Here is a 60,863-nt window from a genome sequence, read left to right as displayed (position 1 = left end):
ACACAGCTGGTTTTTGGAAAACTATAAATCACTAAAAACCAGGCCGGCCCACTTCCGCTCTCCCTCCTCAGATTAGAGCTGAGAATAATGTAATTTCTGAATAAATCTGAGATGTGTGACATATTTAACCAACATTTTGTCTATTTTACAGATAGATTTTCGTTCAGTCTGGTTAGCGATCACGATGTCTTTAAGGCACTTTATAAACTGAATACTAGAAAATCAAGGGGAAAGGATGATATTGAACTGTATTGAATCTCTTGCACTTTAGTGCTCATTTGCTTTCTTCCCCGCTTGCCCATATGTGGAAGACTGCTCAGGTCTTGCCTCTGTTTAAAGGGGGCGACCCGACAGAATTGAATAATTACCGTCCCATTGCTAAATTGTGCTGTTTAGCCAAGGTTCTTTAAACCTTGGCAAACGAGCAGTTGCGAGCTTTCCTTGAGGCTTATAACATTCTCCAAACTCAACAATCTGGGTTCAGGCCAGGACACAGCACGGTAACGGCAACATCTCTTGTTTTAAACAATATTGTGAATTGCATTGATGATCGTCAACATTGTGCTGCTGTTTGTCGGCCTTTCAAAGGCATTTGACACAGTGGACCATGACATTATAACCGGTGATAGATTTATTATCAATGTATTTTATTTGAAAAGGTGGGCTGGACCTCTCTGATGGCTCGAAGGAAGCAACACTGTCTTTTATTCATTCATAAAGCCCTGATTGGGAAGCTTCCTTCCTACCTGTCCTCGCTCATCACTCTGAGCGACACTTGTTATCAAACACGTTCTCAATCACACATCAGACTGTTTGTTCCACGTGTGACGACTGAACTAGCAAGGACTGCCTTTTCCTCTTATGCCCCTGACAAATGGAACACGCTCCAGAACACTTTAAAACTGGACCAATTAGTCTCCTTAGAATCTTTGAGAGTATTTCTCGAGGGTACCCTGCACAATCAATGCTCTTGTTTTGATTGATGTACTTTTACCTCCTATCCTGTTTGTTTGACCTGTTGTCTGTAAATATGCAACTACTGTAATTGTTCTTATTGTAACAGGGCTCTCTTGAAAATGAGAGCGTGCTCTCAAGGGCCTCCCCTGTATAAATAAAGGTTAAATAAAATCTAAAATAAAAAAATTGTGTGAACAAAGGCTTAGACTTTGTTTTTCAGACTTTTTTTGTCATGCTTAAGGGTCGTTTAGTTTAGTCCAAAATGGAAATGATCATCACTAATTATCATCCTGCTGCTCCCCCCAAACAGCCTCTCTGACTGTGAGTCCCAGTAGATCTCAGTTTTTTGATGGCGAGTCTGTCTCTCTGAGCTGTGAGGAGGAGGAAAGCTCTGTTGGACGGAGAGTGAGGAGGAGGACCAGAGGAGAGACGTCTGAGTGTGGTGGAGCAGCTGAATGGTGGGGAAAACAAACCGGTTCTTCCTGCATTATAACTTCCGCAGCCCTCTGGGACAGTGGAGTTTACTGGTGTGAGCCTAGAGAGGGAGACGCCAGCAATGCCGTCAACATCACTGTCACTGGTAAGACCATACAACATTCACTCATTATGAATAAATAACTCTATTCATTATCAATACTGAATATTGTGCACTTTGCACACACATTTCTGACATGAGCGCAATGCCACCAGCTGCCTTATTGTATTAGTGAGATCTATCTATCCAACCCAATTGTCAGAATAAAGTGTAGACATTGTACATTTCAGGAATCCATGGAAATGTACAATATCAACATTAATTTCAAACAAAACGTTGACAAAATTCGTTTTTAAAACGTGGCAATCTCAACATAAATTTGAAACAAAACAGCAGTTAATTTGAATACCTTGCTGCCTCCAATGTTAAACACAAATAAAACAACTTTGGTTATGTTTTAGGCAAGTAAAACAACTTGTTAAAGTTGCATTCAGTGATGTTTTTGTGTTCAAATAAGTGTTAAATATATATATATATATATTCTGACAGCAATCACTGAAATACAGTGTTTGGTCAGTGACTTGAAACCCCCAACCCCCCACTGTCCTCTATCTCTCTCCTATAGTCCTGCATGCAGGGTGGACGTATCTCCGCAACCATATCTCGTAGAGACGCAGGGATGGCATTGGATTCGGGGTGAAAAAATACATATGGTTTTTTAAGGGGGTCGCGATTGGACCTTCCGTTTCTTAGAAAATGTCAACTTTTCTCTGATTGGATCAAAATTGGCGCCGACCTCAAACTATCCACCCCGAATCCAATGCCTCCAAAACGGCATTCTGTTTGATTTGAAAAAAAAAAACAAGGAAAGAAGCAGAAGAGCATCTCCTCATGTTTCACTATACTCTTTGGCTGTGTTCAGACCGGAATTATAAACCGGATACGGCGATGACACTTTTCCTCCATAGAGGAAAAAGTTTATATGAGAGTGTATCAGAGACAGAGTACATTATGAATATAGCCACGTTATAAACACCTAACCAATGCTGGTTGTCTGTATGGAAACAGCGTTACACAAAATAATTAAAAGTTAGATCAATTTGGTCATTCAGTGGCGTTTTACTGCCATGTAACATAACTAACGTTAGCCACTAGCATTAGCCACAGTAGCAATTACCCATAATGCTTTGCATTGTCCCAGGGAGCTCATGCTACATTTAATGAATAAAATATAGCTGATAATATACAATTTGATTCTTTAAACATCTGACCCTTTCAAAAGTACATCACAAACAGACAGCCCTGCCTAATCCTTGCTAAAAACGTGAACAGAGATGCAACTCTTCTATTAGCGCTCTGGCATTACCTAATGATCACATGATTATAATTTTTTTCACATGAGTGGGAAAGGGGGGAGTACACCATTTGCTGTTCTCGTGCTGGTTTGTGGAACCGATGAGATGGGAGTAGCAACTAGCTAAGAGCTAACTATGCTAGCAATTGTCTGAGACAGTTGTTGAGGGCTCACTGGAAAAGCAGAAAGTGACGGCTATGTTGGCTATGCCGCGGACGTGGCTAGAGCATTGATAAGATCTGGATTACTGAGCTGATTGGGATTTGATAGGGGAAAGTGAGGCTTGAATCTCCCGTTTCCTGCTCATCGTTGATTGGTTGAATGGATTAATTCTACACGGAAGTATGGGGAGAGGGGGCGGCTGCCCCTAGCGGCTGCCCGGGTAGTTTCCGAATTTGTCTTGTTGTTCGCTTCTGGTTGCTAGCTTGCTCGCTGGCTGGCTGGTTGCAGTGGTGAAATGGTCCAGGAAAACAAATATAATAACTTTTAGCCCGAAAGTATAGGCGAGTAGCAGTCCAGCCAGCCGACCACTGTCTTGTCCGGGGCTGGCCAAGAGACCATGGTGTGGTGTGAGCCCTATGTGTGAGCCTGGTGTGAGTCTCCAGCCTGCTAGCTGCTGCTTAGCCTTCACAAGGTAAACTGCTATTATACTTATTATATCTATGGGCAAACTCTAAACTTTATAACTGAGGTGGATTTGATCGCGCACTTGGTGCTCTGCTATGTTGGACTGTTTGAGTGATGCTCATGTTTGTAAGCTAACGCTAGCTCGATTAGCATCGTGTGCTAACGTAAACATGTGAGCAAGGTGGCGAGCACCGTTGCTATACTGTAACTGAAATTTGGTGGCGTTAATGTTATAGTGATTAATATAACACGGTATCGGTTGTTTCTTCAAGGGATGGCTGCCGGAGTACCATGGTGGAGCATGAACAGCAAAACACAACAGTGGCACATTGTCCCCTGGTCAAATGATTTGTGAAAATTAATGCTACGTTTTAATTCCCATGTGCATGGCTCGTTATATAATTTTCTGCTCTCCTGAGCTTATAATGGTGTTAACATACTGTGAGAATATTGCTGATCATCAATTGTTCAACCTAGGATATTGCAATAACATAAGCAGCAAGCTCTGACCCCTCAGCTGCCCCAGCTGTCCCAACGATGGCAATATACAGCTCTTTATAACTCTAAACATCCTCTGCCTCATTCACTTCCCTCAGATCAAACCAACGCGTGTGCATGTAAGTGCAAGAGAGTGTGTGCGTTCTCCTATTTCCCTTAGAAGTCAGTCTGTTCTGTGTGTGTGTCTCCAAATGTTTGGCTTTTATAACATCCTTCCTTCACACCCCACTCTCAGTCATCCACATTCCTTAACCTTGTCTGGCCTGTGTGTGTCCTGTGTCCACCTAACCCACTTAACTAACCAGCTATAACTAAACTCCTTCCCATAGTGGAATAGCATTTATGAATGCATTAGTAATAACAATTGACATGAGTAATGATTAACAGACACTACAGCTACACCATGCAACATATATTTCGATATAATTCAAGCTTTAAAGGAGAATTCCGGTTTTTTACACCACAGACCTTATTTCCAGCTTAAAATATTATGTTTTACTCACCCAAATAACTTTGGTTTCATTTGGATGCCCACAGAAGATATTGAGCTCGGAGTAGCATCCTCAAACAGGCTATAACGGGTGCAAACGGGGCAAGCTGCATGCAATCTGTAAATAACACATTTTCTGTCACATCGCAGTTCATTATGGTTGTTATATAATTATGAGAATATTAATTAGCGATCTAACTAACCTCCTGTGCTGCCGAGTGCCGACAGCCTGCTCTGTTTGCTGTCCGAGTGTCCATCACAGATAACACCTCCCGCCTTATCTCCCGCTGCTGTTTGTTGTTGCCTTGTGGCCTTATTCACGAGCGGCAATTGAATTGAATCGTCCATAATCTTGACATCAGATCATATCTATATGCCAAGCTAGGCTGCTAAGCTAACAACAACACAGCGAGTCAACTCTGACCTGCCCCCGATGTGCTTCAGAAGAAGCAGTGAGAAGCGCTTCTGTTAGGTAACAGAAGAAGAAGAAGAAACCACAGAAGAAGAACATAAGCACTGTGGGCCCTATTCTCCCACAAGCCTTGGGCGCAAAAACTGGCCTTAAACGCAAAAAAACGTGCCTTGCGCCTGCCTCGGGAAGATATCAACATGGCTTTAGGCCCCGAAATGCGCTTTAGGCGAAATAGGCGTGGCGCAGTCCCAGAATGGGCGAGAATGGGCGTTTCAGCCTTAAATACCGGCCTAATGATATCTTCCCTCCTGGCGTTAATTTAGCGCTTTGCGCTTTTGAAAACCAGGCCTATTCAGTGCGCTGGTTGCGCGGAGCGCTCCTCTGCCTCTCCTCTGTCCCTTCTCTCTGTGTCACTCCCTCTCTCTTGCTCATCAGTCTGACAGGCACAATACGACTGCTTGAAAAAAAGTTCGCCGGTTCTCTCTCTCTCTCAGAAAAAATAAGTTGTTATACCATACATAGTATAACATGACAATTTTGAGCCTGTGACATTCAGAGGCTATTGCATCATCCTACCTCAGGCCCGGCGTCACGAGGGGGTGCCAGGGGGCTTTGCACCCTCAGTTCAATTTTCTGCCCCCTCACTTGAATTTTTTTTTTTTTTTTTTTTTTTGAATAGTTCATCTATAAAGGCCAGTTAGACAATGTTTGTACCTGACATGTTTCAGCTGCTGTTTCTGCAGTCTTCATCAAATTTGATCAGTTTAAGTTGATGTAGGCTACCCCCTATAAACATAGCTCTGTTGTTTCAGAATTGGCAGGGAAGCGCTATTTGCTATGCTTTGGTTGTCACAAGGTGTCAGAGATGTAGCTATTTATTAAATTTGAACCTCACTGCATGTTGTAGTGATCATGACGTGATTAAAACACACACAAACACACACACACACACACACACACACACACACACACATAGAGAGAGAGACAAATCAGCTGCACCCAAGCACACAGCATGCCATGAGCAGAAAGATGGAGACAACACTGATCACTTTATTTCTTTAATTTAATGAACCTGGCACTGACTGGTGTGGTGAGAAGTTTCGTTTTAACCATTAAATAAGTCAATTTACTAGAGAGTAAATTGTAACACAGTTTATTTACAAAAACAAAAAGTCCACACACGGATCCGGTTCACTGCCTCCTCACACCTATTATTTTGTTTAGTTTTTTGTCGATTTTTGCAGCAATTGTTTATTCTATGACTTTTCAGAGTGCTCCAGACAGGTCCCGCATTTCACGTTATGCAAAGCTCAGCTCTATTAATGCCTTAATCTGCTGCCGTTGAAATAAATGTTTTTTTTTTTTTTTTTTGAATAGTAGTCTTTCTTTTGTTGTTATTGTGCTTTTCAGAGGTTATTATGGTTAAAAAGTCCAGAAATAGGCATAGCGGGTATATAACCTATGTTTTACGATATAAAAATATCATATTAAAAAAAAAAAAAAAAAAAATGGGGAAAAAAAATCAGCCCCCTCCCAAGTTATAACCGCCCCCTCAGTCATTTCATTCTGGCGCCGGCCCTGTCCTACCTGTGCAGTGAAGGCGAGAGAAAACGAGATCATTCTGGCCAAACATAGATTTAGAGATTTAGAGAAGTGACAGCGTAACGCGGTTCTACTGTCATGTGCTATACTGTCATGTCTGCTCCAATAAATTGGCCCTACTTCACATTTAGTTTTACAATAAAAACACATTTCTGCAATGACTTTACATAATGTAGGCTATATTGATGTGCATCATCCTACCTGTGCAGCAGGGGAGAGAAACGATATCATTCTGGACAAACTTTCACCACTCTAATTTCATCATAGGGATACACTATTTTTTTCTAGCTGATGCGTTTAGAACATTCTTTTCACTTTGATCTTGCTATAGTGTAGCGTATTTACATGCTTGCAGTATTTAAACTGCAGTTAGATTGGTTTGAGAATAATATGGAATAATAGCCTGTAGCGAAGCGCGCTTGCTGGGGGCGAAGCTTTTGGGCTTGCCTCGTGAAGTGTGCTGGATCGTAGATGAGGGCTCACGGGCCGTGATCGGTCAGAATCACAGAGATGGAGATGGGGACCGAGATGTCGGTCCTCGGACACGGTTGAAATACCACTCGTGACCTGGTTGGTTGTAAAGCAGTCGGTCACCAGGGCCTGGCTGGTTGTAAGACAGCCAGGGTTCAGCTCGGGTTCGGATCTGGTCGTGCTAATGGTAGACATTATGAAGTAGAGTAGAGAGGTATACCGGAATATATAGCGTCACAGAACACTTTGTTTATATCCCCGTGAAAAGTGAAGCATGTGATTCGTTTACTGCACTTCCCCAATGAGCAGATAGTACATAATTTTACGCTTAAAAGGCGTGGTTATAATGCTTAAGGCCGCGTGTAGCGCAGACAACAAGATATCGAGTGCGCTGGTCCACACCCACTAATCTGGGCTGCGCCTGGCACCAAGCGCAGTTTATAGGCCGATGCAACGATAGAGCCCCCTAAGCCCATCCGGGGCAGGTCAGAGTTGGTCAGAGAATTCTCCTTTAAGAATGGTTCCTTTTCCACCATGGTGGGCAGGACTGCTGTGAAATGGTTACCTATATTTGTGTCAAGTGTTGCTTGGTGGATTATCTATATATGCCTAATTTACCAGAAGACATATTCGTGCAAGATCTTAGGCTATGTTGAGTTCTATTGATCCGATAAAGTATGTTTTCAAATAAGGATGACATTAAATTGCTGAGCTTGGCGGATGCCTCAAGACAAGTGTGTATTATCTTTAAATGTCCAATACCTATACAGAAGAGCAAATTGAACAAACGACCAACAGCATTCAAGTCTGCAAAAACTTGTGATGTTATGTCACGTTAACATAACCTTATGACGCTTACTGTATAACATGGGCAGACCATTTAACGCTAACGTTACTTTACATACCGTTAGATAACGTTAAATGGTCCGTCATGTTATCAGCGTCACGTTAAATGTATGCTAATTATACAGTTACATGTGTCTACTAACATTATTAAAATATCATAAAGTAACGCTATTTTCTGATAATTTGCTAAACTGACTTGCTATGTGAGCATTGTTTGCTAGGTTTCTTAACAAATTTCTTATTCGTGTACTTTCAGCAGACTAGATGAATTGCGGCACATTGCTGCCTCTAATGGGCGGAAGTATTACTGTTCTCATTATCCGAAGTATATCGCCTATTTTCCTCGAAATGGGGCTATAATTTCGAAAACGGAGGACGTTAGAGCATGAAAAATACTTTTGTTTTTTCAGACCATAAACTCATTTGGAAAGTGTTTATTTAAGATTTAGACCGAGAGAGAAGTTGGCTCGTTTCCCATAGAGTTGAATGGATGTTCCTGGGGAGTGCTAAACATACTGCGCCCCCCACTGGCCATTTGAAAGAATGCAATTTCCGCATAGGCTTCAAAAAGAGAAAGGCTGGGCTAGAGCCACGGGGGCGGAGGGGTGGCCACATCATAGCCAACGCCATCACGTTGTTGGATGTAATGGTTGGTTTTATAGTGGTCAATTTCTAGAGAAATGGACATTTTCCAGCTGGGTCGCTGCTGGGAGCAGCTTGGCATAGTGTGAGAATCCGAAGTTCGAAACGCAGTAAAACCTCACAATAAAACTTGGTGACATCTAACCATTAAAAAGCAAACACTGCGTAAAAGCAATTAGCACATTATCAGCTCACTAGATCCCAGTAGGATCATCTATATTTATATAAGTCATAATAGGGCACTCAACAAATAGCCAGGTAGAAGACTTTGGACTCAACAATTGAAACAATATAGGCTATCGGCTATTTTACCGCACAGGTCATGTGGCAATTAAACAATTTTGAGATGAGAGAAAAGACAACATGTAAGCGATGATGAGAAGATGCACAGATATATTTGAAAGCTATCTTTCAAGTTTATTATGATGACAATAAAATCCTCTGATCAATCCTGACCCGTCAGCAGCTAGCTGGCCTAGTGCGGTCCTAGTCCTCTCTCGTCGTCAGTCACCCTGAGGAAACAAAAACGTTATTACTCACGGTTAACGTAAACATTAGAGCTCATTGTAGCATAGTTATGCTAATGTAAAATTTCCATGCAGGTATATACTAAACAGGCCTGTTAGCTTGTTAGACATACACTTCCAACAGCAATAAAGATGTGTTCATTATGCATATAAACCCCCGTAATTCTTGTATAATTTGACCACATACAAGCTGGGTCTGTGAGAAGACTAGTCGGCTCCTTACCCAGCTGTACCCGGGAATAGAGCCTATTCCCCCGCAGGCGAAAGAAACCCTGCTATCAACCCCGCCTGTGGAGCTTTTTCTTTTTTTATCAAAATACTGTCAAATGGTGTGCAAATGACAATAATACAGGTGTGTTACTTATTGAGGAGTCTCGTCGCCTGCGAAAATAAACTATCGGTTTGTGCGTGCTTTCGGGACCCTATATCTTCTCCCTGAGGGAAAACAGGTTGTTGTACGGGTGGGTCGTGTCCTTGATGATCTTCCGGGACTTCCTGATGCACCGCTGATGGTACAGTTCCTGCAGTTTGGGCAGCTCACATCCTGTCACGTGCTGGGCCGCACGCCTCACCCTTCTCAGTGCCTTGCGGTCCATGGAGGTACAAACCAGGAAGAGTCCCAACCCCCCCCCCCCCCCCGAGCATGCGCCACTGAGCAGCCTCTATCCGAATGAATGGGTGGGCGTGTCCTATTCACTATCCAGTACTTATTAAACTGTACATCCATGGCTATAGCGCAGACAAAGAATTGAAGGCAAGAGGCTCTTGTGGTTTTTTGACAGTGCTGGTGCCCTGGTGACGTTGCAGTGGAACAACCTATTAGCCTCCGGTTCTTATCAATGTAAGATCTTTGGTGGAGGTGCTTTAACAACAGTCAAAAAAAATGGTTAACGTTAGGTAGCAACAGTCAATGTTAAAATGGCAAGGTACCACCTCTCTCTTGGATACTATTGTTTTTTTCGTTAGAAACATCTCAGACGAATTCAGGTATGTTGTTGTTTCTACCCGGTTGGTGTGTTAGCAGCATGTCCAAGCTGCTGGTTAGCCAATGTAACTTTAGCTTAATTGTTCCCCCGGGACCGGGGACCCCGTGGTGTGTCAACTTCAAAGATCCGGCAAAAAGGAAACAGACAATTCGGAAGCAATGATTTTCATTTTCAAATCAATAAAAGCGTTGTTGTTATATAGGCTATTCCATGTCAAATAATTGATTTCTTTAATAAGTAGCCGTGTAATAAGTGGGATACTGTACAGCGAGCCAGTCATTATTTAAAAGTAATCCCCCACAGGATGATCAGGCCCACACCCACCCTGTCGGGGGTTATTTTCCAATAATGATCAGCTCGCTGTACATTATTCCTTACATATCTACAGATGTGATATGCAACATATTTTGGTGCAGAAATGTTTTACATTTCTGTGGATTCCAGAAATGTACAATGCCGACATCTTATTCTAGCAACTGGGTGGATTGATCGATCGATTTATTGTTACTAAACTCTCCTTCTCTCTTTTGTATCCTTTCTTAATCCCTTTATGAACTGGTTTTCACTGTACAGAAATAAGTTTGGTTTATGGTGATGGTTTTGATATGCAGTTATGCTTTATGGACATATTGATATATTGACGTCGGGTGACGTCACCAGGTGCGCGCACCCACGGGTGTATGCAGAGACCTATAAATGGTTGCTGTCTTTGGCAGAGCCAGCTAGCTCAGAGCCTTTGGAGCTCATAGGACAGTTGGTCCATACAGAAGACAGTTCAGTCTGTGGCTCTGGAGAGTGCAGAGAACTCAATGGACATTCATTCCGAACCATCTACTCGGGCAAACTCACAGCCCACTTGCTAACTCTGTGTCGCTAGTCGAAGCTAGTGACCTATCTGGTCTGTCTTATCAATCCGTTCTATTCCAGTTCTTGGACCCCTCTCCCCCCCCTCAGCTGACCTAAAGGCAGAGGGATAGATAACCGTTCTGGATGCGCCTAGACAGGGCTATTCAGGGCCCTGCTGCCGCGTCCGAGCCGCCTTCTCAGGGGGACCCACCGTTGACCTCGCTCTTCCATATCATCAGACGACACCATATACCACCTCTCGATTGTTTCTGGAATGTGGAAAGCAGTTTATTGTTTGTCTTATCTATGTCTTTTTATACTCTGTCTCCTCTGGACACATATCATTTAACGAGTTTAACGAGCCTAGCAAACGCTAAATAACTAAATAACTTATAAACCTAGACGCTCCGGTAATGTAACACTATCGACCGATCGCAGGATGTATGTTTGTTTGTTTGTTTGTTTGTTTGTTTGTTTGTTTGTATGTAGGTATGTCTCTATCTATCTATCTATATATCTATCTATCTATCTATCTATGTTAAAAAGGATATTATGAGATCACCAGCAGTAGCCTAGTGTTGATAAAACTGTGTGTAAATCAATAAAATCATGTAGTTTGTCTCTGTGTTCAGGTGGTGCTGTGATCCTGGAGATTCCTGTCCTTCCTGTGATGGAGGGAGACAATGTGACTATGAACTGTACAACCGGGACTCCCTCCAACTTCCCAGGTTATTATAGTTTTGCATTTTTCATTCGTTTTTTTTAACTTTCTGTTTTCAATTCCAGTTTAGTTTTATTTAGATTTTAAATAGTTACGTTTAGTTTTTAGTTTTTTTTAAATGCTTACGACACAGATAAACTGGAAATGGAAGCGACGCAGCATGTCATGGAAGCGTCGAGCAGGAGCCTGGCCATTCATACCAGAAGCGCTCTGTTTCGCTCCGCGGCAGTACTGACTGAGTACCGCGCTGCACGCGGCTCGCGTCAAAAATAGACCAGACGTGGAAACTCGCTGCAGGACGCGAGATGGACGCGACACAGCTGGTGTGAAACTGCCTCCCCAATGTGAGGCTTCCGCATCGGATTCGTTTCCACTGTGTCTGGGCTTAGTTTTTATTCATTTTAGTGTCATCTTTTTTGTAATATGGGGTATTTGTCAGGGGTTAGATTCAAAAACGTCAGAAAAAGTATTGTGTAATAAACACTCAACAAGAAAATAGCATACCATTTAAAAATGTGGGGGGGCACGGTGGCGCAGTGGTAGCACTCTCGCCTCACAGCTAGAAGGTCCTCGGTTCGATTCCCACCTGGGACGCTGTGAGCGTTGAAGGAGTGCGTGCCCGTCCGCATGTCCTCGAGTGCCCACCCTGCCCCTTCATCCGAATACATTCCGCAATGTGGATCTTCTCCAAAATTTTGCCTAACTTTAGAACGTTATTTAGCACCATTCCCAACAGGCTAGCATGACATGTTACCAAGAGATGTCTTAGGAATACATGTATTCAGCATACAGTATTTAAAGAGTAACTGTATTGCATTACGGTTCAAATTTAAATTGGTGGTATTCTCAATACAGTTACTTTCTGAAAATACTTGAAGCGAATACTTTTATTTCTTTGTTTTGCTCCCAAACAGACTCAAATGTGTTTGTGCTTTTTGGGCTGGAGTAAATAGTCACAATGTGGTAGCCCTGAGACACTTAAACTGTTCAGACTTTTACAAGTGCTAACCAGACCCTAACCCTAACCTCTCCCACCCCCCATGCCTAAACCTAACGTCGGACTATTGACGAGTTGGGAGCGAGAAATGTGTTGGGCTGTCGGCATTGTGAGGTGTCGGCACTGCGGGTGGTCAGCATAGCGGGTGGACTCCCACACTATTTCTCTGTATTTGAACAGTTTTACTGTTTCTGTGCTTACCTTTGGTGGTAACGTTGGTCCATGAGCTTCATGTTGTGCTGTCCTCATAAGTCATAATGTTAATGTTAGGTGCATGTGTTGGGAGGTTTGAGGTTGTTTTTTTTTGTAAGTGGAAGGAGTCTTGGTACCTGGTCACAGGTTACATTTGGCTTTGATGTTCTTGTCACCTTTCCTCATGACAAAATCAAATATCCAAATAAAATATCCAGCTGCTAAATTCAAACATTTCCCCCATTGGCACAGGCTCTGCCCCCAAGCTAAAGCTAATGCGGTGACCTCATACATTTGTTGTTTTAACGTTAAATGCCATGGTGCTTGGAGCTTGTTTGGTCACGTGAACGCCGACTGCATGCCGTTTTGCGGCACGTCGCAATCACGGAACGGAATCAAAATAAAAGTAACCATGTAACAAGTTGTTTTATCTTGGGGTAATGGTAATATTATTACTGCAATATCATTAGTAATAATTCGTTACTACTCTTTACTGAGAAAACATTGGTCTTCATTTAGGATAATAACCTTGCCTCCACCCTCCCAGCTGATTTCTATAAAGATGGCTTCGTCAGGACCGGCTCTACAGGACAGATGACCATCCATCATGTTTCTAAATCTGATGAAGGCCTCTACAAGTGTCGTATCTCTAACCTCAGTGATTCTCCAGAGAGCTGGCTGGCTGTGAGAGGTGAGAACATCACAGTTAGTTCTTCTGCTAACTTCAGTTTCTTTCCTATAATCATTGTTATCACTCAGGCTAGAAGTATGTGTGAAAACAATCTTACAGGAAAAACGTGCAGCATTACAGACTTGAAAGTTTCATGTTTATTTTATTTTATTTTTACATCTGCCAATGAAGTTGGAAGGTGGTGATGTTTTTATCTGTGTCTGTCTGGCTTTTATCAAGATATAAGTACCAGTCCAAAGAAATGCAGGTCAGTAACCCCATTACGTTTCCCTCACCTATTGCCTTTGGCTCCGGGACTCGGTCACATAAAGTTACCATCCATGGTTTGACTTGCAGGAGAATAATGTGTTTTGTTTTTTACCTGTTTTCCTGTTTTTGTATTGTGTTGTGTGTGTTTTGTATTGTGCTGTGTGTGTTCTGGGATTTTATTTTGAAGGTTGGCATAGGTATCGGATGGCTGTGGTATCGGGTATCAATACCGGTATCGATCCCAGTGTTGACATCGGTATCGGTATCAGTATGGATATTGTAATCGGTGTGGATATTGATATGCACGTGTCCAAATTGCATGAAATGCATCACTGCACTCGGGGTCGTCGGGGTCCCAACAGGGCGCTCCCCCAGTTTGTTGTCGATCGAATGGTTCTCGAGATAAACCGATTTTTGTGTTGCCAGTAGGTGGCTCTATTCCGAACTGCAGGAAATTCAGCACGGAACTCCGTCAGGTCCCCCTAAGCGCCCTCCCCGAGTTTGAAGTTGATCCAACCAACAGTTCTCGAGATAAACCGCTTTTTGTGTTTTGTAGAAGGTGGCACTCTATGTGTGTGTGTGGGGGGGTGGTGTCTGTGTGTATAGGGGGGTGGGGGTTGATTGTGCGTGGGGGTGGGGGGTGTCTGTGTGTGGGGGGGGCCTGTGTGTGTGTGTGTGTGGGAGGGGGGGGGGGTGGCCTGGCATCGTGGCCCCGGCCAACATCACAAAACGTCACGCGAATTGTCACTGCCCACGGCCGGCCCACCGGTCCACCTAGCCAATTTTATCATAGGATTCACATGTTCTTACGGATGTCAGTAGTTTAACTCATTGAGTGCCAGCCACTTTTGGAAAACGGATGCTCCCAGTGCCAGCCCTTTCAGAGCGTTTTCAGTGATTTCTCAAGACCTACAGAATATTGTGTGATATTATGTAAACACTGAACACGCCCAAAGAACGATGAGACTATCTTGTATCATTAGCAAAAAAAAAATTATTGATATCATTTTCCGTTCTTTAGTTATCAGCAGTAGAATATAGGTTTGTTTCAGCAAAAACAGACGTTTCAAACTAGAAGCTGAGATAATGAGCCTTTTGTGAAATGAAGCATTTCAAGCACATCACTGACTCTGAAGCTAATATTTTCTGATGTAGTGACACCTCAAAAATAATTTCCTTCAATAAAACAAAGGAATTTTGATGGCAAAATAATATTTTTTAGCTGCAACCAGCAGCGCTGGCGTTGGCGTGCGCAGACCCTACACCTTCTTGCTGGTCTTGATTTACTGCTGGTGGGCATCAGATATTCTAGCTTGTGTTTGCCAATCTGTCCATCGAGCCTGCTGTCTGGGTCGGTGTTGTATGGTGCCCTGCGTGCCCCACCCCCCTCAACTGCAAACCCCTCCTCCGTGGGAGTGTCTCTGGTGGCTCTCTGCTCTGAATTTTCCGCTGCACGTTTCAAAGTGCGCTGGCTGCACCCAGCCTATTTTCACAGCGCTCGGCCATTTTTGTCGCCATCTCCCAGCGCTTCCAGCTGAGAATAATTTATCTTTTCAGAAAGACGCTGGTGTCGGGTGCTCCTTTTCTGGCAACTAATCATGTGGAGGGGCTATCGCAACAGACAGAAAGGCGGCTCAATTGTGGGAGCAGATTGGCTGCTGTTCACAGGCACAGCTAACGTTACAGCATGCATCGGTTTCCGTGTGCCCACGGCTTCTTCTCTGTTTTTTTCCTCAGCTTTCTCTAATCTGGAGAGCACTGTCGCCACCTAATGGGTCCGTAAAATACAGTAGCTTATACACCTTCAACAACATCCCCTATATTTTTACAGGAGATGCATCAGGCTTTGATCCACGTCCCACCGTCAAAAAACGCAATTGACGACTTTAGTCGTCATTGGCACTCTACGTTACTATTTGAATAGACGACTTTAGTCGTCATTGGCACTCAATGAGTTAAAATGATATGCTGCTCAAAATGTCTGCAAAATAAATCATCATTGTTTTTCAGTGGAGTGTCCCTTTAATTCCAAAGCTCTTAACATATCTGAACTAGTTGGCATTAATTAAACACACAAGCATAATCAGGCCCGTATTCAGGATTTCGAAATAGGGGAGGTCCAGCAAGGGGAGGCGGATTCGGGCGCCGCCGAAAAAAATGTGAGGGTTTTCCCCCCCCTTTTTTAGCCATATTTAGAGTAATATATCATTCTAAATCAACATTAGGATTATACTGTTGTGATGTCATTATTCAGTATATTCTCTTTCATGTCACCACCTGCTCAGCTCTCCTGTCAACATAATTGTAAATAACAAACACAAACTGTTTTAGCCAAATTCATATCAAAATGACACCTACAAACACAGGTACACAACCCAAGCCGTACACAACACACAAAGTCATCATCGATAATAAAAAAAACATACAGAGGGACCTGTTGGCTGGCAAGAACATGTATTTATTGTCATTGACCAAAAACGTTAGGGTTGTGCTACAACCCAGGTTTTACGAGTGAGAACGAGAGCTCTCACTAGTGCCTACAACGCTGCGACGCAGCCCTATGGAAGACTGTCATTTTGCTCCAAAATTACTTTTCATTAAAACCGACCAGCCACCCGTAGGTGGCGTGGTACCCCCTGGGGCTGACACGGATCCACGTGACTACGTCACGTCCTGTCAGCCCAGGGATAATCACTCTAATTTCTTCCAGCCCGCTGAGATCCGACGCACCCCGTGACGCATCGACACAGCAAGGCTGGGTAGTGAGAGCTCTCGTTCTCACTCGTAAAACCTGGGTTGTAGCACAACCCTAACGTTTTACTTCGTTTCGAACTCAAGCTCTCACTAGTGCCTTAATTCAACCGACCTTGCTGCCGGGAGCACCCCACAGGGCGACCCGAAAGGCACCGGTGAACCACAGCCATATGGCAACGTTCATGCCTGACCGTCTGACATATTAGAGTGGCAACGATACTACTTTCTTGCCACCGACAGCACCGCATGCGCGAATTGCGAACCGGACACGTCGAGACTGTAGTACCAAACAAAAGTGTAATGAGAGGACCATGAGGCCGCGGCACACATGTCCTCCCCTGAACACCGCGCAACAACGCAGAGGATGTCGCAACACCCCGCGTAGAATGCGCCTTAATACCCTCCGGAGGTATCTTACCCACGGCAGAGTATGCCAAAGCGATCGCCTCCACTATCCAGTGTGATAAGCGATCCTTGGAAAGGAGGCCACCCTGGGCCTTCTGCCCAAGCAGACCAACAACTGGTTTGGAGTGCGTAATGAACGCGTCCTGGCCACATAGGCCGAGAGCGCCCTTACTGGGCACAGCATGTGCAAGCGTCACTCCTCACCCGAACTGAACGGCGGGGGACAGAATGCTGATAAGTCTATGACCATAGACCTAAAGCTGACATTAATATTCTTAGGTTGGTAAGCCGGGTTAGGTCGCAACGTAACCCTGCGCCCATCATTCGCAAAACCACAGAGGCCTGCTGCACCGAGAGGGCAATCAGGTCACCAACTCTCTTTCCTGACGACAAGGCCAGCAGCAGCGCGGTCTTTAAAGACAGAACCCTTAAATCGGCGGAGTCCAAGGGCTCAAACGGATGACCCGTTAGCCCGTCCAGCACCGTAACCAGGTCCGATTTGGGAAAAAACGCACCGCGACGGCGGGCGCAGTTTACGCGCCCCCTTCATGAAGCGCAAGACCAAAGGGTACGCCCCCACGGGGCTCCCTTCAATTCCCATATGGCAAGCAGATATCGCGGCTACGTACACCTTAAGCGACTGCGGGGACTGACCCGCGTCAAGCAGGCTCTGAAGGAAACAGAGAACTGGTCGCACACTGCAGTTCACTGGATCCACGCCCTTACTTGCTGCATAGTGCATCCCACATTATCAGGCAAGCCCTGGGCTAGCAACTGGTCCGGTTCAGGAGCCAGACCGCTAGCTTCCACCTGCCTGGGGAGGGGTGGAACACCTCCCCCTCCGCCTGGGATAGGAGATCGGCCCGTACCGGCAACGCCCAGGGCGGATCTTGCGCCAGGGAGACCAGGTCCGCAAACCATGTCTGCCTGGGCCAAAACAGACTAAAACGAGCCGGAGGCGCTGTTCCCTCACCCTGTCCAACACCTGACGGATCAGGGGGGTCGGGGGAAACGCATAGAGCCCCTCCCTCGGCCACGCGTGCGCTTTTAGCGCGTCATGACCTAACGGGGGCTGTCCTCCTGGATCGAGAACCACAGTGGGCAGTGTGTCGCGCGCCGCGATGCGAGAGATTGACGCAGGCGCGACCAAACCTGGCCCAAACCTGTTCCATCACCCGAGGGTGGAGGATAACGGGGATTGCCTCGAGACAGCAGGCCGGTCGTAACTCCGCCGTCCCGGCAGATAGACCGCTGACACTGAAAGGAGACGGGGATACACCCACAGGTGAATCCCCGCTATGGTTCAGCGCCCCCGACCGCACACCGCCCTGTTTGTTCAGGTGGGCGATCGCTGCCCTATTGTCCAAGCGAATCAGCACATGGTGCCCATGTGTGAGCCGCTGGAAGTGTTACCTCCGCAGGCCGGGGGGACTGCGGAGGCAACGTTCTCTTTCGAGTCTGGCCGCACGCGGACTTGTCCGGCAGTGCGGTCCCCAAGAGAGCTCCCAACCAACAATGGGCCCACGGCGCCATTGATGGTGGGCTTGTTCTGAAGCAGAGCCCGGCGAATCGCCTTCAGCTCTAGCACGTTTATGTGGTGAAGCTCCTGAGCCTCCCCAGCCGAAAAATGCCAGCAAATCGCACCCCCTCCCCAGAGGGAGGCGTCTGTGCGAATCACCATCCTGAGCGGGAGAGGGCCCCACCGAGTACCTCTCGAGAGGTAACGGGGGTCCGCCCATATAGCCAGCGCCTGCCAGGCCTGACCTGTCAGAGGAACCCTGCGATGACGGTCCCCGGCCGAGTCCAGGCGAAGCCTGAGAACCATATTTGGACCACGAGAGCATGTGTAGCCTCCCTAGCGGGAGCACATGCACTGCTGAGGCCATCAGGCCCAACATCACTGTGCACTGATGCACTGACACCGAGGGCACAGACCTAACGTCCTTGGCTTGCTGACCGAACCTTGCGAGCCTGTCGCTCTGGCGAAAGGCTCGCAGGAAGTCTAGCTCGAGCCCCAGGAAGGTCGCCGCCTGCGCTGGGACGAGGCAACTCTTCTGCCAGTTCACCAAAAACCCTAAGGTTTGCCGGTGATCGGTCACCACCTTGGTATGTTCCGTAGCACGGACCCTCGAGTCGGTCGCTAAGAGAACGTCGTCGAGATATAGGAAGACGCGGATCCCCCTCGCGCGGAGGGGAGCCAAGGCTGACTCCACGCACACCGTGAGGGTTCGCGGGCTCAAAGACATGCCGAATGGCAAGACACAGAACTCGTAAGCCTTCCCCAGGAAGGAGAACCGCAGGTATTTCCTGTGTCTCCTGACCATGTGGACGTGGAAGAACGCACCTTCCAGATCCCCGGAAGTAAGAAATCCCCCTGTCTCAACTCGTTGAACAGGCGGGGAAGAGAGCATTCGGAACGGGACTTCCTCAGCGTCTTGTTGAGACGCCGAAGGTCCAATTTTGGACGCATGGAGCCGTCCTTCTTGGTCACGATAAAGTACCTGTGGTAGAAAACCCAAGCGCACATCTGCCTTGGGAACCGAGCGAATCGCCCCTTTGGCGAGGAACGAATAACCTCCTTGTGGAGTATGTTTATGGCCTCCACGGCCAGATCGGGGGTCCCGTCGAACGTGGGTGTGGGCCTGGCAAACTGTAGAGCGTATCCCCTCTGGAGGGTGCGCCGTAATGGGGACGGGGAACATAGATGCTCCCAGGCATCGAGCCTGTTGGACAAGATGGTCTCTTGTGGCCAAAGGAGCGGAACCCGTCATGAGCATATTGCTGGGCACCTGGACCTTTTGATCCGGTGCCCTGATGGGGGGGCGGGACGTGAGAGGCTACACCCCCCCCGCCGCATGGACAGTTCCGTAGAAGCTGTGCATGCTGGGGGAGAACTTCTTACGCAAGCTCCGCCTACTGACGCGCTGTTGTATCGAAGTAACCCCCCCCCCCCCCTTCCCCCTGCCATGCGCCTTTCGCAGGCTGGGGGGACTGCGGAGGTAACGTTCTTTCTCGAGACCGGCCGCACGTGGAGCTGTCCGACAGTGCGGCCCCCAGGCGAGCTCCCGACCAGCAATGAGCCGTCGGTGCCATTGATGGTGGGCTGTCCTAGGAGCCTCTAGCCGAGGCCAGGCCGTAGCCATGGACCAAGGCGAGCCTTGATGATGGGTATGAGACCCTGGGCGAGCTCCCGACCGAACTCGGGCCTTGGGCACCGAGGACGGTGGGTCTAAAGCTACAAGCCGCAGGCTGGAACTAAGCCCAGCTTTGGTGAGCCAACCGGTGGGCTTGACCTGGGCGCTGCCAACCGAGGCCAGGCCGTGGCCATGGACCAAGGTGCGCTGTGCCCCCTGCCAGGCTCCCTGCACTTGCAGGGGGCGCCCCAACAAGGGAGTGCGACCCATGGAGAGCTCCCAACCACCCCGGGCCTTGGGCACCAAGGGCGGTGGGCTTGTCCTTAGAGCTACAAGCCAAAGGCTGGCACTGAGCCCAGACCTTGGCGAGCTGTAAGCCCTGCTGGACGCTTAGCGCCAGCCAGGAGCGGTACGTCTATTGTAGCGGAGGTAGCTCGCGCCCAATGTACTTAGCACACAGATACTAGCTGCACGGGTGCACGCCAGCTATCTGCAAAATACTATCGCTCTGTGCTAGGGGTGTCACAATATATCGTCCCACGAAATTTCGCGATAGTAAAACGTCACGATATGTATCGTTGAGATGAAATCTCATATCGTGAAAAAAAAAAAAAAAAAAAAAAAACTTTTTTTTTTTTTTTTCCCCCAAAAATAGACAAAGAAACGTCTTTGTTTGTTGAAGTTCAATGTGTGGAAAGTAGTTCAGTTGAACAAGTCTCTGAAGAGACACATGAGAAGTTATACAGGAGAGAAACCATTCAATTGAGTTTCTGGCAAAACTGTTTACTTGACAGGAAAAATTGAAGATGCATAAAAAATAGACTAAGAAAAGTCTTGTTGTTTGAGTTTGAAGAAAAACTGAAGATGCATAATGAGAATTTATACTGCTGAGAAACCTTTTAGTTCAAAGTAAATCTAAGTGACGGTGTAACTCATTCTATTTCAAGATAAGCCTTATCTCCAATCTCATGTTTTTTCTAGTTGTTATTGTAATAACAATTTCCCACAACAGCATGTTTTGTATTTGTGCATTTCAAATAAAATACTACTTTTCCAGTCATATATTGTCATTATTCAAGTTTAAAAAAATATTGTTAAAATCGTATCGTATCGTATCGTTATCGTGAACCCAGTATCGTGATACGTATCGTATCGTGAACTGAGTGTATCGTGACACCCCTACTCTGTGCTAAACAGTACTAAATATTGCTATCTGCACGTATGCAAGGCAAGCTAGCTTTCACACTCCTTTGAGAGCGGACCTTGGTCAGCTCTCAAGAGCTTAGCTGCGGACAAGACCGAGGGTTCAAGGCGCCTGTGCAGCGTGCTCGTGCCCAAGGCAGAACACGCACTTAACGTGCCGATTCATACTCGGCCAAAGTAGTTTTACACACGGCCAATCCCCTCCCTGACTTTCCCTGCTCAGTAGCAAGAGGAAGCAGGAAGCTCATCACTAATAGCAAGCTCCCGCAGGGCGCACCCTATTAGCGGGAGTACTGCTTAAGCAAGCTAGCAGGCTAGCAAGAAGCACAGGCTAGACAGTAAGCAACCCGGAGGCTAGCGAACGTGCGCGTGCAATGGTAACGTAAGCGGCAATAGCCCATCCCGAAGGGGAGGCACCAATACTCACAACCTGTTAACCCGAGAGAACAGGCGTGGAAGCCACTAGCTAAGCTAGCATAAGCACTGAGAGACAAGCGTGCGCTAACACAAGCCTGCGCACAAGCCGGTGCAGCGAGTCTCTACCCTGAGTAACACGGGGAAGCAAGCGTGACCGCAAGCAGAGGCCCGCGGCCCGCGAAGCTAGTCAATCTCAGAAGAAACTCCTCAGAGGGAGTTGCAATCTAGTAGATGCTATTTGCACGAGGCAAGCAACACTTAGCAGACAAGCAAGCTGGCTAAGATGGCGTAAGTACTGAGAGAAGCGGCCCACACAACGTGCGGGGCGAGCTCACCTAGCTAGCGTAATCGCCCAGCTAATATCTCAGAGTGCCCCCTTCGGGGCCGACGCCAGTAAAAGCTACACTATCATTTATGTAGGTCCCAGCAACGCCTGTGCGGCGTGCTCCTGCCCTCCATGCACACATTAAATGAATTGTGCCGGTCGTAACCGGCCAGCGTAGCCTCACAGCTAATACAGCACCTAGCTGTCCCCCCCTCATTCTGCTAACAGGAATAACGGGGTTACCGTGCAAGCTAAAGCCTGCAACGGTAAGATAGCTGGAATGCTACACAACACTAGATACTGGCTGCACGGGAGCAAGCTAGCTATCTAGCTAACTGAAGAGCATGGCTTCTAGCTACTACTCTCGCTTACAGCGCGCCCTACACAGAGGTAGTCGTTACCCTGTCTGGGGACGCAGCCAGATAGCTGGAGTGCTACAAGCTAGTCCAAGCTAGCTGCACTGAGCAACTCGCTAACTATCTATTTAACGTTACTCCTGGAGTAACGTGCGCGCTCTGACAATATAGCCGGCGCCTAAAACAAGCAAACGGACGCTAACGACACGGGTGCACGCTAGCTAATCCGCAAAAACCAGGCTGGCTAGCCTATTGCTCTAGTGCTACACTGTAAGCTAACAGCATGTATGCAACCTAGCTTAACAGTTTTGAGCGCGGACCTAATTCGGCCCTCAAACGAAAACGCTGCCCCAGCCAGGGGAGCGAAGCAAAGCTACACAGCAGCAGCAATAACCACTACACGGCGGTAGCAGCAGAACTACACGGCGGTAGCAATAAACAGTTAACTAAGGAAGATACTCTTAGCTTTTAGATGACTTGTTCCGACGCCGCAGGGTGAAGGGTACAGGGTCGGGTCCCCGAAGCCTGCTTTATCCCGTCCACGCAAACCTCTTGAGGTGGGCAAATCAGCCGGAACGAGCCTAGTATCTAAAGCTATGTAAGAGAACTAACTCAAAGTTAACCACGGAGCTTTTAGAAAACACGTCTTCTCAGCGGCTGGAAGAAAACGTAAGTGATTATCCCTGGGCTGACAGGACGTGACGTAGTCACGTGGATCCGTGTCAGCCCCAGGGGGTACCACGCCACCTACGGGTGGCTGGTCGGTTTTAATGAAAAGTAATTTTGGAGCAAAATGACAGTGTTCCATAGGGCTGCGTCGCAGCGTTGTAGGCACTAGTGAGAGCTTGAGTTCGAAACGAAGTAAAACAATAATCGGAAGGGATGAGAAGGATGTGACACAGTGCGTGGACCCCTAAATATACCAATCATTATGTGCTTTCTGCTCTTGCGCCCAGCCATCATAGTCCACAGTTCCCCTCTGGTCGGAAAAACACAGAAGGCCGCCTTCTTGGCATTTTCGAGAAAAAAAATCACTGGCACAGAATTGGGATAAAAGAGATACTTAGTAGCAGCATCGAGCTTTCAAACCCCACCGGATCTAATCCATGAAGCGTTCTGCTTTGGTAGGTGGCTTTGGAATGTCTCTGTGACACTTGTACACGAGCTGATCAGCATGTTCTGCTGCTTGGGCGTTTTCTCCACCCCTCACTTAACACGTTCACTGCCAACGACGTGTTAACACGTTTTCAGAATCCAGCTGTTGACTGCCAACGACGTGTTAACACGTCGTCAGAATCGATTTTTATTTTTTGACGGTGGGATGTGCATCTAACCCTTTTACATCTCTTATATAAGTATTGGACGTGTACAACGTGTACAACCCATTCCACCGACCCACTAAGTGGCGACAAGGAAGGAGGAAGGCAAGCAAAAAGCAGTGTGACGAAGCCATTCTCATGAAAATGGATTGGCGAAAACGCTTTCGTTTTCGCGCTGATTGCTGGCAGTGCGGGATTGCAAACTTGCATAATAGATTACGGATGGAACACACTTTGAAACACGCAGCATAAATATGACCAGAATCGCAAAAGCTTCATCAAAGCTCTCAACCAAAACTCCAAGAAGCGAGCGAGTCCAACCAGACTTCCTCAAAGAGCGGCCGCGCAGACAGGCTCACAGCCGCACAGCAGCAGCAAAGCAGTGAGACTGGTGACAAGCTTGTGGTGCAGCAGGCCATTTTGCCTTGCAAAATAGCACCAAATTGGAAACAGCCATAAAAGGCTTTTAGAATGGGATTTTCAACCCATTCTTTTTTGTTTCTTTTTCGCTCCAATTTAGAGTAATTTAATTTCTATTCAGAAATTTATTTGAGAGGTCGAGAGTATGAGAAAGTGCATTTGCACAGGTAGGAAAGTGCTTGTGACACGGCGCTGCAGCCAAGAAGAACGCCCACGGAGGGAGGAGTTGGAAGCAGAGGGGAGTTTCCTGCTGTTATGGAGGAAATTACTGTTCAAAACTATTGTTTAGGTCTTACTGATGCCAAAAATGAATGGTTAAAGTGACTGTTCTATCGAATTTCACAAAAAGCCGTTTATCTCTGAATATTTTTTCTGACGCTGAAACCATGCTGTATTCAACTGCTAATGCTTACATAACTACTAACTCTACAAACTAACTCTTTTAGACAGAGAAAGCACACATTCTATTAGTTCTTTTTAGATGATTGGTGTTCACGAAGTCCTAACAGAAAAGAATCCTCGGCTCTTGTAAAATGAGCCTAGAATCCTCAAAAAAAAAACTGGCAGAACCTACCTACAGCATTGAAAAAAGGCTGGCAGTCAATGTGTTAACAGAGGGAGAGTCTAGCAAGCGAGACAAACATGACACAAGTCCCTAATAGGGGGGCTACTGTGCTGATTAACCAGTGATTTAGATTATTGTTTACTGTTTTTAATTATTTCTTATTTCTTGTTTGTTTCAGCAACTACCCATGCGGCTACTTCCTCTCCCCCCTCTACCTCTCCTCCCCTCCTGTTGTGGTCCATTATATCAGTCTGTTGTCTGGTTGTCATGGTTGTGATGGTTGTGATGGTGGGGTGGTGCGTCTGGAGGAAACTCAAAGGTACGACAGACAGAGAGCTTACATTTTACACTGAACATTTCCTATTTGGGGAAGTACTGTTACATTTACTTTGACATTACAATTGACAGGACAAATTTCACCGGCCACCGCCAGCATGAGTGTGTGTTTGTGGCCGCATGCATGTGTTGAAGTGTTCGTGTGACAATAAAAGAGGGGCTTGTCCGTCTGAAATCGTGTTTAATCGTGTTTCAATACCATGTATCTTTTTTATTTTACATTTGCTTTCACATTAACCTTTAAATTTCCCAATACATTTTACAATTTTATATTTAAATAGTGAAAATACCACAGCTCATCCGGTATCAGACTTTGCTGAGGTGCTGGAGCTTCAAAGTATTAAAATGAATAAAAAAAGCAGCATCCACACACTCAAATCTGTGCAAAAAAAATTGATTGCAAGCTTTCGGTCATAGACCTTCTTCAGGCTTAAAACAGACAAGTGAATGCAGCCTATTAACTCATTCTCAGAATAAGTCACTAGCCACTGCCAGGGTTTTTGATCATTTTCATAAATTTTCGAAGACCCACATAATATTTTCTTCTATGACTACTTAACTCATTGAGTGCCAAGGACGAGTGTGTTCGTCAATTGGTTAAGTAACGTAGAGTGCCAAGGACGAGTATGTTCGTCAATTGCGTTTTTTGCCTGAATAATGCCTTTGATGGCGGATACTGGTGGTGTTACACTCAACTATGAACCCCATAATGATTTGGTTTCCCCTTCGGGTCAAACTCTCCTGTGGGCACAGCTTTTACCATAACACCGGTGTGAGAAAGATTCACCCCGCTATTGAGAGGGAAGCCCGGGTCGCGCGTTCGTCTTGCGCGTGGTAGGGGGGCGACTGGTTGTCCGTGTCCGAACACACTCGTCCTTGGTCCTAACTCAATGAGTAGTCATAGAAGAAAATATTATGTGGGTCTTCGAAAATTTATGAAAATGATCAAAAACCTTGGCAGTGGCTAGTTGCACATTTAGTTGTTTGACATAGAACTGCTCTTCTGTGGATACCCCTCTCTGTGATTTAACTTTGGCTCCAGTGGGTAAGTGCTTAGGCTGTGTTATTTGTGTTATTTGTGTCTGCTATCTCCTTATTCTAAAAGTAGTAGTTTTTTAGGCTAGTTTTTGTCTCTGAGTGAACCTGTGGCTCAGCTGGTTGATACCTGGCTGATAGCTCTCAGCTGACACCAGGCCAATCACCCACCTGGGAACGACGGGCGCTGATTAGATAGGCGTGGCTTATAGGCTCCATATAAGTGTGGCTGCAGAAAGGTCTTGTCAGTTGCACATTTAGTTGTTTGACATAGAACTGCTCTTCTGTGGATACCCCTCTCTGTGATTTAACTTTGGCTCCAGTGGGTAAGTGCTTAGGCTGTGTTATTTGTGTTATTTGTGTCTGCTATCTCCTTATTCTAAAAGTAGTAGTTTTTTAGGCTAGTTTTTGTCTCTGAGTGAACCTGTGGCTCAGCTGGTTGATAGCTGGTTGATAGCTCTCAGCTGACACCAGGCCAATCACCCACCTGGGAACGACGGGCGCTGATTAGATAGGCGTGGCTTATAGGCTCCATATAAGTGTGGCTGCAGAAAGGTCTTGTCAGTTGCACATTTAGTTGTTTGACATAGAACTGCTCTTCTGTGGATACCCCTCTCTGTGATTTAACTTTGGCTCCAGTGGGTAAGTGCTTAGGCTGTCCTTCGAGGGGAGGCCATAGAATAGGGTTTTTTGCTACCTCTCTTATTCTACCTACTCATCTACCTAACTATGTGTTTTCTTCCCATCCCTGTTGTAACCTCAGCCCACAGACGCCGTAGACACGGCTGCTTCAGGTGTAGTAACTCTGGTAATCTCTCCCACCCTAAGCGCGCAAACAGTCCTTTTACTATTGCCGGAGGTCTCTGGAACTGTCAGTCGGCTGTTAAGAAAACTGAGACCATCTCGGCTCATGCTCTATCTCAAACCCTCCACTTTCTAGCTCTCACAGAGACCTGGATCATTCCTGAAAACACTGCTACTCCTGCAGCGCTCTCTGCTGCATATTCCTTCTCGCACACCCCTAGAGCCTCTGGCCGTGGCGGTGGCACTGGTATCCTCATCTCTCCCAAATGGACCTACACTGTCACCTCTCTCTCTCATCTGTCTATCTCATCTTTTGAGTCCCATGCAGTTGCCGTATCCCTACCCATCAAGCTCAACAATGTGGTAATCTACCGCCCGCCTGGTCCGCTTGGTCACTTTCTGGACGAGCTGGACACCCTCCTCTCCGTCTTTCCTGAGGATGGTACTCCACTCATCCTTCTGGGAGACTTCAACATCCAGCCAGTAACCTTACAATCTCTGTCTTTCCTTAACTTCTTCTCATCCTTTGACCTTTACCTCTCTCAATCTCCTCCTACTCACAAAGCAGGGAATGTGCTTGACCTGGTCTTCACCAGATCCTGCTCCACCTCTAATCTCACTGTGACTCCTCTTCCTGTATCCGACCACCACTTTATCACCTTCTCTCTTCCCATCTCCCTCCCCTCCTCCCACCCGTCTCCCCCTCACTCTACCACCACCCGACGCAACCTAAATCTCTCTCACCCGACTCCCTCTCTTCTACCGTCCTCTCCCTACTTCCCCCTGCCGAGCAATTTGCTCTCCTGTCCACCGACGAGGCTTCCACTACTCTTCTCTCCTCTCTCTCCTCCGCTCTTGATTCTCTTTGCCCACTCACCACTAAGCCTGCCCGATCTTCTCCCCCTTCTCCTTGGCTGACTGAATCTCTGCAAACTTATCGAACTGAGCTTCGGGCAGCTGAGAGAAAATGGAGAAAATCACATCTCCCTGAAGATCTCTCTTCCTACCACCTTATCCACTCAAACTTCACTGATGCTGTCTCTAAAGCAAAAACCTCCTTCTTCATCTCTGAAATCCAGTCCTCTGCATCCAATCCCAGTAAACTGTTCACCACCTTCTCCACGCTCCTCAACCCTCCCTCCCCTCCCCCTCCCTCCTCCCTCTCTGCTGATGATTTTGTAACCTTCTTTACTAAAAAGGTGGATGACATCAGCTCCTCCTTCCATCCTCCAGCCACCCTCACTAACACTCCCGACTCCAATCCTGCTCCTCGGCCCCCTGTCCCTGGATTTCCTTCCTTCTCTCCTCTCTCTCCTGATGAAGTGCTTAAACTCATCAGCTCAAACCGAGCCACTTACTGCCCCCTCGATCCTATCCCTTCCTCTCTCCTCCAAACCACCTCACCTAACATATCTCCCTTCCTCACTACCTTCATTAACTCCTCTCTGTCCTCTGGTCTTGTCCCGCCTGCTCTAAAGACTGCAAGAGTCAAGCCTCTGCTTAAGAAACCCTCCCTTGACCCTACTGCTATTCACAACTACAGACCTGTCTCTCTTCTCTCATTCCTTTCCAAAACCCTCGAACGATCAGCGTCCGAACAACTTTCTCTCTATCTCTCCCAAAATGACCTCCTGGACCCTCTGCAGTCCGGTTTCAAGGCCTCTCACTCCACTGAGACAGCTCTTCTTGCTGTCACAGAGGCCCTTCACACTGCTAAGGCCTCATCCCTCTCTTCTGTTCTTGTCCTCCTTGACCTGTCTGCTGCCTTCGATACAGTCAACCACCAAATCCTTCTTTCCACTCTGTCTGACCTCGGCATTTCAGGCTCTGCACTCTCCTGGTTTGCTTCCTACCTCTCGAACCGCTCATACCAGGTCTCATGGAGAGGGTCCCTCTCCAGATCCTGTCCTCTTACCACCGGTGTCCCCCAGGGCTCAGTCCTGGGCCCCTTACTTTTCCTTCTCTATATCAGATCTCTTGCCTATGTGATCTCTTCTCATGGCTTTTCTTATCACTGCTATGCTGATGACACCCAGCTTTTCCTTTCCTTCCCCCCCTCTGACACTCAAATCGAGGCTCGCATCTCTGCATGCCTCAAAGACATTGGCGACTGGATGTCTGCCCACCACCTCAAGCTCAACCTTGGTAAGACCGAGCTACTCTTCCTCCCAGGAAAAGACTGCCCTCTCGCAGATCTCTCCATCTCCATTGACAACACCACTGTACTTCCCTCCCAAACAGTTAAGAACCTTGGGGTGATCCTTGACAACCAGCTGTCTTGCTCTGCCAACATAGCTGCTACAGCGCGCTCCTGTAGGTTCTCTCTCTACAACATCCGCAAAATCCGTCCCTTTCTCACAAGAGAAGCGACTCAACTCCTGGTCCAGTCTCTTGTCTCCTCCCGCCTGGACTACTGCAACGTGCTCCTGGCCGGCCTACCTGCCACCGACATCCGACTGCTTCAGCTCATTCAGAACGCTGCAGCCCGTCTGATATTCAACCAACCCAAATTCTCTCACGTCACTCCCCTCTTCCAGGAGCTCCACTGGCTTCCCATCTCGGCCCGCATCAAATTCAAGACACTGGTACTGGCCTACAGGGCAGTACACCAGTCAGCTCCCCGGTACCTGCAATCCATGGTCAGGTTCCAAACCTCTCACCGCTCCCTTCGCTCCTCCACCAGTGCAGGTCGCCTCGCCCCTCCTTCGCTACGGCGGCTCAAAAGTCGCTCATCCCGATCTCGACTCTTCTCGTCCCTGGCACCTCAATGGTGGAACGAGGTTCCACCTTCGGTCAGGACTGCTGAATCACTGCTGATCTTTCGGAAAAGACTAAAGACACACCTTTTCAGGCTCCATCTGGGCCCTTCTTGATCTAACTTCGTTCTCTCTCTTTCCTTATTTAAAAAAAAAAAAAAAAAAACTTGTACCACTAACCTAAACTTGTACCACTGTTCCTTCAGAAGTTGTAGTTGTCATAGACTGTGCTCCATAGTTGAGTGTTCTATTGCTGACAAAAAAATGTGTTATTGTAAGTCGCTTTGGATAAAAGCGTCTGCCAAATGACGTAATGTAATGTAATGTAATCTATGTCAGGAGCAATCTACTGGCTGAAATTTACATGGCGTCAAGAGTTTAGGAACTGGATTACTAAATCCTGAGGACAAGTGACTTGTGGACGTGTTGCGTGCAGGATGCGTGGTGCGTGGTGAAAACAAAATCCTTCACGTTTGAGTGACAGGCTGCCCCCCCCCCCCTTCCCCCCGCTGTAATGGAGTCCAAACCTGTATTGATAAAAGCTGCTGGACCAGCTTTTGAGCTGTGCCATGGAGCTGTGCTATGGACCTTTTCTGATCGGAGATTGTTGCTTTTTTCTGCTTCCTGGTTTTGTTAGACAATCGTGGTCGATCCTGTACACCTTTAGACGTGCTGTACTATTTCAATAGGTGAGTAAGAGAGCCAGTCATCTATCACATGAAGGTGAAAACACTTATTGCCGTCCAGAGACGTCAATGGCAGGGAAGCGTTATCTGGCAATTGCGGGCAATGAGTTAAAGGTTCATCACAACAGCCAAGCTACAACACCTGTGTCAGACATTTTACCTAGTGGCTAGACATCAAGGGAATTGTAGTCCTATAGATTTTCAGGACTACAAGCCATTTAAAATTTTATTAAAATTTTCAGATTGTGTACTTTACATGTGAGTTGCTTTTATCTTAACATGTTCACTGCCAATGATGTGTTAATACGTCAAAAAAAAGATTTTTTTTTTTTGACGGTGGGATGTGCATCTAACCCTTTTACATCTTCTATATAAATATGGGAGCCACCGAACGTGTACAACCCATTCCACCGACCCACTAAGTGGCGACAGTGCTCTCCAGACTAGAAAAAGCAGAGCCAAAACTGCAGGGGAACGCACGATGAAACCATTCTTATACTGTAAAATGGATTGGCGAAAACGCTTTCGTTTTCGCGCTGGTTGCTGGCGGTGGGGGATTGCAAATTTGCATAATAGATTATGGGTGCAACACACTTTGAAACACGCAGCATAAATAAGACCAGAATCACAAAAGCTTCATCAAAGCTCTCAACCGAAACCACAAGAAACGAGCGAGCCCATCCAGACTTGCCCAAAGAGCGGCCGCCAGCAGACAGGAGCAGCAGCAGCAGCAACTCGCTTGTGACACGCCCGCTGCAGCCAAGAAGAACACACACGGAGGGAGGAGTTTGAAAGAGAGGGGTGTTTCCTGCTGTTATGGAGGAAATTACTGTTCAAAACTATTGTTTAGATGTCTGACGTCTTACTGATGCCAAAAATGAATGGTTAAAGTGACTGTTCTATCGAATTTCACAAAAAGCTATTTATCTCAGCTTAAATTTTCAGACGCTGAAACCATGCTGTATTCAAGTGCTAATGCCTACATAACTACTAACTCTACAAACTAACTCTTTTAGACAGAGAAAGCACACATTCTATTAGTTCTTTTGAGATATTTTGTGTTCACAAAATCTTAGCAGAAAAGAATCCTCGGGTCTTGAAAGATGAGCCAGAATCCTCAAAAAAACCCTCTGGCAGAAGCTACAGTAAAAAAAAAACGGCTGGCAGTGAATGTGTTAATCACATTACATTTACATTTTACAATTACATTTCAAGATTCAAGATTCAAGATTTTTATTGTCACTCCGTAGTACAAGTATCACGTGTGAAATTCTTGTGCTGTAGACTCCGTTACAACATAGTTCAAATAACAGTATAACAGTGCAAAAACAGGCCATATAGATGCAGTAAAACAAGAGAAACAACAAGCAATAACAGTAAACTTTTCCTTTTCGTTTCTAGCATAGACACCTTAAAACATAATTAAACATTCTGTTTGCACAGGTGCAAATAACATAGGCATAATTATATGTAATGGTAGCAGCTACTACATGATTGTTTATTTGTGTGTGTTAAGGAGTCTCGTGGCCTGCGGGAAGAAACTGTCCCTCAGGCGATTTGTTCATGCTTTTGGGACCCTGTATCTCCTCCCTGAGGGTAACAGGGAGAACAGGCTGTTGTGGGGGTGGTATGTGTCCTTGATGATCTTCAGGGACCTCCTGAGGCACCGCTGATTGTACAGTTCCTGCAGTTCTGGTAGCTCACATCCTGTTACATGCTGGGCCACGCGCCTCACTCTTCTTAGCGCTTTGCGGTCCATGGTGGTACAGTTCCCGTACCAGGTGGTGAAGCAGCCAGTCAGCAGGCTTTCAATGGTGCCTCTGTAGAAGTCCCTGAGGATTTTTGGCCTTAGCCCAAATTTCTTCAGGCGTCTGAGTCCGTATAGTCGCTGTTGGGCCTTTTTGACAACAGTGGCGGTGTGGCTGGCCCATGTCAGGTCCTGGTGGATGTTGACTCCCAGGTACTTGAAGCTGTCCACCTTTTCCACCACTGTGCCATTGATGGTGATTGGGGGGTGTGCGCCCCCCCTACCCCCTCCTGTAGTCTACAATGATCTCCTTGGCCTTGGAGACGTTTAGAGAGAGGTGGTTGTCCTGGCACCATTGTTCCAGGAGGTGGGGGGGGGGGGGGGGGGGCTCTGGCAGAGGGGTCAAACCTTGCGTAGAATGCGTTGAGTTCGTCCAGCAGGGTGGGTGTTATTTTTGGGTTTTGTTGTTTTTCTCCTTTGAAGTCTGTAGCAGCATGGAGTCCACTCCACAGATGTCTGGGGTTGTTAGAGTCCAGTTTGGACTCCAGCTGCTTCCCGTATTCTCTCCGCGCTTTTTTGATTGAGACTCGGAGGGCGTATCGTGTCTGCTTGTATTCTTCAGGCGTTCTGGACTTGAAGGCGGTGGTCCTGGCGTAAAGGGCAGCCCGAACATCACTGTTGATCCAGGGTTTCTGATTTAGCATTATTTTTATTATTTTTGTTGGGACTATGTCCTCGGTGCATTTTGTTATGAAGCATGACACCGTTTCTGCATATTCTTCCATTTCCTGTTTTGCATTTTCAAATTTACATTTAGCATTACATTAGCACTTACTTTACAGTTTTGTATGTTAATAAAATAATTGACTTTGACATTTTTAATTCCCATTTACATTTGGAGTTGACATTTTACATGTGTATTTTGCATTTACTTTTATGTTGATGTTACCATTTACTTTGTTGTTTTTCGATTTATATTTCACAATTATGTTTACATTTCACAATTACATTTACAAACAATTCAATATTTAAAATTTCAACTCCAACTACAGTTTCCTCAAACTAAATGTCCATTATTAGTATTGTACATTGTTGTGGATGACAATGTTCAGGAACCTCAATAAAAATATAGTTTGGATCACAAAGAACATTTAAGTGTGTGTGTGTGTGTGTGTGTGTGTGTGTGTGTGTGTGTGTGTGTGTGTGTGTGTGTGTGTGTGTGTGTGAGTGAATGTGATCAGCGTGCCTGTGTATTCCATTGCATTCCACGTCGTGATGTATGTGATGACATCACATACAGTGACGTCAGATTAAGACAGGATTTACAGTGGGCAACCAGACAGAGCGGAGGTATTGGTTTCGTTCTGGGGGAATTCTCAGAAGAACTGATGTATAGTATTAGTCACAGTAGCAATGCAGTATATTTTATTTTATTACGATGATATATTTTGCAAACTGTGTTCCAGATCCAGTCTACTCAGCAGAAGCAGGAACTGGAGATGTCACTTATGGAGAAGTAGTCATCAAACCACCCAACAAACCACGCAACCATAGAGGTAGCTCCCCTCTTCCTTATAGAAACTTTATAGATTTATCACCACATATCAAACAGCTAAGTGTTTATTAGGCTTACCTACATAGATAGCAGTATCATTATAAAACCGGTTATATGTTACAGACTACTAGAAATACGTTGTATAGTAGCAGTACTGTATATTTGATTACTCTCATATATTTTGCAGATTGTGTTCCAGATCCAGTCTACTCAGCAGTGAAAGGAACTGTAGACGTCACTTATGGACAGTCATCAAACCACCCAGCAAGAGAGGTAGCTCTCCTCTTCCTTATTCACCTTATGTATCCCCGCCCACTTGACCAAGTTGTGTTATGACTTCCTGTTCAAAACACCACGGGCCCTATCTTGGTACAGGCGTTATCCCCTATTTGCGCTCCCCTATTTGCGCTTGCCTTAAGACAGGGAAGATAGCGGTCTACCTTGCGTATTTGTCCAGGTGTTATGCCGAGTTTTGCACCCCCGCCCGGCAGCAGCTAAACGCACCCCACCTCACGGAGCATATTGTAATGATTTATACAGAAATGTAACTGTTTAAAAGTGATATAATTGTCTGGTAGACGTGACCTCCCTGTTTTCGAAGTTAAAACAGCCCCGAAATATGGTGGGGATGCAATTCTTGGCGGGGATGCGGAAACGTTCACGGCACGTGCCGCAGGTGCAAATTAGAGCCGTGCCAAATCATCTGCGCCCCCAAAATGCCTGCGCAAATGGGATTTGGGCACCAGAATTATTCACAGCTGTGGCCAGGCAATGCCTGAGCGTTACATCAATAAAAACCGGATTCCCGTCTCGCAATCGCTGTTTGCGCGAGGCATGCAATATGCTGTAATACTCTCTATGCGTAATAGAGTGGACTCACTCCTGCCGAGGACAGAGAGAGATGGAGAGAGCTTGTTGACAGATCGTCTGTGGTGCCAACGACCCTCCGGGTTATGGGATAGGTGAAGGTGAATAGTCCATTGTCCAACCAGTTTTCTCAATTAATTTCCTTCTTTGCGATGTGATAAAAGTTTCTCAGTAGTTATAGTTGATTGCCTCACTGAATTATCTGCTAATACCCAATTTTAGCAGCATAATTTGATGTCCTGGCGTGGCAAGGCTGTGCGTAATGACATCCAAAAGGAATTGTACTCTACACTGCGCCGCGCAGCATGGAGATTATGGTGCGCTCAAGCGCGTAAGAGGTGCTTTTAACTCATTGAGTGCCAATGACGACTTTAGTCGTCAATTGCTTTAGTAACGTTGAGTGCCAAAGACGACTAAAGTCGTCAATTGCGTTTTTTGATGGTGGGACGTGCATCAAAGCCAGATCCATCTCCTGTGAAAGTATGGTGGCTGTTGAATGTGTAAAAGCTATTTTAGGGACCCATTAGGTGGCGACAGTGCTCTCCAGATTAGAGAAAGGCCAGGAGAAAAGAGAGAAGAAGTAATGGGGAAACGGAAATCGCATGCATGAAGCATAACGTTAGCTGTGCCTGTGAACAGCAGTCAATCTGCTGCCACAGCCCCTCCGTCTCCGCTGCAATAGCCCCTCCATATGATTTAGTTGGCGACACCAGCGTCTTTCTGAAAAGTTACATTATTCTCAACTGGGAGCCGGCGACACGATGTGAAAAAGCGGGGGGATGCAGCGTGCAGTGCAGAGTCAGAGCAAAAGCAGAGCGAGAGCAAACGCAGCAGCCCAGAGACACTCCCAAGGAGGAGGAGGAGGGGGGTGGGGCACGCAGGGCAGCAGAAAGCCCAGAAAGCCCAGAATCGGACATAGCTTCACAGCTCACAACTGAAACCCCAGAAACGAGCGAGCCCGATCCACACTGCCCCGACGAGCGGCCGCCATCCAGGCAGCAGACTCGCCTGACACAAGCAGCACTCAGAGCGAGCAGCAACATCATGACACACCCACGGAGGAGGAGTTTGCAGTAGAGGGGGGGTGGGGGTGCTGTTATATTGAAGGAAATGACTGTTCAGATGTTTCAGGTCAGAACATATTAGTTTCAGAGTCAGTGATTTGCTTGAAATGCTATATTTCACAAAAGGCTCAATATCTCAGCTTCTAGATGGAAACGCCAATTTTTTCTGTTTTTGACCTATCTTCTCCGGCTGATAAGTAAAGAACGGAAAATGATATCAATAAACTTTTTTTTGCTGCTGATACAATAGAGTCTCATCGTTCTTTGTGCGTGTTCGGTGTTTACATAGTAATATCACACAATATTCTGTGGGCCTCGAGAAATCACTGAAAACGCTCTGAAACTCTGGCACTGGGAGCGTCCGTTCTCCAAAAGTGGCTGGCACTCAATGAGTTAAAAGCTCTTAGCGCAAAGTAATTGTGCGCTGCTGACGATAGCATAATGCCATCTATCCCCACATTTTAGCGCTGAAACGCCTGCTTTGTCATGTGGCACGCCCCCAATTTGCATTGCACATGGGTTAAACGAGTGCAAATGCTAAATTACCGATTTTGCGAAGATAAGGCCCCATGCCTTTACCGTCACTGTCCGCGCAGTATACAGTGAGCTACAGTCATGAAGTTAGTTAGTATCGCCATAGAATGGAGGCAAAGGGTACACCTGTTCAAAATAACCAAAAACACTATCTAACAGCACCAAAATACATGTTGTGCTTCGGGTACTCACCATGAGATTAAATATTAATCCATAGTTATGTGAAACGTCATTTTCTGAGTAAATCCCCACACCGAGTTGCTTCCTTGTTTGCCTGTAAAGAGCGCTTCCACACAGTGCATTCACTGTATGCTGTGCATGCCTATGACGGCCATGTTTAGGAAGTAATTCCGTCTATGTATTTATTTAGGGGAGGCATTAGCTCAGGAGGTAGAGCTGTCGCCTGGGAATCGGAAGGTTCCCGGTTCGAGGCTGGCTCCTCCCCCGACGAGCAGTCAGTGTGTGAATGGGTGAATGTGAGGTATTCATGTAAAAGCGCTTTGGTTGATAGACTATATAAAATGCGCACTATAAATACAGTCCATTTACCATTTACCATTTAAAAAAGGTAAATTTCTCCGCATTTGGATTCATATTTCATCTTGTGGTGAGTACCCGAAACACAACATGTATTTTGGTGCTATTAGATCTGTGTTTTTGGTTATTTTGAACGAGTGTACCATTTGCCTCCATTCTATGGTGATACTAACTAACTTGACGACAGTGTATACTGTGTGGACAGTGACGGTAAAGGCAGTGTGTATCTTGTATGGGGGATATGGAAAATGAGTGAAACTCCCGAAAAGGTGGTGTATCCCTTTAATGTTACACAATAGCATTAGTCTGAATAACGGGGCGACCTGGATATGATCTGCCTCTCTGAGAACAGACTTGCAGTGTCTCCTGTCCTCCTCATGGATCTTGTATATTATCGGTCCTCCTGTGCGTGGTGCGGACGTGAGTTTTGCTGATTGACGTCACTGATGTGTGCCAGTGGGTCTCTCAGCCAAAGATATTTTCACTATCTAAACAATCTACACCTTGATCTAAACAGGCTGAGCCCAGTAAGTTGTGCCATGCCATCGTAGCGACAGGCTACAACAGTGCAGAGCAGACAGGTCAGGGGCGAGGAGGAGGGAAAACAAGGGCAAATTCAGCCCTGAACCACATGCGGCGTGTGGCATAACGGCGGGGGCAGGCATCCCTGGGTTGTGGCGGGGTACAGTCACCGTTGGAGTGACATGAAATGGTGGCAATTGATATTCCATGTAATTTGTGTTACTTCTTGTAAAGTGTCATGACGAAAGCAAAGATACAAGAGGGTGAGATAAAGGATACATCCCCCCAATATTGAAGTAGCCTCTAATAGAGTGTGTGTGTGCGTACGTGCGTGCGTGTGTGACTTCCTCTAGACCTAACCGTATTTTCAAATCTTCTGATCACAATACCATTATTATTCTTTTTTTAGGGCTTTATAGCATGAATGAGAGATGAATAGAGGAGGGCCACCTATTATAATTTTTGTCAAAAAATAAAATAAGTCATATTTGAGATGCGGGGTTGTAGCCCCCAAAGTCCAGGCCTAACAACGCCACTGCTTGTAGGGAGATGCTGCTTTTAATGCTTTATCCTCAAAACTGCATGATAATGTCAATCTAATAAAAAGAAGAAAGAAATCTCCAATAGGCTATCAAAGAACATGTTGGTGATGTCAGGTGTCGGACGCCATGACGCAATTGTTCCAAAATGCGACATTCACACTTCAAGTTGTAGGCTACTCTTAGATTGCATGGTGAGAATAACCTAATTGACACGCATAATTAGCGAGCAGATGAGATTCCAGAGCATTTTTAATGACAGAAATCGGTTAAGAAGTAAGAAGAGAATCCTTGGTGACAAGCAGGCCTATAGCTGCGTCTGTGCGCATTTGGCACAGGGGCGAGAGGAGGGGATGAGATGGAGGCACGCCTCGGCGCTGCTGACTGAAGGGAATACAGTACATGTCCACGAAAGTGGAAAGCGTCCTTTCCGTTCCATATGACTGACACTGAATTAATAGTCTTTAGCGACAACCAAATGAATTGATGTGTGATCTCTTTCTCTCTCTCTCAATCCCTCCCTCTCTTGGGCGCGCAGAATGACTTCAAAGGGATTGCAGCAACAACCAAATTGACGTGATAAAAACATTGGCTGTAACGCGAGCGGACACTGACACAGTTCATGTCTGTAAAATGTTCTGTAAAATGTAGTTTGCCACTTACCATTTTAGCATGGACCAAAGCAAAATAATAACGAAATAGCGTGTGTAAAACGGGCCAAGGGTATTTGCATTGGGAGGAGGATGTGTGTGTGAGTCAGTGTGGAGGTGTGTGTGTGAGTCACGGTGAGCCACATCTACGCGTCGTTTGACGCGGGCTGACGCTGCTGCCCATCCACTTTGTATTGAACATGCTGCTCGACGCCTCGCGAAGCATGCTGGGAGACCAGGCGACGCGTAGCAGGCTTGTGAAGCGACAGTGGGCAACAGAGGGGGCGGGGTGGAGTTTGACAAAGTACAAAGCTAGCCAATTGAGCTCGTCCTAGGACCTATCCTACCCTTCCTGTCCTCTTCCACTTCCTCTCTAACACCAATTTTCAAAGAAGCAAATTAAATCTAGCAGCAGCTAGCTTGGGAGCTAGCTTGGGAGCTAGCTGCTGCTTCCGGATTTTCACGCCCACCAAGCGTCGAGCGTCAATACTGCCAAGCGTCAGCCCGCGTCAAACGCCGCGTAGATGTGGCTGCACCGTCAGTGTGTGCTCCTCAAAATGAAGGCAGCGTTCCAAGTGGGCGGGGTCAGGCGTCTTGAAATACACCACCTCTTCGGGAAACGAGAGTGAAAGTCATCCAGCGTCCCCGAAAGTGGAAAGCGTCCTTTCCGTTCCATATGACCGTTCCGTTCCAGCGTGCTCCACACGTGGTAAAAACAGAAAACAGGGAATCGATACCAAATTTTCAGCTTGTGAGTATCAAAGTATCAATACTTTGGTATCGATCCGCCCATCCCTAGCCCACACACGTTTTAAGCTGCATTGTTTTCTCATCAAGGCAATGTCGAGGAAATATTGGCTCATATTGTGTCTGCAAATGCAGATAGGAGTGTGCATGTCACGAGCAAAGCCCACCTTGGGCAATAGACACTGAACCAAATACACTGTTCGTTTGATCCCCCAAAGGCACACACACACACACACACAACAGGCCGGAGTCAGGTATTGAAAAAAGATAACAGCTTTTATTACATAAATAGTATTAATACACAGCAATTCATAAAATGTACAGGCCTAAACAATCAGTCCCCCCCCCCCCCCCCCCCCCACGTCTCACTGACTCAAATGTGAGGTGATAGCCTATCCACGCCAGAGAACACCGTTGTAAGATTGTGCTAAACCTCCTCTAATCTATAAGGCCAAGAGTGCCAACAGAACACTCAGTGGTTAAGGCAATCACTCTAACACTGCACTCAGAATTGACGGCACACAGCACTTCTATGAAACCACACGTAATAAAGACACAACTACACAGGACACTTCCTATGAAGACACTGCGGGGTCTAGGACAATAGGACTACTAGCTTCTATGAAAACACACTGCAAAGTCTGGAGGACATGACCACACACGTGAAACTTCTATGAACCACACTGCAAAGTCAGGGCATAACACACGTGAACTTCTATGAAACACACTGCAAAGTCTCCAGGACGTGACTACACACGTGAAACTTGTACTAAGACACTACAGGGTCTACACAAGTGTTGTCCTGTGCGTGTGGCACTTTTAAACAAGAAAATCACTCCAAGGGAAATTACTTCCAAACACAAGTGAAACACTCAGGGGCTCTATAATGGCAATACAGATAAGAGAGAAAAACTGCTATAACTCAGTGGGTGCTGCTGGCTGGTCGCTAAACCTACACATAAATGAATACAGTGACAATGATAAGGGGCAGGTCGGCTGTAATAGGCTAAAAACGTAGATGTCCGCTCTCGGTCGGACCCCTCCGGCCGAGAGAATAAAAACTGTCCGTCTCACCCCTTCCCATATAAAGCACAGAGTCTTTAATCGATTCAGTCCAGCGTAGCGGGGGCGGGGCGGTCCTGGTGACGAACAAGTCCGAAATACTGGTCCGAAGTAGATGCGGCCACGGGAGACGTCTGCACGGATGGGACGATCCGGAGCCGGGAAACTGACAGGACACACAAAGCAGGAATCAACACACACAGCCTTCCAGGGCACACACGCACAAGTTGCCAGTGATGGCTATTTGACTTTCCTTTTTTTCAGGAAATAGCGAGCGTTGTAAGGAGGTTATTTTGCGGTTCCAACGCTGCCGCGATGACCGTCCTCCCTCTAGCCGTCCAGGTCCTGTATCTGGCGAAAACACAACAGCGGGGATCAGTGACTTTTTCCGTTACCGGACTCACGCTCTCAGACGGCGATGGATGGCTGTCCCACTTTCCTTTCTCAGGAAAATATAGAGCGTTGTATGTCTGTTGTATGGCCTCTCCCATAACATACATTCCAATGGCGACATGCATGTTGTCTGTTTCAATAACGAATCCTGCTGCAAAGTCGATCTCTTAATGAGAACATTGGAATAGGGATCGACTATAGAGCTATAAAGAGTAGACTACTAGAGGAATGAATGCATTTGAAACATGTATTTACATCCAGAGCAAAGAATTGTAGCCTATATTCTGTTCCTTTCTGTGGTCTGTCTCTCTGCCTGCCTCTCTGTGCAGGAGGCAGCAGCACTGTGCAACACACCACGTAGCCCCATCCGCTCGCTCTACTCAACCAAAACATGAAACATTTCCCCATGTATAGAAACAATGATCCCTCCTGTCTAGCAGGGTAAGACCGGTAAATACGCTGCCCTGATTTAATCAGAAAATCAGTCATTTTGCTTTTTCTTAAAGGAACACTCCGCCCATTTTCAACCAGCTTTGTATCATTAGAACATCAGTAGTATATCAGAAAACTGTAAGCGGTTTTGAAGTCTGTCATTTAATTTGACAGTTATTGAGTGTTAAAGTGTGGACCAGTGACATCACTGGTCCACACTAACTCAAATTAATAACTCATTAACTCAAATCAACTCTCAATAACTGTCAAACTAGATGATGATGAATAGTTTGACAGTTATTGAGAGTTGATTTGAGATAATGAGTTATTAATTTGAGTTAGTGTGGACCAGTGATGTCACTGGACCAGTGATGTCACTGGTCCACACTTTAACACTCAATAACTGTCAAATTAAATGACAGACTTCAAAACCCTTTACAGTTTTCTGATATACTACTGATGTTCTAATGATACAAAGCTGTTGAAAATGGGCGGAGTGTTCCTTTAAGTAAATTTTGTTTGAAGTAAAGTGCTTTGTTACATTTGAAATCACTTCAGTTACAAAGTAAAATTAATCCATAGTTTCCCCAAGTTTTCTATGAACTGCGGACCATAAACTGTCCAATCTATTGGCCCTCACCAACTTGTTTGCAAGGAAAGTAGCTATTGGCTGTTCAAAAAGTTGAGTCCCTGCTTTCAACAGAGGGAGGGGGGGCAGCGGGCTACACTGTGTGTGGGAAACACTGTGATCATCAGACTTCTCTGGATGACAAGCAAGTAGAGCAAACAAGCGAGCTTATCAAATGCTTTAGGATTCAACACTTCACTAGAAGGTGAACGACCGACAGACAGACATACAGACAGACAGACCAACCCGTTCTCACTCCGAGCGCGTAGCATATTGACGCTTTGTCCCGTCGCTTGTGCGTCGCTTGTTACTAACATGGTACCCTTAAGCGACCCATGAAACGACTTGGGCTTTCCGACTAAACTCAATGTAAACCCATGGAAGTCATCTTTGACGCTTATGGCAACTGCTCCCCCATTAGCCTAACTGCTCCCCCATCAGTCAACTGCTCCCCCATTAGGGTCTGGAGGAGCTAACCTCTCAGACCCTAACCCTAAACCTAACCTCTCCCAACCCCCATTCCTAAACCTAACCTCCCCCAGACCCTAACCCTAACCTCTCCCACCCCCCATGCCTAAACCTAACCTCCCCCAGACCCTAACCCTAAACCTAACCTCTCCCACCCCCCACGCCTAAACCTAACCTCCCCCCAGACCCTAATGGGGGAGCAGTTGACTAATGGGGGAGCAGTTAGGCTAATGGGGGAGCAGTTGCCATAAGCGTCAAAGATTACTTCCATGGGTTTGCATTGAGTTTAGTCGGAAAGCCCAAGTCGTTTCATGGGTCGCTCAAGGGTACCATGTTAGTAACAACTGACGCACAAGGGACGGGACAAAGCGTCAATATGCTACATGCTCGGAGTGAAAACGTGTTGGACAGACAGACAGACAGACCGGCAGGCAGGCAGACAGACAGACAGACAGACAGACAGGCAGGCAGGCAGGCAGGCAGGCAGGCAGACAGACAGACAGACCGGCAGACAGACAGACAGGCAGACAGACGGGCAGGCAGGCAGGCAGGCAGACAGACAGCAGGCAAGTCAAGTCAAGTCAAGTCAAGTTTATTTATATAGCCCTAATTCACAAGCATGTCCCAGAGGGCTTCACAGAGAATATGTCTAGCTACTTCTAGCTGACACAACAGTAGCAAATTAGAGAATAAAGATAACACATTGAACAATAGAGAAATATAGAAAATATAGAAATATAGGATAGAGCGGGAGAAGTGAGGAGAGCAGGGGGAATGTGAGAGAGTGATGGGGTGGGGAGGGAATGAGAAATGTTGGAGAGTATAGGAGGTGGGGAAGGAGCAGGGGAAGGGGGAAAGAGGAGAGAGCAGGGGAGGGGGGAGGGAGAGCGAGGGGATGTGGGAGAAGAGAGCAGGGAGAGGGAGGAGGTGGGGAGAGAATATGAAATGTGGGGGAGGAGAGAACGGAGAAGGAGAGGTGGGGAAAGTAGCAGGGGAAGGGGGAAAGAAAGAGAATGGGTGCCATGCTTTAAAATGGAATGGATGCCATGCTTTAGAAAAGTGTGTGTGTGTGTGGGGGGGGGGGTTCGGGAACGGGAGGAGGTGGGGGGGCGAGAGCAGAGGGAGTATGAGAGACTATATGGAGAGAACAGGGAGAGGAGGGCTAGCTGACACAACAGTAACAAATTACAGTAGTAATAATAACACATTGAAGAATCATATGATAGAGAAATATAGACACACATTTTGCAAACGGACATATGTCGATTTCTTAGCAACCAAACTGTGCTTAACTTAATTTGCTCCAAGCCTTTAGCCAAATAAACACATGTTCACATAGCTTATGGGTAGCTTTAGGGTAGAATGGGTGCCATGTTTTAAAATAGTGGCGGAATAGTGGGAGGGGATAGAATGGGTGCCATGCTTAGGAGTAGAATGGGTACTATGCTTTAGAATAGTGGGGAAAGAGGAGAGAGCAGGAGAGGGGAGGAGGGAGGGAGAGCGGGGGGATGTGTGGGAGGAGAGAGCAGGGAGAGGGAGGAGGTGGGGAGAGACTGGGAAATGTGGGGAAGGAGAGAACGGAAAAGGAGAGGTGGGAGGGTGCAGGGGAGGGAAAGTAGGGGGAATGTGAGAGAGGAGAGAGCAGGAAGTGGCAGGGAATGGGGAAAATTGGGGAGGAGAGGAGGAGGGGAAGGAGCAGGGGAGGGGAGAAAGAGAGAGCAGGAGAAGGGAGGGGGGAGAGCGGTGGAATGTGGGGAGAGGTGGGGAGGGAATGGGAAATGTGGGAGATGAGATAACAGGAAGGGGAAAGTGGGGAAGGAGCAGGGGAAGGGGGAAAGAGAAAGAGAGGGGGGGAGAAGATCAGACAAACTGACTACTCTAGAAATTAACCAGAATTAACTAGGACACAGGGGATCTAGCTAATCTACAGTCTAGTCTAGCCTGTCCTATTCTGCTCTGGTCTGATTTTAGCCTGAACACTATAACAGGTCTACAGCCTATAGTTAGGTTGTAGCTAATCTATCGCCTACCTAAGCTATTCTAACCTACCGGCAGCTCTTGACCAGTGATGGTGAGCACCGATGCCCCCCACCCCGGCCCCCGTCCCCACACACATAAGGCGTGGGAGAGAAGGCCAGGCCGGGACACAGCGGCACCCCCTCACCCCCAGGCAGGCAGGCAGGCAGGCTGGCAGGCAGGCAGGCAGGCAGGCAGGCAGACAGACAGGCAGGCAGGCAGGCAGGCAAGCAGACAGGCAGGCAGGCAGACAGACAGACAGGCAGGCAGACCGACAGACAGACAGACAGACAGACAGACAGACAGACAGACAGACAGACAGACAGACAGACAGACAGACAGGCAGGCAGACCGGCAGGCAGGCAGGCAGACAGACAGACAGACAGACAGACAGACAGACAGACAGACCGGCAGGCAGGCAGGCAGACAGACAGACATAGACAGCAACGAGAAACATTGATGCTTAATCACAAAGGAGATGGAGACGGATGAGTTAGAAAACACTTGTGCAGACTTAAATCCAACTGAAACCCCATTGGATTTGGTTGAAGTTGAGGATGCACTTTAGAAAAGAACCTATTTGAGCTTTATGTGCCTGTAGTTTTTTATTGTGTGCGAAAGATTATATACCCCCCCCCCCCCCCCAAAAAAAAAAGTGGCTAAATAACTTTTACTCTGAGTACATTTTAAAGCCCCAATCAGTAAGATTTTTGACATTTTTTACTGTAATATAAGAGCTTTTTAGTCACAGGACATGGTAGATTGACTTGTAATAGGGAGACCCTCGACTTTATTTATCCCACACCGCCCTCCATTGGCCAGCCCTGGGACTAAGCAAGTTGTCTGCCACATCCCGTGGCAATAAAAAATAAAAAAAGAAAAGGATGCGCGCATGCGCTGTACAGCGGAAGCGCTGATATCAGGAAAACTAGGAAGTAACTCGATTCGGATTTGCTACGAAAATGATGTTTCACGGAACTATGGATTATTATTTCATCACGTAGTTAGTACCCGATGTCACAACATGTACATAGAGCTGTGTTTTGTTGACTTTGAATGGAGATATCGTTATCGATACTATTGGACCGAGAGGGTGCAGTTTCCCCAATAGCAAAACTTGGAAAACTTACTGAATGGGGCTTTAAATGAGCTATTTACTTACAGTAATTTTACTTCTATCAAAGTAAACTTTCATCAAAGTAACAGTACTTCTACTTGAGTAGATTTTTTCTGTACTCTTTCCACCCTTGTAGAATAACAATATATTAACTTCCACCTGTTTAAATTATACTTATAAATAAAAACAAACAAACAAAACACCATTAACAAATGTAGTTGACAATAAATAAAACATAAACAAACTACACTAATTTAATAGTAAATAACTTCTTAACCTGCAAAAGTGTTGTGTATGCTCCTCCTCTCTCACAGGTTGGTATTTGACTTATATAGAGTATATTTAGCAGTTATTGTGGGGGAAATATACTTCAGAAATTCAGAACTTTCATGCCTGCCTCGTTTGCTTCTGACTCTCAGGTGTGAAAACCTCAGTTACAAAATTACTTCCTGTCCAGAGCCCTGTACTACGAAACTAGTTTAACAGATCCGCGATAAGTCCCTTTGATCTGGTTTGACTGAACAGGATCAAAGCTATCTAGTTAACTGATACTACGACGCTGGTTTTTTACTAGGTAAGTGGACCTGGGATCTGCCTGTGCACGCGCACGTTTTTCGCTCGTGCACAGGCGCGCGTCCACGCGAAAGAGGTGCACTAGCCAATCACATTATGAACAGCTGAGTTGATCCACGCCCACACCAATTTCCACACCCATTTCCTCGTTCCATGAAAGCGCAGTGCATGATCAGAGTTTTAGCGGATATTTAATGTATCCGCGATTTAATGTCAGAATGAAAATCCGCGTTGGATAGTCTGCTGAAGGGCTGTCTAAAGCAGCAGCTTGTATTCACATCAGTCATTTGATTTACTTCGATCAGCGATTTCTGTCTGATACAGCTGCATACATTGATACAGCAGCAACAAATGTAATCTCAGTCTATAGCTACATTTCCACAATCTGTAAGCCTATTTAGACCATAGATTTAGAAACGCATGCTCAATGAATAATGATCTCTATCACTCATGTGTGTGGTTGCACTGATCGAATAATTCATATATAAAATAGCCTAGTATAAAGCCTAATAGCCTACTATAAAAGAGAAAACTGCTGAATTGAGACGATGCGGATTTTCTGGCATGTAGGAGAATATCACCCTCACTCCATTTGAGGGTCCATTCATGATATGCGCCGCGGTGATTAATAGTGATCATATTTCTCCACGCATCGTTGAGCTGTTAAGACATAAAGTGGTAAGTAGGCTTAATTTAATTATGTAGCCTACAGAGCCACAAATGTTTTTCTTGTTATATTCTCAGTTGACTGCAATCTATTTTTCATATGGCGATCTTATATGAACGGTGAGTGACTCCAGAGAGCCGATTATATGTCTGTCATGGATTTTGATCTTATCCTCTGAAGCTAACCTGGTCGCGACCAGGTTAGCTTTGCAGCGTCAGTTGCCATGGTGATTGAAAGTTAACTTGCTTTGTAGTACGGCTAAACCAGGTTTAAACTCAAACTTACTCGGATAAGGCATTAAACTAGCTTCGTAGTACAGGCTACTGGTCTTTGAACAGAGACACATGCATCACTTCTAGGAAGATGCCGGGTATTTCTTACCACCCACCCCCTCCTTACCACCATGCCACTCATAGTCACTATGTAATATAATAATTTTCATTGATTTAATTTGAATTTATTTAGCACTTTATCAAAACAGAGTTACAAAGTGCTTCACGGCAGCAAAGGGAAGTATATTAGCATACAAAACGACTACTAGGCAACTTGAGCGCTACGTGCACTTATATAGGCTTGCCCGCTGCATGGCCTCATGGTGAGGCGCTCTCGCTCCCCATTCGTCTCTTGTCAAACCGCTGCTTCCTCCGACACTGAGCATCCCCGGCCCTGGCGCTCTGGCAGGGTGCTATACTGCCGGCGTGATGACTGCAGGGGGCCGCAGCCGATCCAGGGGAAGCTGCAGCTCATGCCCCATCATCAGGAGGGCTGGGGAGCTGCTGGTAGTTGAGTGTGGCGTCGCCCGGTAGTGCAACAGAGTGTGGAGCAGTGCGGATGAGAAGGAAAGACCATCTGCCAGGTGCACTCTGATGCCATTTTTCAGTGTCTGGTTTAACCTTTCCAGCCCTACATTTGCCTCCAGGTGGTAGAAAGCTGTGCGGACGTGTTTAATCCCCCTGCGGGCCGTTATCTGTAGTGATGGTGTTGGGGATACCCCACCGAGCAAACAGAGAAGAGAGGAAATTTGTGACCACACGTGCCGTTACGGACCCCGTGGCGACCACCTCTGGCCAGGAAGCGCTAATGGTGTGCGATGCCATTGAGCTCCCCACAGATGATGTCCCGATCTATGCCCGGCCACCACACCAAATCCCTGTAGCGCTGCTTCACCTTCACAATGCCCCGGTGCCCAGCTCGTTCCTGACTCGGTGGAAAGGCACCAGCTCTGGGACTTTTGAGGGCCACCCCTCCCGGATGTAAGTGCGGAGCTACAGTAGGAGAGCGTGGGTCCCTCCTCTGATGCAAGAAGTTCCTCCAGCGAGACTGTGGCTTGGAGCGGGGTGTGGAGTATAAGGATAAGCTCCGGTCCCATTGTGTCTGGTGTTGGGGTGGGGGTGGCGCGGGAAAGCAGGTCAGCCATCACATTCTTCCTGCCAGGACTAAACAGTGTGGTGAAGTTGTATGGCTGGAGCATCTCTGACCAGCGGTAGATCCTCAGTGGCAACGTAGCAAGCAGGGCCATGAGAGCCTAGTGGTCCAGCCATAATGTAAAGTGCCATCCATACAAGTACATGTGGCACCGTTCACACACCCAGACACAGGCCAGCGCCTCACGCTCCCCCACAGAGTACTTTTGTTCAGCTGGGGTGAGCTCCAATCACCATATTGGATGCATCATAAGTCACAAATGTGGGGCTTGCCAGGTCGAACTATGCGAGAACCAATGTTGAGGCAAGCTGTGTCCTGAGCTGGAGAATAGCGGCAGAGCAGCCCGGGGTCCACTCGCAGGCTGTATCCTGTCATGGCTGTTTTACTTTCAACATTATCTCCCACATTTTTTCTCTCTCTTTCAAGTGCCCAAATGTCCTTTATCAGACCTCTTTTCCAATTGTTTCTTTAGAATTAAGTTTTAACAGCAACAGCAATAAAACATTTCTAGTCCACAACTTTTCCTTTTTTCTTTTTCTCCTTTTTTTCTTAGCATGCAAAGTTCACATCAAGGCAGGGAAAATGGGGCTGGGAGACTCCGTGGGTGACACCACTGTCTGAGTTAGTAGCCCGGGTTTGGAGGGGAAGGGCGTCAGCTGTGATGCTAAACCCGCTGCTGACTCAAGCTGGAAAGCTATTTCCACAGCTTTTGCCAAGGTCCCTTTGTCTGGGGACAATAGCAACTTATCTCTGAGTTTTGGGTTATTAGATGTGCTTACAGTAGCTAGTTGGTCCCATATCAGTTCATCTTCCAGCACTCCAAACGTACAGAGGCTGGCCAGTCCCCTCAGATGGGCTACATAATGGTGGACAGACTCACCCGCCTGCTGTCGGCGCTGATGCATAACGTTCTGTGGAGCAGCGAAATATCTGGACAGCAGTGTGACACAGTCCGCATATAGGAGATCATCGAAATATCCGCTGTCCCTCGTTGCCCAAGTGGTGTATTAGCAGGGCTTTCCTGCTTTCATCGCTAGCACCGGCTAGCCCGACGGCTACAATGAACGTTTCAAAGGATTCATGCCAGCGAACGCATGAGATCGGCAGCTCGCCAGGCAGAGCGAGGAATGAGGTGAGCGCAGAGAATCCATCGTCCTTGCCATAAAGCTATGCCTGCTGTAACGACACAGCCACAACTGATGTGATGCATACACAACAGCGCTGTTATGGCTGGGATGAATAAATAAATAAATACATAAATAAATAAATAAATATGCTATTTATTCATTTATTCATTCATTTATTAGCAGCACGGAGCTTTCAACCCTAGCCGCCCAAGATCACAAGACCCTTTTGCAACTGTGAGTACCTTTGAAATGTCTCTGCAACACTTGTAAGACGAGCATTGTTTGGCCAACCACGGCTTGAGACTTAATCATGGGCTTTTCTATAAGGGACTGTGTAGGAACACAGTGAGAACATTAGCTGGCCCACTGGCTGTTGTGACATTACATTGTGAGATGCAAGCTGAACAGCTGAGGAACACAAGTTCTTCCCCTCTGTGTCACCACTGTGTGGTGTCAGGTGTCAGAGGGCACTCAACAGTGAAGGGCAGAACCAGAAGGCATGAGCTTCTGGTTTTTCCCTTCACTGTTGGGAATCTCGGGCAAAATATTTGACTGGTACTCTAAGGCCTACAAAATTCCTCTTCAGCCGGAGAACTGCTCGGTGACCTCTCTGGACTTCCCCACAGCTGTGCAACAGTCTCTGACGTTGGGGACAACTCTTGCCAAAAAACTAATTCTGAAAAAATGGAAGTCCCCCTCTTCACCTTCTTTCCAACTGTGGTCGATGGACATGATCTCGGTTATAAGGATGGAGATGCTCAGATCCTTGACAACCAACTCACTTAAAAAGTTTCTAACTATTTAGGACCCGTTTCTAGCCTATATACCTCGATGAGGTTAAGGGCGGTGGGTGACTTGCCCGACTGGTTTCTGTTGGACGCCTTGCGTGGGACCCCATGCGCGACATCTCTTACAAGTGCAGGCCTTAAAATTTGGCGCGGGATTGCGGGAATCCCGCACATTTTCCAGAATTCCCGCATATTTTCAATTTATAAAGGGGGAGTAATCCCGCAACGGTTTGCGCAGATCTATGTTTGTGCGGAACGGTGCTTAGCAAGCGAAACGGCTGTCTGTCTGACCCACTGAGTCTCTGAGCACAGACTGTAGAAAGAGATGCAAGATAGCCAAGCGAATGTGATTGGATGAACGTTTGACACTAGGCCAATCAGAGGCAGAGAGGGGCGGGTCATGCCTTCCCATCATGGGGGAAAAAATATTGCATCCCTCAGTCTGCTCTCGACATCAACGCTCCTCTGCTGATTTCTCGGTGGATACAGCTGCTTGCAAACATGATAGATAAGATCGCTGGCTAAAAAGGAAAACTACGTCCTCAGAAGGGGGACCCGCTCAGAAAAAACAAACAGCACAAGTCGAACAACAAGGCACTTCTAGTTGAAACGTCAACACCGAGTAACGTCACTGTCAGTGATGTTTAGTGTTACGTTATTGACGATGAAGAATCTGATGTCGATAATGACATTAAAACGTTAATCCTCCTTATGCCGAGTGCCAGTACTGGCAACGTTGTTGTCGCCACTCAAATTACATTTCTCATAAAGCAGCCGTGAAAATCTGGTGGAAGCATTTTCAATAAAAAGTGAAACGACACACAGATGGTTTATAGTCACTTCAATAGAACTCTCCCCAATGCAAAATTCTAACAGGTTTAGTTGCCAGTAATGACAGTAAGAAAGGCAGATGTAGTGAGCAAAGATGGATGATTTAATATTCCATAGCTCTGACCTAACCAAATCTAACTGACATCACTATTGTGAACACAAAACAAGGAACACTTCTGATATAATATGATATTAGTGTTTTAGTAGAGTGTATCACTCAATACAAAAAATAAAGGCTTTCATAGAACCAAAAGCCTATGGCTTAGTCTGCAGAAAAAACATGACAAAAGTATTAATTTAGACTCAGGTGTGCATAAACTACTTCCTTTTTTAAATACAAAAATGTGAAATTACAGTATTTGTCGGTTATATCGCCTGAAAAAAATCACCCTTAAAGTCTATAGAACCCCCCGAAAATCTATAAATGCCCCCTATCTGAAGAACATAAGGGGGGAATTCCCCCCTTGTTTGCAAAGTGAATTTTAAGCCCTGAAGTATATAAGCATATTATATGGATGGTAGCGCCACATTATGATAACTGTTGATATATGTATGTTTTTTGTTTGTTTGTTTTCCGTTACTGTGTCTGAGCTTGTTCTTTTTTGTTCATGTATATTGTTAAAATTGAAAAATATATATATTTTTTTTTAATTAACACTTTTTAAACATCTTATTATGTTGACGTTAAAACATGAAATGCATATCTTATTGTATTAACTTCACAAAACTCTGTGGTATATCACCAGAAAGCCCTCTATTGCTGTTCTACAAGATGTTTTAAATGTATGTGTGTGTGTGTGTGTGTGTGTGTGTGTGTGTGTGTGTGTGTGTGTGTGTGCGCGCGTGCGTGTGTGTCTGTGCGTGTTCAGACTCCCCATCAGAACTGGTGAGAAGGGTAAATCGGTGAGAACTTCACACCAGTTCAACCAGTGACCTCCAGCTGGAGGGCCGCCAGCTGCAACTGAACCCCAAATTGTATACTGTTTGTTTAATGTTCTTACTCATCTCACTGACTTAGTGGGGCCCAAATAGCCTATACTGTACTTAAAAATATGTTTCTAGTGTGTTTTTCAGTGTGTGATGTGTGTCTTCGGACAGAGCCAGACTGTAGAGTGTCCCACTACACGTGTGACACAAGCTCTAAATGGAAATAAGGTTTATACTGCATTATGTTTGACATCTCATCATGCATACTGTATCTCTTCTGGATCCTGTTTGGTGTTGCAATGACTCAACTTTGCCTTAACTTTCTTAACTTTGTGTTAGAACATTTAATCTAATCGTATTTGTCATTTTATATGTTTAAGCCATCAGATGGAAAATTGCATTTTGTTTTGTTTTGTTGTGGCTAACCAACAACACATCCTCTGTCAGTGTGTGAGTGAATGTGTTATGTAAGGCATCAGTGTTGTTTTTCCACATCAGTTTCTGAAGAATGACGGCAACCGCAGTCCGTTTACAACATGCAGGTGCACGATGCTATAAAGCAGTGGTCTTCAACAGGGGGTCCGGGACCCGCAGGGAGTCCGCAGAGGTACTGCACGGGGGTCCGCCAATTCTTTGTCAAAGTAGTTTGTGAACATTTCTAAAAATGTATTTTAGACAAAAAATATATAATATTGAGTAAACTCCAAGCATTAATATAGGCAATAATACTTTTTACAACAAATTATTTCAAAAGTGAATCTGATGAAGCAATATGTGAAACACATTGTTCGCTCCTTCTTGCTTTTTTAATGTACTCTGTTAATAAAAAGAAGTGTCAATCCTGATATCTTGGTGTGCGCTGGATTATAAATGTTATGCTCTGTCTATGAAACAAAAAGGTTGAAGACCCCTGCTATAAAGTGATAGACGGGTTTTTTTAGCATATGTGTGTGTGTGTGTGCGCATGTTAAGTTGCACAAACATCTGTGTTGAGATTCAATCTGGTAGGTCCAGGTTCCCGTACGTAACCCTAATCACCTTAGTTTACATCACTGTATGACAGCAGTCCATGTACTATAGTACTTTAACTTTAACTTGTTTATATTATTTAGATAGGCTACTGCTTAACAAGGAACAGACACAAGTTGTTGAATATGAGTTTCTCAATTATATAGTCTGATAGTGTTCAGCTATAGAGGAGTGATATAGTCTGATAGCACACAGAGAGTGTATTTACCTGTTGGCCATGTTGTGGTAAAAACAAAGAGGGGTTTCAGAAACTCATGTACAAAATGCCTTCCTGTGCATTTCCTTGAAGAGTCACATCAGTTCTAGGAAGATGCTGGGTCTTTCTTACCAAAACCCCCTCCCCACACCCACCACACGACTGTTTACTTCAAACTCTCTGTCCTATGAAGGATGAGGGGGGGGGGGGGGGGGGGTATTTGTGTCTGCTCTCACACATCAATTCTCACTGTGGGCCAATTATTCCTCCAGAGTCTCAAGATATATGAGTGCATTTACATGCACACTAATAAACTGTTGATCAGATTTCGAGTTATCTGATTACAGTATCAAGTGGTCATGTAAACGGCATCCTTTATCAGATAAAGGCCGTTTACCAGAAAACCGATAAAAACACCTAGGTTTCTGCTGAGTCATCAGGTTTATTCATTGTCGTCAATGTCCACTCACGCACTTTGAGGTGAGTTCCCGCTATTTACTAAGTGCATGTAAATGCAGAAATCAGATTATTGCCAGTTATCTGATCATGATTCTCAGTTATCTGTTTATTGTGTGCATTTAAACACAAGAGTGCGTTTACATATGTTTCTATTGTGTTTTAATAATGGTGTGATGTGTCTTTGGACAGGGAATAAGGTTTATACTGCATTATGTTTGACATCTGTGATTTGTTGTCTCCTTTTAATAAACAAATAAATGTCTCCTCGTGCAGACTGTATCATACTGTACCTCTTCTGGATCCTGTTAATACTGACAGGTCCATGGTATTATTTGTCATCTTTTGTGTACGTGCTGCACAAAGCCGTCAGATGGAAAATTTAACTTTTTTTTGTTTAGTTGTGGCTAACCACCAACGCATCCTCTCTGTGTGTATGAGTGTGTTGTGTGTGTGGTGTGTGTGTGTGTGTGTAGTGTGTTAGAGTTTGTATTTTTCCACAACAGGGTCTGAACAAACGGCCACAACCGCAGTCTATTTCCAACATGCAGGGACTTTTGTGTGTGTGTCTGTGTGTCTGTGTGTGTGTGTGTGTGTATTAAGACGTGTATTAAGCTGTCCATGGAGTGCAGTTAACTTTGTGTTGGCAATTAATCAATCGTTAAAAAATGGTTAATTATTTCCCCTAACCCCGTTCAGGGGTATGCAGATGACTTTCTGATATCCTCCCGGCAGGAGGTTGTTATCAACAACATGCTCTCCAGAACTGACTCCTTTTTACAGTGGTCTGGACTGGAGGTTAAAGAATCAAAACGTACAGTTTTCTATGAAAGGCGCAGCGGGGGAAACCGCTGGTACCATTCTAAGTCAGACTCATTGCCCGAGTTCACAATCAACAATAAGAGTTGATGGTAAGAGTAAAGTGGTAAGAGTTTACTCACTGCAGGAGACATATTATACCTGGGGCATAAATTCAATGTAGCAGCTGAGTGGAAAGATCAAGTCGATCATATCATATCTGAGTACTCCACCAGACTTGATTTGATAAATGCATCGCCCCTGCCACTCATCATGAAATTGGAAGCAGTCAGACAAATAGCACTGGCCAAAGTTCAGCATTTGTTTTCCAATGTACATATTCCACATAAGTCTTTGCATCTATTGAATGATACAACTGTATGTTTGGTAAGACAGTGGGCTGGACTAAATACACACACTACACGTGATATCATATTTCACAGTAAACAGGACTGGGGGTTCCAAACTTTGAATGGACATATTTTGGTCTGACTGGCCTGACTTGAACGATCTATGTGGCTGGGCCAAAGTCACACTGGAGTGGGTGGGGTCCAACTCTGAGGCAGTGAATGTCTCGCAGGAGATTATATCTGATCCCAGCATTACTGTGAGAGCAATCTGGGAACCCAGAGTCTATTTCGGCACATAAATAGACTCTGGGACAGCCATACCTGTTTTTAGGCTTCCTGTAGAGGGCGGATCTTCTGCCCAGGACTTCCACTTCCGCGCAGCAGTGCATTTTAAAAACATACATTGCGTTGATTTTATTTTGAATGCTAAACACCAAAATTATTATTCACTAGCGTTCGGGACCAGAACTCTTATATTCACTGGTACAACAACAGAGCGGCACTGCACGGAGGCGCTTGTTACACGGGTGGAAGATTTGCACTGTACAGGAAGCCTCAAAAAAAGGTATGGCTGCCCAGAGTCTATTTACGTCGCGAAATAGACTCTGGGTTCCCAGATTGCTGTGAGAGCGACCGTAAACATCTGTGGAACAGAAAACCTGCTTCCACTAACACATGCCCGAGGTCACCTCTTGAGGGCACAACAACGGAGACAGCAACAACACTGGACAGATTTGAAACTCCAGGGCGCACACACACAAGGAGGCATTGTGACAAAAAGATGTCATAGGACACACACACACACACTCACACTCATGATGTCATCAGTGTTATCATAATGGGGCACACACACACACACACACACACACACACACACACACACACAAACACAAGGAGGCATTGTGACATCACTGATGCAATAACATTTAATGAGCAACAGCGAGACTACAGGTTTTACTAACCAAGCTCAATCTTTCCATTTGGCTTCCTGACAGTAATGCTCCTCACTGTATACTGTACATCATGGTCATGAACAGATAACTGAAACCATGTCCCACATCTTAAATGGTTGCCACGCATATAAAGGGATTTACATTTGTAGGCACGATAGAATAGTGGATTTGATATCAAAATATATCACCTCTATTTTCAGATCTTCTATTTCACTTCATAAACATTCCAGTGTGAAGCCGAGCATGTTCAGTCTGTGTAGTGACGATTCAGACGTGTTCTCTAATATTCCAGCTCACACTCCTGATGTTGTTGTTGTCAGTGTAAATCGTAGAGAGGTGTTTGTTCTAGAGGTTGGCTGCACCTTTGACCACAGCCTGGAGTACAGCAACCATTTCAGGGCCTCCTCCTCCCTCAGAGTATTGGCTATCATTCCTCAGCCTAAGCGTTGTCAGTTCTTGTGTCTCATAGTAAACCATATCGAGTGTGCTCTGAAACACCTTCAGTACTCACACGAAAACGCTGTCATTCTTCCTGCATTACTGTTTCACTCCTCACACGTCAGTCATCGCACAATATGGCGTCACTCATCAGTCATCAGTCCTCACTCGTCAGTCATCACTCGTCACTCATCAGTCATCAGTCATCAGTCCTCACTCGTCAGTCATCACTCCTCACATCTACCAGCGCTGCTAAGCCATGGCTCAACAACCTGAACAGGAACACCAAGCAGGGTGGTTGGAGGGGGCCTGAAGGAGGGATTCAGGGAAAGAAGAAGAGACCAGGGGACAGGACAAGGACAGAGCAGGAAACATCTGGTAGATGCGGCCTGGGGGCTGAACTGAAGGGCAGAGCAGGTCTGGATGGCGGACAGGAGGACAACCAGAATGGCAAAGCCTCTCTGAACCTGGACCGCTCAGGAGGTCAGTGATGAAGACCCTAATAAAGTACCCAATAAAATACCCTAATTCAGTCCACATCAGAGGCACAGACCTGACACAGATCTGATGAGATTTAGTCTCTCTGACCCTGAATATTGTTATTAGAATGAGTTCAGATTAGAACATGACTGATCTGTATTGTAGGTGGAGAAATAACAGAGACACTCTGATCACAACAGTCATTCTGTTACATTCTCTGTGTTTACTTCTTGTAAATTAAACAAGAGAAGTTTAACACTTCATCAATTTGCTGGTGACCATCTGAGGCCATTTACACCTGGGACTAACATGCGTTTTATGTGATCAGATTGCAATCGGATAGTGCTTGACCACATTAACCTGGTTTAATTTACATCTGCTGTCTATAGTGTCCGCATTGAGATCAAATTACAATTGGATCAGGCAAGCTCCATTGCATAGAGGAGGGAAAAAAACTGGCTGTGAGTGTTGTTGTTTATGGATTGAGAGGACACATTGCATTTAAACTTGTGTACAATGTGGTCACCTACAGAGGTGGTTTGGCCGATCAGATCCGTCCTTAATCTGCCTTGGGGGCATTTTACACCTGTACTTTCGAGTGGTCAAGCACTATCCGACGATTGCAATCTGATTACAGAAAACGCATGCTAGTGCCAGGTGTAAATGTCCTCTCTGGAACCGCCTCAAGCACCTCTGGTGGTCCTCGGACCCCACGTTGAAAACCACTGCTTTACATAAACATGGGCAGAGAAAAAAGAGAACAGAAACACAGCACATACAAGCATTCAAAAATGTGATGTGATACAAATAGTGCTAGTGATGCTTCCTATAATTTACTTCTACTTGTTATTTTATGACACGCACACACGCACACACACATGCGCGCGCGCGCGCGCGCAGACACACACACACACACACACACACACACACACACAAATAAATACGAATGTGGAAAAACGTACCGTGGTTATGACCAGATCTCAGCAACATTGCAACAGAACCAGAGACCACAGACCAAACTGTGTGTTTGTGTGTGTGTGTGTGTGTGTGTGTGTGTGTGTTTGTGTGTGTGTGCATGCGTGCATGTATGTGTGTGTGTTTGTGTGTGGTGTGTGCGCGCACACACGTGTGTGTGTGTGTGTGTGTGCTTGTGTACGCGTGCGCCTGTGTGGATGTGAATGCGCGCATAGCCCACATCCTGTCTCCCAGCTCTGCCTTACAAGTGAAACACATGAAAAGTCCTTTCTGTTTCAAATGTCATGAAACCACTGTATTCTGGGCCAGTGGTTCTCAAGCCTTTTCATATCAAGGACCCTCATTTTGCACAGAGCCACTGACGCCTATTTGATGAGATTTTTGTCTCTCCGACCCAAATATGAGAATATTTTATTGTCAGATTCCATTAAGTCCAGAACTCCATGACTGTCTGTATTGTAGGGAGACATAACAGAGAAAATTCAATACCCCCTCCCCCCTTTTCGCCCTATTTCTCCTTCAAATTTTGTCCAATCTTCACCAAACCACATCACACAGTGTGTGTGGACTGTCCTACACAAAACCTGTTTTGCCGTGTTTTGAAAGACCACACCGTTGCGATATAATCTACTTATTTTGTGGGCGTGGCCTAGTTCACAAAAATCACCCTAACTCCGAAACACATTGTCCGTTGCGAATGAACCTTGGTACAGGTGTGCAGCTATGTACTCTGAGCTGATAAAAAACAATTGTGTCATTTTGACTATAGGGTGCGCTATGGCAACAATAAGTACCCGTAGCTCACAAACCATACTGTTCCCAAATCGGGTACATAGGTTCATAGAGTACTCTTCTACTCTGGCCTAAAAAATTACACCGATTGACCTCATGGTGGCGCTATAGCTGCCCTCTTTACATTTTGGTCCATAACTTTGGAACCATAGCTTCTACGATCAACATTCCTTCTATATAGACTACGCCCATTCTCGTCTAACTAGATTTTCCGCCATTTACAATTTTGACCAAAAGCGTTTTTTCGCTATTTCTCCTACAAACTGTGTCAAATCTTCACCAAACCACATCACACAGCTTGTGTGGACTGTCCTGCACAAAACCTGTTTTGCCGTTTTTTGAAAGACCGCACCGTTGCAATATAATCGACTTTCAAAGTGTTGTGGATGGGGCCTATTTCACAGAAATCGCTATTTCGCCTTCTAATTTTGTCCAAACTTCACCAAACCACAGCACACTGTGTGGACTGTGCTGCTCAAAACTTATTTTGTGGTTTTTTGAAAGACTGCACCGCAGCGTAGGCTATTTCATCATTAACTTATGATTTTGGGATACTGCGAACTGGGAGAGATGTAATTAGAACAATATAAGTTGAAAAGGCACCATGAGGCTATACAGAGGGGTGAGGTCCTTTTAATGCGACAAATACACATCTTTTAGAATTTCACAATAAATCCACTCCATTGGCTGGAAGCTGTTGTAAAATACTCTATAAACACACACCTGTGACCGCATCACAGTATTACTTATAATTATTTATTATTATGTATTTATTTAATATTTTTTTATAAGCCACAATATTAGTCACTATTGGCTTCATGGAAAGAGCGTGAATCGAACTGGTTGACAGTTATATCAAATTGGTCATTCAGTGGCGTTTTACGCCCCCGTAACTAACGTAGCTAACAGCTAACTACCGCCAGAGGCAAGAGCTAGCTGTAGCCTACTGTGAAGAACTGTTTTGCGGAGGAATGATTTGGCTTTTCGGTATACAATAAATTATTGAAACTAGAAACAGAGCGCGCTCCTTTCTAGCCTACCGTGCCTCGTCCTCCGTCCCATCCTCCTCATCGCTGATTTCTACCGTCCCTCGTTGGTTTCCCCTCGAGGTCTGCGTGCGCTCCACTGTGCAGAGTCATACGCAGCTCGGCCGCCACACCACCACTCCCTCTTCAAATATAATGTGAGATGTTGCTGTGTGTTTATTTTATGAAACCTCAACAGCTACAGTATGTTACCATTTTATAAAAGCAACAAACCCCTCGAGGTCGTGGTTTACACAGATTTTACAACAGCTAAAGGCTGTTTTAAGACACAACGTGGAGCCCCATTGTAAAATCAGCATAAACCACGGCCTCAAGGAGTTTATTGTTTAATACTAGTAGGCTACTCGGGTTGCCATGCACCTTCCATGCAGAAAAATAAGTGGGGGCCTGAGGGGTGGGGTGCCAGTGGTAAATCATAATTTAAAATGTTTTTTCAAGAAAGCATTTAGGTTCATACTTAAAGGGGCACTTACCCCCCCAGATTTCTGGCAAAACGGTATTCTCCTTGATTTGAAAATTCTGCAGGTAAGTCCCTTGTACCCTGGCAGAATTCCTAGCCCATAAACAAATGAATAACTTGGCCAATAAGTATGTAACATACAAAATAAAACAAACGGTAATGTCTTCATTTGATGTAGAATGCAGAGGACATGTACTGTAACTGGTTTGTTAAACTCGCATTCCAGGAATATTGTATTTACCGCACTGTTAAAGTTTAACGTAACTGGCTCGTGCCTCAGCGAGCCTGTTTGTCCGGGAACACACTTGCTTTGCACCAGAACACACTCGATTTGAGGGCGGAACACGCCAAGATTGGCCAGCGCCAACTCCAGAGCCCAGAACTCTCAAATCAAATCATCGACAGAGACGCTATGGTCCGCCTCCCAATCCCTCTTTCTTTCTTTTTTGCATGACAGTAGTGTATCAGAGATAGAGTTCGTTATAAATATAGCCACGTTATAAACAACTAACCAATGCTGATGATCCATATGGAAACGGTAATACTCGAAATGGTTAAAAGTTATATAAATTTGGTCATTCAGTGGCGTTTTACTGCCATGTAACATAACTAACTAGCCGCTAACATTAGCCACAGTACCCACGATGCCTTATGTTGTTAAAGGGCTCGTGCTAAAAACGGGTCCATTGGAGTGAATGGAGATGTTGCAACTCTCCTATTATGGTTCTGGTGTGAACTACAGTAATGAGCACATGAAGAAAACATTTTTCACATGAGTGGGAAAGGGCGGAGTACTTTACTTTACTTTATTGCATTTAGCAAACGCCTTTGTCCAAAGCGACTCACAGTACACCGTGAGTAGACCGTGAAGTCCGGTTGTACCACATTTTGGGCATTTTGGAGGGCAAAAAAAAAGCAGGTTTGAACCCATAGAGGGCACTAGTGCTGCTGAAAATGATAAAGATTGTAGAATATTATCAGTTTGGTCTCAAATGTGGAAATGTTGACAAGAATTCTTCACACACCTTCCCAAAAGCCATATATATTGGTTAAAAGCTGAAAAAAGTGTTTTGGGGCTTAGTTACACTTTAAAGTTTGAAGTGCTTTATTAACAGTATTAGAAATAAGCTAAATAGATTTACATGTGACAGGTTTTCAGTTATAAACTCATAAATAAATGGGTATTCATGTCAATGTTGAGGTGCATTCAGTCTCTTTCTATCACAACTCAACGGGCTTCTCTAGTGCTTGTCTGGTCATAGCTGCGAGTACGATAATCCAACACTAGAGTGCGACAGAGTCCACACAAAAAAACTAAGCTTGTACTGTACACATTGTTATCCTCACATTAACAGAGCATTTTAATGCATAATGCAGAGACATCTCTACACACATTTTTGAATTTGAGAAAATTATATTAAGTAAAGTTTTTTGTCTTTTAACTTTTTGTTTGTTTTTGTTTTGTTAATCCATTAGTATTGAAGAAGATTAAACATACTAACATCAGAATTGTTTATTTTCTTCACATGGCTACTATATTTATATTGATTCATAAAACCTCAATGTCAATAAACAA

The 60,863-nt window shown here is 45.7% G+C and overlaps 1 protein-coding gene across 1 annotated transcript; it reads left to right on the top strand.

Annotated features, from left to right (window-relative positions):
- The first annotated feature begins 1,406 nt into the window (after nt 1-1,406).
- LOC310779124 (uncharacterized protein) lies at nt 1,407-52,065 on the top strand. Its single transcript, XM_083639624.1, has 7 exons — nt 1,407-1,537; nt 11,366-11,461; nt 13,191-13,334; nt 24,660-24,800; nt 33,312-33,401; nt 33,588-33,673; nt 51,257-52,065. Exons 2-7 carry the CDS (start codon nt 11,404-11,406, stop codon nt 51,275-51,277), a joined length of 540 nt encoding a protein of 179 aa, XP_083495750.1. The 5' UTR covers nt 1,407-1,537; nt 11,366-11,403; the 3' UTR covers nt 51,278-52,065.
- The last annotated feature ends 8,798 nt before the right edge of the window (nt 52,066-60,863 follow it).

Source organism: Poromitra crassiceps (assembly GCF_964638095.1).
Source record: "Poromitra crassiceps genome assembly, chromosome: 7".
NCBI lineage: Eukaryota > Metazoa > Chordata > Actinopteri > Beryciformes > Melamphaidae > Poromitra > Poromitra crassiceps.
The sequence above is the reverse complement of the archived record's forward strand: the minus strand, read 5'-3'. Positions and strand labels throughout refer to the sequence as shown.

Excerpts from the sequence above, each read along its gene's own strand:
- LOC310779124 (XM_083639624.1), top strand. The coding sequence starts at position 11,404 with ATGGAGGGAGACAATGTGACTATGAACTGTACAACCGGGACTCCCTCC. Across the intron at positions 11,462-13,190 it reads GACTCCCTCCAACTTCCCAG|CTGATTTCTATAAAGATGGC; the intron begins GTTATTATAGTT and ends CCACCCTCCCAG. Across the intron at positions 33,674-51,256 it reads CAAACCACCCAGCAAGAGAG|ACTCCCCATCAGAACTGGTG; the intron begins GTAGCTCTCCTC and ends GTGCGTGTTCAG.